The sequence below is a fragment of the Nilaparvata lugens genome, chromosome X (assembly GCF_014356525.2).
Source record: "Nilaparvata lugens isolate BPH chromosome X, ASM1435652v1, whole genome shotgun sequence".
In the NCBI taxonomy this organism is placed as follows: Eukaryota; Metazoa; Arthropoda; class Insecta; order Hemiptera; family Delphacidae; genus Nilaparvata; species Nilaparvata lugens.
Window position 1 is genome coordinate 58,143,703 of NC_052518.1, and position 72,089 is coordinate 58,215,791.

The following is a 72,089-nucleotide window of genomic DNA, read 5'->3' on the forward strand; positions in this document are numbered from 1 at the left end:
CTGCATATATACATATAATATGTTACAATGATAATATGTTATATTTGATTTCAAACTGTACCCACTCACTGCTCGGTTGAGGAAGGAAACTCAGTTTTCGAAAATTTCCGTTTCTAATGTAAGTTTCTAAGTGTTTTCAATCTATTTATGATAGATAGATATAAAAGTGCTTTATTGAAAAAAACAATATTTTACCAGAAGTATCATTTAAAAATATTGCATACACTATACGGCTTGGTCAAAGACCGTCAGCCGGAAATTCCGAATTACTAAGATAAATGAACACACATTCTTCAAATCAAAATAAAATAAATGAATGAGTCTCTTTGGATAAAACAGAAGCATTCTAACATTTTATATTTCTAATGTGATCCAATTTCTTTCTTCATTTTTTTAAGTGAAAAAAAATACTAATAATAAAGTCAAAATAATACATAATGATCAAATTTCTTGATAATACACAAATTAAATTAAACAACCTGAGTAGAAAAAAGTCGGAAAAGAGTACCCATCAATGACTAAATTACAAAATATACAACTTACTATGGCACTAACCAAACATGCGTAAGAAGGAAATATCCATGTTACGCTATTTCAATTCTTAAATTAAAATGGATTAATTCTTTCTTTTTCAAAAGTATTTAGGCCTATTACCTTTGAGTGGAAATGATCTAGATGAGAACGAAACAGCACCAACTTGACCTCAATTACAAACATTGACAACTATTTAGATGATGTATAATAATAACAACAATAATAGGGGTTCATTGGTATTTTAATATCAAACCAAACTATTAAATTATTGAAATACCTCAGTAATTAAACTCTTGAATTAATTGCCACCTATAGCGCCAAGCATCTCTACAAAATAATGCCAGCTTTACCCAATCCTTGCCGTTCAAAAAATCAATAAATGCTTCCTGGTTAAGCTCAATAGCTCCTAAATATCTACATCTCCACTCTGATAGAATGGGGCATACTGCTAGGAAATGGAAAATATCCTCGTTATCCCCTCTGTTACATAATGAACAGCGCATGTCTCTATTTTTCTACCACGGCTTGTAGTTCAAATCTATCAATCCACATCTTGCCTTCATCACCCATTTTATAAGCGCATGGCTACTCAGCTCCTTTATATAGCTCGCAGATCCTAGACCCAATTTCAGTGCTCTGTAATGAATATGAAAATTTGCCGCCGTTGCACCTCTCAAAAGATCCTCCCTGAAATTCTCTCTCACCCCATCCAACAATTTCAACATTTCACTCTTCCAGTTACCCATATTCTGAGCCATTTGTATCCATGCCTTGTACCAAAAACATTTCTTCCTTATTACCTCCACAGCCATAATCTTTGGTAATCTATCATTTCCATTTTCAAAACTTTATTGATGTATTGAAATGAAGCTTCAATGTATACTCGAAAATCAGCCTTTCATCCGTTTCAAGAAACAACATGTAATTTGGTGTGTTATTTGGCAAAGCGAACAATCTTTTAATATACAATCGTTTTAGTTTCTCAATGCTATCAAATTTCTGAAACCCCCACACTTGTGCCGCGTAACAGATTATTGCTCTACTACATGCATTAAATAATACCGATTTAGCTTCAAGATTGATTTTATTGTCATTTATCACTCTGTTCCAACCAACATTCAAACTCAATTTTGCAATCTGTATCCTCTCCTTCATGTGCTGCTCCATGCTCATTTTTGGTGTGAATGTCACCCCCAAATATTTATAACTGTTAACTTGTTCCACTTCATTGCCTCCAAAAAACCAGCACTCATTTCTACCCATTCTTCCACCGTTTCTGAAAACTAAAATTTTTGATTTTTCCAGGTTGACAGTTAGATTCCACTGCTCTCAATACTGTTTCATATTATTTATCATCCTTTGTAAGCTAGCAGGAGAGTCTGACAAGAGTACAATATCATCGGCGTGCATTAGTACCCTTATTCGTTTGTTTGCCACTAGTATGCCTCCCTCTAGAGCATCATCTAAATCATTCAAAAAGATTGAGAATAATAACGGGCTGATCACGCATCCCTGCCTTAAGCCCATCTCTGTAGCAAAGCTCTTTGTAAGGCCATCTTTACATCATACACTAGCAATTATTTCACTATTCAAAGCTTTTAGTATATTAATCATTTTTGTGGATAAACCTAGGCAGGATAACTTGTAGAAGAGAGCGCTTCTATCAATAGAGTCGAACGCGGCTCGGTAATCGACGAAGAAACAGTAAACTTTATTTTTTCTAATCTGCAATTTTAATTGAATAATAGATGAAAGAGTGAAAATATTATCGACAGTTGAATAACCTTTTCTGAAGCCGGCCTGATATTCATTGAGAATATTTCTGTCCTTGACCCATTTATCAATTCGTTTCAACAAACATCCACAAAACAGTTTTGCGATAACGTCCATAAGTCTTATACCTCTATAGCTCTCTACATTTTCTCTCTCTCCTTTCTTGTAGAGTGGGAACACGATCGATAACTTGATTCTGTCTGGCACGTCACCCGAGTTGAAAATTCTATCGAATAGAATTATAATCTTATCAATTAGACTCGACGGAGCATTTTTGTAAAATTCATAGGAAATGCGATCCACTCCTGGTGCTTTATTATTTTTAGCTTCCTTTATAACTAACAACAACTCTCTCATTTCAAAATTCCTATCCATCTCTAAGTTCTCCACTATAGGGACTGCATACAGTACTGGATTACTTATCAATTGAGGATTCCATAATTTGAAAAAGTAATTCACCCAATCTTGAGCATTTATAGAATTCGAAACAAATTTATTCCTATTTTTAAACTTATTTAATCCATCCCAGAAGCTTTTTGTATCTCTTGCTGAATTTAATTTATCAATAAGTCTGCAATAACTCTTTTCGCTTTCTCTCGCACAAACTTTTGAATGAACGTTCCACTTCTAGATAATTTATCCTATTATATTCAAGGTGGTTGTTTCTGTAAAATTTCAAAAGATACATGACTAATTTTCTCGCATTCCAACATTCCCAGTCAAACCATGGTTGCTCAAATTTTATATTTTTCTGTCCAATCTCCTTTATCTGACTACTTCCTGACGCCTCTATTATAAAATTTTTTATATTGTCCAATAATTGACGATTATCACTGCCTTCTACAACCATGCTTTGAACAATATCAGTGACTCTATTTTTATAATTCTCTATACCACACCTTAATACTAGTTTGGGCAACAGAGGCAGACAATCACATTGCTTATCTTCGCGTGCCATGTATAATTCTAATTTTATGGGCATATGATCGGAATACGCACACGGTATTACTCTAAAATTGTGAACATAGTAAGACTCAATGGCACGGCTGCTATATAATTAACTGACGCACCACTTACCCCAACAAACGTCATCTCACCCTCCTTATCTCCTTCTGTTCTCCCATTAACAACAATATAACCCAGATTATCACACATTTCTAAATACTTTCTTCCTCTTGAATTTATAGTCAAGTCTTTTGAGGTTCTTAATAAGTACAATCCTCCTAAATCATAATCAGTATAATCAGTTACTCTCATTCCTTGCATATTGCCTATTCTAACATTCTTATCACCTATCAACGCTATTTCTAAATCTGAATTCTCCAAAAGGAAATCATACAGCTGTTCAAAATCTGTATGCCAATTATTGGGATTAATATATATAGGTAATAAATGAACATCCTTATTTTCACTAATCTTGACAATCGCCACTGGTCTACCTCTCACTCTTTCTACTCTAATACTATCTTTAAAAATAGAGTTTTTATTCAAACCCAACAATAAACCCCCACTAGCTCTGCCGTAATGAGAAACTCTCACACCCCAATTCCATACAACTATAAAATCTGAGAGATACGAATTAAAATAACCAGCATCTTTCTCCAACACAAAAGTTTCACTTAAACATATTACGTCGTATTCTCTTAGGATATTGAAGAAGCTGTTCTCTTTAAGTTTACTTTCCAGACCACAAACATTAAAATACAAAATATACAGAATAGAGTTTTCACCTCGACCGTTCCCTGTACCTATCTGACCGTGTGGTGATTGAGCCGTGGGCGCGGGTCGGCCTCATTCGTTATGAGGCGAGTCGCCATCCTCGTTGCCAGCTACATGGGCGTCGGGTCGTCGACGTCGATCTCCCCTCGTAATTGCTTGTATCTGCTCGGTGAAGTCCATCCTCAGCATCTCCTTCAGTTTTTCCGCTCCGTCCTCCGTACCAGCCATCAGCCTGTTGCCATCTTTCGACCATTAGAATTTAATTTCTTCCACCAACATGAAATCGAGTCCTATATAAGTTTTAATTCCGTTTGTCATCCTATCAATAGCTTTCTTCAATGCCAACAGTCTAGCACGGATAACACGAATGTCCTTTGGATAATCCCAATGGACCACATAATTTGTATTTTTCAACTTGCGAACATTTTTGAAAATTCTATTGATACGTTCATCTTTTGGAATATGCGCGATTACTGAAGGTCCTCTGCCCAACAAATGAGCCCTATTTACTTCGATTTCACTTGTTACACCTAAAACTTCCGAACAAAATTCTTTCACTTTCTCGACACATTTATTATTCTCCACGTTTCGTAATCCTTTGAAAATCACATTATTTCTTCGTGATCTAGTTTCGAGGTCAATAAGCCTCTCCTCACTTTTTTCACCCATACGGCGCATTTTTTCTAACTCTCCTTTAAGCGATCTATTTATGTCTTGTGTCTCCTGTTTTAATTTATATTACAAACTTTAAAGTGTCTTCTGTTATGTGCTATATATATCTATCTATCTATCTATCTATATATATATATATATTACATATCCTAATTCTTATATTATAATTATATATAATAGCCGCCATTGAACATTATGTTATTGTTTTGAGAATTTAATCAATAAATATCAACAGTTCTTATTGATTTCTTATTATTATTATTTTTCCACAATAGAGTCCAAGTAGAATGTTCAGTCAACTTTTCATATCGATGTACACATAAATATCGATTTTCACTATTATTTATTTTCCATTTCAATTTGCATCACAGGAAGATATTAGACCACCCTATGTAACCATTTATTCATAGCAATCAATTAACCGAATAACTATTCATTCACTGCTCCTCTAGATCTAGAATGCATTGCATTTTTTTTCACAACGTCCTAACCTCCAAAGCAACCTTAAACTTTATTATTTATTAATAACTAAGTACAATGTTAAACTTATCCTCTATATACATTTTTCAACTGTACCAAATATTTTCATTAAAAAAGAGACTAAGATATTTTTATTTTAAATTAAATATGTTCTTCTTCAACTTGCTTTTGTACTATTTCAATAAATTTTATAACCTAGACAGCTTCATTGATCCTTTCATAGCCTATTATTTTCCTTGACTCCTCTTTGTTAATTTGTTTACAACTTCAATTCCACTAACCAATAACACAACTAATAAACTGGATCTATGTTTGGTGGCCAAAACATTTACGTTTCATTCAGACTAATAAAACATCAGTTAAATATAACTTCAGGTAAGAAGTTCATACTGTATAATTATTTTATAACCTTCTTTGGCATCTCGATGAATGTATCCTAATTTTACTTTTAATCATTTATTCTCATATAGTATAATTTTAACTTTGTTTGAACATCACGTTTTCTATCTAATATTCTTAATTCTAGAGGTAATGCATTCAGAAGACATGGTATTCTGCATTCAGGGGCTCTTTTCCCATATGCGTTATTAAATCTTTGGGCTCTGTAGTTTCTATGTCTTAATCTATATTCAATTTCATTTATTTCTCTGTATTTATCATTAAAATAATTACGAGATAAGTCGGTAAACTTAGCAAGAGCCTCGAATGTCATAATTCCCAGAAGCTGTCTTTCAATACCATTAAATAGGGTTCTTATTATTCTTTTTGTGGTATTTTGCAACGGCAGTTTTAAATATGTTGGTGCCAAATAGTAAATTGTGATCCCATAGAATAGTGTACTTTGTATCATTGAGTAATATATAATTCTTTTAGTAGTAATAGGAAAATAATAACATATTTTTGAACATTTATACAGTGCTGCTCTCATGATATTTGTCAGCCAGCTATTATGTGATTTAAACCTCATATCTGCATCAAATGTTATTCTTAAATGTTTGATACTTTTATTGAACTCTAGATCCTGACAGTTAAATCTATTCATGAGTTGGTTTCTCAGACAGACAGGTTTATGACACTTTAACCTAGTTAATTGATTTTCATTTATATTAATTCTTTGGTTCCTAAATAATATCACTTTAGTTTTATGAGAGTTAATTTTTATATGATTATTGTAAAAGTACTTAACTGTCAGATCAATATCTTCTTGCATATCTCTTAATCCACTCTCCAGTTCCTTATGTACTAAATATAATACATTATCATCTGCATATTGTAAAACCTTACTTCTAAACTGTAAACTGGCAAAATCATTCACATATATGTTAAATAGGATCGGTGATAAAATACTTCCTTGAATTAATCCACAGTTCTGTTCATAACTGTTACTTACATAACCACCTATACCAACATGCAGTACTCTATCTTTGAAATAATTCTCAAACAGTCTTAACAGTTTACCTCCAACACCCATCCCACTCAATTTTAAAAGCATGACTTCATAATTCACAAGGTCGTATGCTTTTGTTAAGTCAGTTGTTACCGAAATTACAAACTTGTTGCTATTTAGTGCCCTATTGATATCACCAGTCATATTTTCCAAAAGATCAATGGTTGACTTTCCTGGAATGAATCCATACTGATTCTCATTAATTATACTGAATCTTGACAGATATCCTTGCAACTGTATACCTATGATGTGCTCGAGAATTTTCATAATAACCGAAATAGAACCCACTGGTCTATAACATCCTAAATCCTTCTTTGACCCCTTCTTAAAAATTGGCCTAAGATAAGTTATTTTCATTTTCGGTGGTATATTCCCTGTTTCTATAATTCTATTGATCAGGTGCAACAGTATCAATCTCAAATGAAATATATTATTTATTAAATCTTTTGCTCTAATTTTATCTGGACCTGGAGATGAATTCTTATTTAATTTCAAAATAGCCATATATAGCAATTCTAAATTAATTTCTGAAATGCATACTTAGTCTATCGCCTATAGAGAAATTTGCTTGTTTGAAACTTTGAGACAAGTCAAAGTGTTGTCCTTTCATATCATCCTTAATCTCTTCTATTTCTTCTTTAAACTTATTTCTAAATTTTTCTATTAGTTCATGAATGTGATTTTCTTCCGTTACTTTAAAATTATTTTTAATTGATTCTAATATTGTCGGCCTGCGTTTTTTATTAATGAATTGGTTGATAGTTTCCCATGTTTTTTTCGTATCACTGTAGTTAGCAGAAAACAACCTATTATAATACTCTTTTTTTCCTATTCTTATTTGATTTGTCAGGTTATTTCTGATTCTCTTGAATTGTTCCCTTAGCTCTAAATTATATTTATCTCTTTTTAATCTTTGCCATGTAATATTTTTTTCATTAATTAATTGCCTAATGTTATTATTGATCCAAGGATTTCTTTCTTGTTTCCTATCAATCTTAACCTTATTTTGCTTTCATTATAGATGTCCCCAAATTTCTTTATGATTTCATTATATATATCCGATGGATCTCTGAGATCTAGTAATGGCCACCAGTTAGCTCCCTGAATCAATTCATTAACCCTTTTTGTGTTTGTAATATGCCTATATTCTTCCTCTAATTTTCTATGTGGATTTTCATTTATACTAATTTTTACCCCAGTCCAATAATGATCCGCTATTTTACTTTGAACTACAAAAGAGGTATAAGAGCAATCATTATGTAATTTTACGTTTATGTGGTCCAAACAGGTAGATACTAATATATCATTGTATATTTCCTCTCTGGTAGGTCCTTGTATACTATTATATAGGCCATTGGAGTATAGAACACTGAGATAGTTATCTGCACCATATCTTTCATTCATATAACATAAATTAATATATCCTATCATTATGATATTTTTCTCATTCTTTATCTGATCTATGGTTAAGAATTTTTCTAGTTCTTCATTGAACAAATTAACATTCTGATTTGGAGGTCTGTAAAAAGATGCTATGACTGTAGACTTTCTTTCGGTGGTAATTTTTACACATAAAATCTCCGCATACTCAAAATTATACTCTATTTCTTCTATATTCCATTTCTCTCTGTGGAAAAGGATTTTCTATTTATATATGGTCTGAAAACCCTGATTAATTAATTATGATTTATTTCTAATTTCTTCATTCATTGTATGTATGTATATATGCACTTAATTATTTATACCACAAAATTATATATTCAGTATGAAACTTGAATTATAACTTATTTATTCATAGACAATAGATTTAATGTAACAGTGTATCATTGAGGGACCTGTTTTTAAAACTATCCTACTATATTTCTATACTTTCATAGAATACTTTGAATAGAACTTTTCTAGAGGAATTACTTTTGTGACTGCTTTGAAAAACCAAGACTGTTACGACCATTGTAACTCGTGTTCCCAAATGGAACATTAATATTATAATATAACATGAGAAGTAATTCACGTTACTCAATAAAACATTGTTGAAGCATACTTCTACTGTTTCTCCGTATTGAGATAAGCTTTTGATATTTTGGTAAAGATTAAGTTATAATGGAAGTTTTTCCCAATTACATACTTGTTGCTAATCATCTTTTGATTGGACCAAGACAATTTGAAATCCTCCACTGAATAGAATACTTGAAAAACAAATTTCTGAGCAAATATGTCTTTTTTGTAAATTGTTATTTCACAAATAATTCATATTTTTTTGGTTATTTAACAAAATAAAAAGTCTACAGATGGAAATAAATTAGAAATTGCATTTGTTCAAATGCGAATGAATGAATAATTATCATTAAACGAAAATCCTAATTAAATGCTGTAAATCACCCTGAAGACTTATGCTACTGCAAATATTGACAACAGGGTTAACAGCTAGATGGATAGTAGCTCTCATCGAATTTCTCATCTAGCTATTAACCTTGTTTTCAATATTTACAGTAGTAAGTAAAAGTCTTCAGGGTGATTTACAGCATTTATAGAATTTGTTTTTATGAGAAAATTGATATTGTGGGATTTTTCCATAATTGAAGAATCACAGTCTCATTTTGTATTGATGTCTCATTTTTTTAATACAGTCCTGTATTAATGTCTAGTAAATGTTGATGTGACAAAATAAAACTGTTTTTTTATATTGCGATTTCCATTTAATAATAATTATAGAATGAAAAGTTTGTTCAAAGGAGGGAAAATGGGGATCAATATATCGCAATAAATAGAATTATTATTTATGTTTGAAGAAGCAAACTATAGTTTTATTACTTGAATTTCTATATTTCAGACACTGCTAGTTTCGGGTATCCAAGTGTCTGGAATGAAATAATATAATTAAAGATACTAAGTTAGGTAGTTACATTTCATTTAAAACTTCCAATTTGAAGAAGCTACTGATGTATTGAATGAATCATGTTCTCGGAAATCATGAGCTCCTGGAATGATGAATAACAATATTTGATGCCTTTTTTATGAAATTGATGCAATCAATCAGTAGAATATTAGACTAAACATTCTCAGAAACGCGAGTCTGGGAAAAGATTACCGTAACTTATTTTCTAGATGTTTTAGTAACATTTTTAACAAGAGTTGAACTTGATGAGAGCATCATTGGTTTATTATTAAATTATAAAAACTGTTCTCATGCACATGAATAACACATGTGGCACGCAAAAAAGAACCATTTTTCAATGATAGGTACTGGTAGTAGATACAGCTTGATATTTTTTCAGAATGTTTTTAATGAGAATCTGGGTTGTTTCATTTATTCGTAGGAGGCTTGATTAATTTTCTACTTCTAATCAAATTGAGAAATTCAAAATATACAACAAAGAGAATTGAGTAGTTTCACTTTTTGTGTAGTTGAGAAGTTGATATTGTGGTAATTATTCATATTGAATGAAAAAGACTAAGAAATTGTCAAAAAACCACTGATTTATTGATAATTAGAAAGACCGGTTTCGGTTATTACACCATTGTCAATCTCTGATAAACTAAAACTAAATACAAGAACAGCAGAATTTATACTAGTAGGCGAGTACTGCTATTGGTCGAGGGCATGAACGCCTGCCATTGGCCTAGCTAGACAGTCTCCTCCCCCTACACGGTGTGACAAAATGGCGGCTTAAGCAACAGAATCGCCATGATAATAAAATTTACTTTCAGTACAAAATAAGAACCAAGAAAACAAATGTGAAAGATAATAAAATAAATATGTAAATGGAAAAACTATTGACTAATGTATGCTTACATGTTTATGATAAAACTAAATTCATAGTGTTGTACTGGTTGAAATGAATCTGGTCATTTAAACTATACTGGGGATTTTCCTTAATTACTCTTGTTATTTCTAAAGCCTCTAGAATATTCAAAGATCTGCCTTTGTTATCAACATGCAGAAACTCAACATTCTCCTTAACTGTGAACTTGTGATTATTTGTTATCAAATGTTCTGCAAAGTTAGATTCCCCATTTTGTTTATTCCAATCTCTGATGTGTTCTTTAATTCTACTTTTGAAACTTCTACCAGTCTGACCCACGTAACAAGCATTACAATCATCACATTTAAGTTTGTACACCCCGCTTTTATCCCAAATATCAATTCTGTCTTTACTCCAGCTAAATAGATTATTTAAAATCGGTTTGGTCTTGAAAGCAACATGGAATCCATTCCTCTTCAATTCCCTACCTATCTTATCAGATACAAGGCCTAAATATGGGATTGTTATCCAAGTCTTCTCCTCACAGTTTGAGCCTACAAAGCTAGAATTGATTGAAATTTGTCTATTAATTTTACTCAATAATCTGTCCACCATACTTCCTTCATACCCATTTGTGACAGCTATCCGTTTAATTTTAGTGATCTCAATATCAAAATCATGATTGCTCATAGGTATTGTTAGTGCTCTATAGACCATGCTATTGAAAGCAGCAAGTTTGTGAGAAATAGGATGACAAGAATAGAATTGAGTAGCCTATATTATTATGATTGAAAATCTGTACATTAAAACGTCTCATGCCAGATACAATTGTGGATCTCTCTTATAAACGATTTCATATGAGTTAGTAAAATTTGAACTCCAGGAATGATGAATAACAATAGTCTATGCCCTTTTTTTATGAACCAGCCTCTATGGGCAAGAAAAATTTGTAGCTGTTCGAAATTTGACCCATGAATATCAATTTTATGCTTTTGAAGCGGTACCGGTACCACACCTGTAGAAATATGAATTGCAGTTTAATTCAGTGAATTGTAAAATCAAGTAGATCTTGTGAAGTATTTATAAATTTCAAGAATAAAATTATACCTAAGACATATTCAAGAGTTATGAATTAAAAATGTATTTTCCCCTACACTATCGCAGAACTAGCCATTATATTGAACTGGGATCTGTTCGCTAAGCAGCTGATTTATGCTTCATGCATGCATGCCATGTAGAAAACACTTTTCATGTAAATGGTTAACCTGTAGACTATAAGCCTATGCAACAGTGATAAAGTTTTAGTTTTACTTTTAAAGAATAAAGAGTTGACGAGGGAGACTCACAAAGAGAACAATTTTACATACCGACTGCGTTTTTAATCACCATGACAGTGCTGCCACCATAGTTGTTCAAACACATAAATAATTTTGACATTACAATAGAAATAATACAAAATATAGTTTTACATGAATTATTATATTCCAACACTCCTCCTTAATGTCGAAATGTTTCAACAGAAAATTAGTTTACATCTAAATTGTTATTTCTTAAATGATAATAAAGATTTTATTCAGAATTACTTGTTAGAAAGTCATCACTTGTATTACTTGTTTTACATAGTCACCAACATATCCTTAAAATTCGAAAATTTGTTTAGTAAATATGTCAGCTAGCTGTTTTTCTGAACAACAATATTTTATTTCAAACATGCCATTATGAAATTGTTCGCTTACAAAATGGTACCTGATATCAATGTGTTTACTTTTCCTGTTCATTTGACCTGATTTAATTAGCTTGATAGCACTTTGATTGTCCACATCAAGTACTGTATTTATAGTTTTGTTAGTCAATTCTGAAAGAATAGTCTTCAAATATTTTAATTCTTTACAACACTCTGCAGCAGAAATATACTCAGCTTCTGCTGTGGATAAGGCAATAATTGGTTGCTTTCTAGAGCTCCAAATAATTGGTGCTCCTCCCAACAATATAACATACCCACTTGTGCTTTTTCTATCATTTAGATCACCAGCATAATCTGAATCACAATATGCTTCAACTTTCAATACATTTGACTTACAACTGGGAAAAAATAAACCAACATCTTTTGATCCATTTAGATATCTTAGGGTTCTCTTAACATTTTGTACATCTTCAGCACTAGGGTTATCTAAGTACCGGCTTTCATAGTTGACTGCAAAAGACATGTCAGGTCTTGTTTTGTTAGTTAAGTATAGCAAACTACCTACCGCCTCTCTATAGGGAAAATCTATTCTAAGCTTTTCAATTTGGTCATTTTTTACTATGGGTGTATTTTGATATTTACTGCCAGTCATATTAAAATTTTCAAGAACTTACTTAGAGTAGCTTGTCTGTGTTACAAAAATGCCTTCTTTGTTTTGTCTTATTTCCAAACCTAAATAACTAGCTGGATTCTCATTTACTGTCATTTCAAAATTTTTCATTAATTTTTCCAATAGATTATCCATTTTAGTTTCATCCTTGCTCATCAAAATTCCATCATCTACATGTATGGCTAAATAAAGTTCATTTGAACTGTCTTTGAAAATGCATTGATCAGATTTTAGTTGATGTAAACCTTCTTGCTTTAGAAAAGATGTTAGTTTTTTATTCCATTGAGAAGGGGCTTGTTTTAATCCATAAAGGGCTTTCTTCAATCTACATACCTTTCCTTCTTCATCACCAAATCCTTCTGGAATTCTCATAAAAATTTCATCATCCAATTCCCCATACAAAAAAGCAGTTTTTACATCAAATGTTTGGATTTTCAAATTATCCTGCGCTGCAATAATTGAAAACAAAATTCTTAATGATGCATTGTCTACAACAGGACTAAAAGTATCTTTAAAATCGATTGAACCGTCTTTCTGTTGACATCCTCTAACAACTAACCTAGCCTTGTATATCCCATTATCTTTTACTTTGAATACCCACCTACTTGTTAAAATTTCCTTTCCTGTAGTTTCTTTTTCATCAACAATACTCCAAGTATTATTCTTTTCCAAAGATACTTTCTCTTTATTTATTGCTTCCTTCCATTTTACTCTGTCCTCACTCTCCTTGCATTCCATAAATGTTAACATTACTTGTCCATCATTGTATCTAGCAGGTAGTCTTATATTATTTCTTGGTCTCAAACTATAATGTTGATTCACTTCTTCTAATTGATCCTCATTCACCATCTCTGCTTCTTGTTCTCTTTCATTCATCTCATTCCTGATCTTTGCTTCTTGTTCTCTTTCATTCATCATCTCTACTTCTTGTTCGCTTCCATTCATCATCTCTGCTTCTTGTTCTCTTTCATTCATCATCTCTGCTTCTTGTACATTTTCTTGTTCTCTCTGATTTTCTAAATCATTTCTATTTTGTCTACATTTTACAAGCATTTCATTTTGGTCTTTTACAGTTTCATTTGGATAGAACATTTCTTCTTTTTCATTAAACAAAACATCTCTCGAGATAAAAATCTTTCTTTTTACTGGATCCCATAATCTATAACAATTTGGGGCATATCCTACAAAAATTGCCTCTTTGCTACGGCTGTCAAGTTTTTTAAGTGGACCTAATACTTTTGAATGTACTTTAGAACCAAATATGTTCAATTTACTCAAATCCGGTTTTCTACCATACCATTTTTCAGCAGGTGTTGTATCAATACTAACAGTAGGACTACGATTTATAAGATAGGCAGATGTTAATACAGCCTCTCCCCACATACTTTTGGGTAAATTTGAATCAAAAATTAATGCTCTTGCTTTTTCCATTAATGTTCTGTTCAGCAGTTCCATTTAGTTGGGGTGAATAGGGTATAGTGTATAATCTAGCACAATTCCCCGTGATTTACACCAATTTTTCAAGCAATTAGATACATATTCCCCACCATTATCACACCTGCTTTTAGCAACTTTGAGATTGAAATGAGCTTCAGCTTCATATACATATTCTTTCAAATAAGTAGCAGTTTCATTCTTAGATCTTAACAAATAGACTTTACAAAAATGACTGAAATCATCAACACATGTCAAAAAATAATTTTTACCATCATGAGTTTGTGGATCAATAGGACCACATAAATCTGAATGAATTACTTGCAAAAAATTTGATGCTTTATTTCTTATGGAATTGAAAGGTTTTCTTACTTGTTTGGCTTTTGGACAAATATTACAAAATTCCTCTTCACAAATATTCAATACATTTGATGGAATTCCTACTGAAATTTTGGATAATTTTTCAAGATTCTTGAAACTAATATGACCTAATTTCCTATGCCAATTCATTGCTTCTGAATTATTTGAGAAACTGGATTCAGAATCTTTGTCAATCTTCTTAGAAATATGATTCACTATAGTCTTGTCATAATTACCTATTTTACTGGCATATTCTGCAATAGTTACATTATTTTTAATTTCTTCTTTTAATTGAACTTCATATAAACCATGCTTATTTTTATTCCCTTCCAAAATAACAATTCCGTTTTTCATGATTTGGACTTTACTTTTAGTAAACAAGACTTTTCCACCATTTTCGGTAATTGCATTTACTGACATTAAATTATTAGTGAGATCTGGGACATATGTAACATTTTCAAGTATACACTGTTATGAGTTTACAACTCCTGAAGCTAATGCTACCATACTTTGATCTTTCTTGGCAACAGATATCGTTTGTTTACATGTTTTTTACATTATCTAAAATACTGACATCATTAGTCATGTGGTTTGGTGTACAACCACTATCTATGATAAATACTTTATTGGAGACATCCTGACCCTCAGTTGCTTTTAGGCTATGACTTATTGAACTATTTACTTGAGTTGGGAAAGATGTTTTACTTTGAGCCTTATTACGAAAGTAACAGTCTTTTTCATTGTGATTAGTTTTTTTTACAGATTTTACATGACTTGTTATCACTAGACCTATTGTTTTTCAAAAAACAATCCTTTTCATAATGATTTGACTTTTTGCAATAAGTACAAAATTTTTGTTCAGACCTGTTATTTGGGCAGTTATTACGAATGTGTCCATATTCATTACAGGAGTAGCATTTTACTGTTGTCTTACTATTGGAAGTAGAAGCCTTGATCTTACCTCGTTCTTGTCTTACTGTTTTAAACGCCAGAGATTCGCTCTCACCTGACCATTTAATTTCTTCTTGGAGAAGTCTAGCCTTTAGATTATCCAAAGTCTTTTCCGTGTTTACTGTAGAATCCCACGCACTTGAAAAATGTTTATACTGTTCTGGGAGTACACTCAGTATTTTAGTAATCACCATTGTCTCATCGATTATCTGGTCAAGTCTGTTCAATTTGTATGTGATGTTTTGAATGTATGTTAGGTTACCCATCATGTCTTCATCTGTAGAGAACTTGCATGTATAAAAGTCTTGAAGAAGAGCACATTTTTGTTGAGTTGTGGCACGTTTAAATAAATTTTTCAATGTGGCATACATTTCCTTGGCACTATTACACGATATAATATGTATTTTTACATCATTGTCCAGCGTCATCAAGATGTAATGTTTAGCTTTTGCATCTTTGTTTTTGAAAATCTTAATCTTATCAGCACTGTCACCCTGTTGTTCTGAAGTTTCAGTTCCATCTACCACATCCATCAGATCTTTAGCTTCAAGTAATATTTTAATTTCAAATAATTTCAAACAAAACCAATAATCACTTTTCATGTTTTACTTGTTTTAAGATTAAACTTTTTACTTGTTTTTACATTTTTGGCCATTATCTGGGCCCATAACCTGATAAAGTTTTAGTTTTACTTTTAAAGAATAAAGAGTTGACGAGGGAGACTCACAAAGAAAATGATTTTACATACCGACTGCGTTTTTAATCACTTTGACAGTGCTGCCACCATAGTTGTTCAAACACATAAATAATTTTGACATTACAATAGAAATAATACAAAATTTAGTTTTACATGAATTATTATATTCCAACAAACAGTACAGTACCATTTCCAATAATAGGCTAATATAAAGGTGCCCAGGTAGCACACATCAGTGGGCCACTGTAGGATTATTGTCGACATTGTTGGGAAAGGTAGGGAAGTGGTTGGTTGTCATTGTAGCGGTTTGGCCAATGTAAAGTTTGTTGGCATATAAGATGTAGGAAAGCCCAACAATAGTAGCTATTGGCCCTACTTCAGTTATCATTGGCAATTCCAACAATTGATAAAATTGACAAGTAATACTAGAGACTTGTTTTAAATAAACCATCCTTGATGTAAATTTGGATACTGAATCTCTAACACAATTAAATTTCAAGTTATTTGATCTCATGATGGGAAATCCAACAATTGGAACCCAATTGAAACCACAGTTGAATTCCCCAACCCAGAGCTTGAATTCTGATTAATCAGCATTAAGTAATAAAGATGTAATAAATAAATTAGTAAATCAGCTTTGATTAATAAAGTTCTTTAATAATTGAAATATTTAAAATGATAATTGGAAAATAATATTAGTGGTTGGGCTAGCCAACCAAAGTGACATGCCGGCCTACTATAATAATGTAATAAAACAGATTGTAGGCCGGCATGTCACTTTGGTTGGCTAACCCAACAATACTTTTTTCACTTTTTTTCAATTATCATTTTGATAGTCATTAAAGAACTTGAAAACAAATCAAAAGTTCAAAAGGAGTTTTTTTATAAACCAATAATTAATGGGTGAAAATGCAGAGGCAAAATATATAGAACTTGTATTTTCATGAAATTTGAAAAAATTATATTATTATTTTGTAATTCTACTTAAAATATACCTTATCCTAGAAAATCATTGAATTAAAATCATAAAAAATAGCCAAGATATTGCATTTTTAAGTTGAAAACATGCTTCATTCATTAGAAGTCTATCTTTCATTGAAGTTATCAGCTTGCTGGAACCCAGGTAGCACAGAAACGTTGAAATAACGTTAGAAACACGTAATACCTTAACGTTGAAAAGACGTTTAAATTCAACGTTGAAAACACGAGAAAATGTCCGCCGTTTCCACGTTATTTTCAACGTTGAATAATAGTTGAAAAAACATTGTAACAACCATTATTTTCAACTATAAATAGACGTTGAAAGCACGTCGTGACAACCATTATTTTCAACCATAAATAGACGTTGAAAGCACGTTGTGACAACCATTATTTTCAACTATAAATAGACGTTGAATTAGCCATACTTTTGAACCGGTACCTTATCAATTACATGGTAATATTTCTAAAATCATTTGAAAAGAGATGAAAATACGAAATCATATTTCCATTTATTTACATATGATTTCATGTAACAGAAATATTACCCTGCAATGCGGTACATTGGTAAGTTGACATTAAAAACACACAATAAAAACCATATTCATCTCTTTTCTGTATAGGGCTACTTTTTATAGAAATAGAAAGGAAAATAAAAATCTCAGTATCCTTTTTGAATTATTTAATCACTATTATTAATCATTATTTAAATGATTCAAAAAGGATACTGAGATTTTTATTTTTCTTTCTATTTCCATATTACTTCAATTTTGATCCACAAAAATAGTATGATGAAAGGTTGTTTAAAGAACTAAGATGGTTACAACCAAATTACCATGGTAATTTAATATACTCTGCCAAGCTCAAAAACATTTTATGTCTGTAAGAAACATAAATTAAAACTATTATTTCAAGAATTTAGCAGTTGTTTAAAAATCTTGAATTTTTAGTATGATAATTTTATCTGTGGCGAGCAAAAAAAGCTCAATTCTTTCTAGGAAATAATATATATCTAAATTTTTACTTGACATTTATGCCAGGTTTAAACTATGCCAATTGGCAAAACAATAATAATTGTCAATTAGTTTTTATTTAGCTATGCCTAGATGATGGTTCTAGAATTAAAAGATTCAATTGATACTTTACACCAGCTATAAATTTCAGAAGACAATATTATTGTCTTGTCAATTGGCATCGTATAAACCCGCCTACATTTTAGTTTTCAGGTATGATGATAGTTTGTGATTTATGCAATAGAGAAACAAATATTTTATTACAGTGTTTCAATAGAAAGGGACTTTCAAAATAACTTTCCACTTTCATTTCATAATACTTTTTAATTACCGACGAAATTAGATTGTTTTTTCTCCACTGAAAATACTCTGCCGCATATTTTAGCCAATCCTTAATAGCGTCTTCAATTTTGGTCTCAATGCCCACAGTCGACCCACATGATTTTTTGATAGAATCTGAAACATAAGGTAATATAAATTTTAATAAAAAATTCTATAATATGAAGGCAGATGAAATTTTGCCACTACATAGGAGTTATTATTTGATACAGATGTTGCATGGTTAAAAGGGAATTGCTTTTAACAACAAGTACAGAAATTTTTCTCAAGTGCACATCTAATAATGTTATACATTTGATATTTTGTTACACACATTGATATTTTGAATCACAAGGCGAGGTGATGATTGTTTTTTAGATAAAAATAGTCCATTACTATACAATAGTCAGACGAGAAAGTCACACAAGCTGTTCGTTCAAACATTCAAAAGAACTAAGAATAAAGTAAGAATATTGGGTTTCCAAATTTTGTAGCATAGACGAATTTTAACTTGAAATACTCCTCTTTCATTAGGCCTATAGAAGTAAACAAATAGGGCTCTATATAAAAACGGTAGAAAATTTATTTTTTAATTTATGAGTAAAATTTAATTGTTACTGTAGGTACATACTTAGTTTTATGAAAAAAACAGTTGTATCCCGATATTTCAACCATTTTTTATTGGCCTACTAAATTTTGTAAACCTAGACCAAAAGTTTAAAATCACAATGAAATTAATCAAAAATATCCTTGACATATATGGGTTGTAAACATGCATAAATTAATTGAAAATTTAATTTTAAAATGAACAAGTTTAAGCTAAATTTCATCACCATGGAATGACGATATTTGGAAAATGTTAATATTTATGAGCTGAACTCCGGACACCCGTTTTCAATTTCTTGGATCACCGAGTTAATTACTGAACTTGTTAAAAGCAATCACTTTGATGTTAAGTGATTTATATTATATTAAGTTCAGTGTTATTATATTAAGTTCGATGGAATTTCTCAACACAAGCAGTCCTGTGACAAAAACAATACATAGATAGCATAATGAAAATATTTGTGCAGGAATCAAAGTAATAGTAATTTATTTGGAAGTTAAGTAGTAGGCTACATGTAAAATACTTAAAACCAAGCTTATTGTATTATATTAATTTTTAATAATTATATTAAATTAGAGCCCTCTAATTTAAAACATAATATAACTTACCTAACCCTAACCTCAAATGTAAACATAATTATGTTCAACACACAATATTTGTTTTGAAGTTTAGACAATAAATCACCAAACAATCTCATCTTTTAAATAAGAATAATAAATTAAATAAACTTACCAAGTCAAAGTGGAATAGGTAGACTCTTCTAAAAGAGTTCACAGCTTTCATCAACGTGATGAGAATTCAAACATGAAATGGCGTTGATCAGTCGATCGTTGTTGATAGATCCGTTTTTGTGTAAGGACTACTGTAGCGCTGTGAGTGGTGGAATTGGAAGCTCGTTTTCAACGTGTTTTCAACGATAGATCAACCGTTGAAAACAACGTTGCATTTAAAACGTTGAAAAATTCAACCGCTAACGGTTATTCAACCTCAACAACCAAATTTCAACGTTGGAAACACGTAGGTGTGCTACCTGGGAAGCTTCCACATTTTGATTTTTCTATTTTCAATCATATTTTGTTAAACATGAACTTTAAATACACTTCAAAAACAATATTTTCTAATGTGGAATCATAGGAATATGTAGTTACTCTATTAATTTTAGCATTTTAATATGAAAAAGTATCAAAGAAATATAAGCTTTTGTACTTGAAAATTCGTGGTATTAGTGGATTAGAGTAGCAAACTTATTGAAAGATAAATATTGATACTGTATCAGATGAATTGTTCAACAAGACAGAATCGATAGTTTGAAACTGATACTATTGATGATAATCAGAAGCCAGTTGCATAATAAATACTATGGAAATTTGTATCATTGATTATCAATGGATTATCATATATTATATATATAATGATATCATATAATGTATATCAATATTATCATATTCATCATCAGGCTTATTTAAATAGCTCAACTCATTGGAATGATAATAATTTATGCAATATTATCAGAACAGAAATTAATTTAATACACAGAGAAGAGGACAGAGAACTCATCTAATGTTGCGCTTAATGGGTGACCAGCAGTGTAGAGTGGGTGTGGAGGGGGGTAAAATGGGTGACTAACAGTTAGTTCTTCAACTCGCTACGAGAGATCATCAGTACCATCGACAGGCCTTCCCCACTAATTCAGAAATCCCCCTCCAACAGTTGTAGTACTCTGTCACCTACTCCCCTTGCTCCACTATTGTCATTCCACATCCACATTCAACAAAATAAAAACAAGTCACGATTGGCAACTATCCAATATTACTAGTAGATGATCGGCTTGCTCTGCTCTGCTCTGCTGTCTTTTCAATTCTATGAAGCGCATACACGCACACATGCACACACCATACAGTGAATCACACACTAGTACAGTAACTTCTCAGAGAGGAGAAAGGAAAATATATTTTCTGTGTGATACTACAGTACTCCATAATTTCCCTCTCAGTATTATCTCATGCTGCTGATATTAACATAAAAGCTGTTGTTCCTTTTCCAATATAATTCATAATAAGTTTGGAATTATTTTATTTCTATGAATGCATAAATAAATAAATGAGTCAATTCTATTACACATTGGCAAATAATCTGATAATGAGATCCTTCCAGATTAATTTTTATCAATGATCAAATTGAGGCTCCATCAATTATTGTTATACTTTTTTTCAATTCAAAGTGAAACTTCAAATCAAATAATTTATTATTAAATCACCATACCATCTATTCATATGATTAGTCCATTAATAAAAATTAAAGTCAAATAAAATTATTCTTTATATCTTCTGGATTAATATTGTAACTTACTGGAAACTGGGTATACAGAAAAAAATATTTCATGCTTTTTTCTATTTGACTACTTGCTAGACAGCCATATTTATTTCTGAGTACAAAATTCATAAACTCAAATAATGAATAGATCACGAAGAAAACAGAAACCTCCATAATTTATTTCCTTTCAATAATATATTTTATAGAAAAGAAATATAAAGTAATAAATTTGTTGACAGTGTGTGACATAATATATCCCAGAATGACAATTCAATTTAATCCAATGGAATTGATGAATGCAAATTATATAAAAATCTGCATAATAAATAATTTACACATTCTATGAAACTTATTTAGTAATAGGCTATATCAAATAATAAATAGTCTATTATTATTGCAACTACTATAACCCACTATTAGCTATCACTATATGAAAAATTACTAATAACTACTGATACTATTCTAGCATATTATGATAATATACGGTTAAAAGAATTTATCTTTTTTCTATCTGTATGAACTTGTGACCCCCATGGTTCAGAGAACTCGCTCAAGAACTGTTTTGCATTGTAATCTTTGAAACCCTCAACTTTTGATTATACAGAGTTTATGAAAATTACTAAAGCTGCTAAATATTTCTCTTACAATAATAATTTGACAGCAGTTTCCATTGGGAATGTTATTTGAAATGAAAAATTACTCTAAAAATATTACTCTGTTGCTTCAACATCTTTGACACTCAAAGATTTTTTTAAATATTTGATACATGATTTCGATACATAGTTCCAAGAGAAAATAAATAGCCAAAACCGCAAATTGATAATTATATCAACCCATATCATTTTGTTGATATAAAAGTTGTAAAGTATAATGAACCAGCTAAAATCATATTATGTCAGTGTGTGTGATTGCTCCCAAATCAACGTTAGTAGACAGTCTACTAACTTTGCTCCCAAATAACCTCAGATGATGTTACGAATGAATGAATGGAAAAACTGTAGTAATTGCATGCAAAGAATTCTTCAGCTGACCAAATGATAGATCATAACAATTTTTTTCTAATGCACTTTCAATGTTATTTTTATATCCTGAAAAAGGACAAAAGAGTGAGTCAATTTGTTGTCCAACAAACTTGACCTGTAAAAGGGTTCGGAGAATACGTGTTCATAATTTGAGAAGATCGATCAATTATTTCTAAAGTTATTGTAGAACATACAAACAGACGGACAACGACTTTGTCCTTCAGTAAGTCAAAAGTTAAAACTCACGCTAGTTCAATAATTATTCTATACAAAACCACTATAAATGAACAAAATATATTTACCAAGCTTAATTTATCATGAATACCAATAGAATATATGAGCCCAAAGTTAAACAATAATATTCAACATTCCATAATAACATCTATATTCACAACCAGAATAGAAAATACTTCGAGATTCATCAGTCCTCGAATGTTACGAAAAGCAATACTATGAAAATGAAAATACAGTCGAACCTCTGTATAACGAAGTCGATTATCCCGAGAAAAAATTCGCTGCTGAGAGGTATTCGTTATTGAGAGGTTCGGATCTTCCCGTACGCTCTTTCTTTTCGGCTTGTCAAGGTAGTTGGAAATCATATATCATGAGTCAAGTTCCTAAGAGAAATGGGAAATTTTTTGTTGAGTGTACACTGTACTTCAACCCATATTCCATACACAGAATAACGACAATTTATTTATTCAATGCTGCATTTCTTATGAAATAATACAGATATAAAATCAAAATCTAGTCAAGGATGTGAGGAATTTCCTCCTCTTCTCACTCCAATCAACAATACTTTCGATTTCAATACCATTAGAAAGTTACAACCGATTGAAAAAGTGACGATTGAAGTTTTACCATTTTTTCGCAATTCCACTGTTAATCAAGAGTCTCTTAAACGAGGATCATACATCATAGAAACTCATGATTGGTTCTAAATTTTATTCTATAGGAGCTCAGTTACCATAAATATTTATCTTCAACTACTGTTTTCCATCTTAGAAATACCGAGATCATGAATATGAGGAGAATATCTTCAATCTCTTGATATTTTCAAGTGATTGAATCGTACCGTGCGTCCAAGTGAACTATGAATAAAAATGATAAAATCAACAGCATTTTTTGCGTTTCAAGTTTATCAACATGGTTGGAATTGATTAGCAGATTCAGCCACAAAGTTTCTTCTAAAAGGTCATGAAGATTATTTCAAAATCGATTTACGATTTTAGTTTTGCTCTTTATTGCTCTACTTATAATTTTGTATTATATCAAGGAAAGGAAATACATTTATGACAAAAATACACATACATAATAACATGGGTAGGTAAATCTTTTTAAAGAGTATCAATCAATTTCCTCCTTATAATATACAATGAAACTGGATGTTATTTTACTGAATGCTAAGAAAATAGTGGCTCTTATAAGTTTATAATGAGAGAAATTCATTGAATTCTCAAATTACTCCCTCTTCCCCAATCTCCCGCTAGACGGCTAGCCTAACAGCATTTAGCTCATATGCAAAATTAGAACTTTCGACTATGGGTACAGTCCATGAAAAAGGTTGACAACCATTGGCTATTCAATGAAAACAAAAAGCAACTGAAATAATATTATTAAGGTTAACAATCTTTGGCTATTGAATGAAAAAAAAGTAACTGAAACAATATTATTGTTAATGAGCAGTTTTGACATCATTTATTAAAATCATTTTAGAACAATAATAGAGAAATATAATGCTGCATTACACAGCACCTCAAGAACATGTCATTATTAAAATTATTCCATGCTCTTTCTCAATTTTTAAGTTCAAAATCGCAATATTGTGGATTAAATTAGATTGATTTAAATTTTTTCAATTATTGAATTGAAGTACATAATGTAATAAAGTTACAAAATCTGGCCAATCATTCACTTATTGTTTTCTAGTTCTTGTTGATTAGAAATAAAAATTAATCCTCTTTGTCACTGGAGAAGCAGCGTTCATGTGATCTGGAGAGTTGAGAGTAGCAAGTGATTGGAATAAGAAAAATGAATGTCTAGTCTATGTACTATTAGCAAAACAATGACATACATGCCTCAAGCCACAAATGCTGTCAGCAGTTTGTTGTTTTGCTGTGGGGAGAGAGTGGTGTGAACTGGTTTGTTGGAGAGGGAAGTGTAGAATGCCAATGACTCCCCACTACGTCCCCCTACTACAGTACTAACTCAGCTCAGACAGAAATCGTCATTTGCGTTATACAAGCGCTTTCTACCGGTATAAGTGATACTACACGTACACATAAGGCGAAACAATAGTCGGTAAGAATGTTCCCTCTGATCTCTTCTCTGTGTTTAATACACAACTTAACTGTTAATATAAATATCGATTATGGACCCAAAATATCAATACTTGATATTATCGATATTGAAATACTCATCGATCTTCGTTGCTGTTTGCCTGTTTCCTGCTTTGTTCGTTTGTTCTTTGTGTGCCATTGCGTATGCAATCGATTACATTTTTGATTTTTCTCAAATCCGGTTCTGCTGGATTATTCAACAAAAAGGTAAGATATTTAAATTGTAGTCTTTTACATTTAATCTTTATAAAATACCTATACTCTCTTGTGTCTTAATTAAGTATGGTAGATTTTACTGAACTATTGTTGCTGCTTAAAAACAACCTATGGACTTTCTACTCACCTTTTATATCCTATAATTAATTTTTCCTTGTGTTACACTAACTTACTCATGTATTTCAAAATATTCATAATATTATGCTGACTTCTGTTTCTCACTTTTTCAATAAAAAAATCCTTATACCATTACGAGATAAATTATAACATTCTAATAAATAATATAATGTTTTCTGATCTCTGTAAATGCAACCTCAGAATTGCCGCTTTCTGTGACTAGCTATGTTTACACCAGAGTTAATTACACAATTTTCAATAACTTTTATATAATAAGTTATGTAATATATAGGTTTATATAATAATAAGTTAATCACAAAAGTTATTAACATTATTTTGTGTTATTAACTTTGGTGTAAACATGGCTTAAACTGACATAGCCTAACCTAACTAAAACTTGAGACTTTTCCATTATTCTTTCCAGAGACATTCCCGCATAAGAGATCAAATGTTTACTCTTACGATACTCACTTATTTAATAAACATTTCATGAATGAGTTATAATATTGAAAAGTATATTGGTATTAATGCTTCAATAAGGCACTTGAAGCATTGAGTTAATGTCTGATTGGTGTTATGAGTCTTAAGTTAAGTAGAATAGTTTTTTATTGTTCTGGACAGAATGTTTGCAGTTATTGAATTTGGAGGTTCAGAAGAGAATAAAACAGCTGTCGTGAGACACGAATGGCTAACACCAGCCAAAAAAGAAGTTTTTTGGCCGCCGTTTAAAATGTCAACGCAGTTCAACAAGACACTAATAGACGGTGTTGCACCTGATGATAGTAAATAGACCCTGTTTCCTGTGAGGCGATGCCTTTATACTAGTGGTTAGTAGTATTTTTCATGCAAATACATTTGAAAAAAGATTTCCTGAATACAGAGTCGCCACCTATTTTAAAACAAAAAATTTATGAGTAACTCCCGGTTTTCCAGAGTAAAATTTCAAATTTTCCAAGTATCCATGGTATTTGAGGAACAAGATACATTCGTAAAGAATTTATTATGGAAATCTTCAGTTTGATCTTCCATGACGAATTACGAATAGCACATTTCAATTTCCAAATATATTAATAATTTTTGACACTACAGTCTATTTTTATGGGGAATTAGTACGTTATTTTTACTAATCATGTGTGTAGAGTGCTTTCGGACAAGGTCAATTTCAACACTAAAGTGGATTGTTGAAAAACTAAAAATTCCTCACAAAAATAGACTTTGGTGTCAAAGTTATCAATACATTTGAACATTTATTATTTTTTCTGATGTGAGTCATTCTCTTACTAATGAAGCTGATTCCGGCTATTGGTGACTCTTTAAACTTTGGCGAAAGTCTCATTTCGAAGAGAATGGAAAAATCAAAATATTCTATTTTGAAATTTAATTGATTTATATCATGACTAAGAATATGATCATTATATATATTTTAAAATAAATGATGAGCAAGCACCAATTTTTTTTCAATGTTTTACTATACTATACAGTACAGTAGTTTAATAAAATTGGCTTTTCGCATATTAGGAATTGACTCGATATTACTTGATTGGCTTGACTGATTTATTGCCAGCTCACATAGAAGCCAGCTTTCACATATGCACAGCAAATTATTCAATAATTGAACTCGACATTTCTTTTATGTTAGCTGGCAATAAAGCGTAGATCGATAAATTAAATCCATATCTAACTTATGACTCTGAAAAATCCATAGGCTATGGGTGGACGGTTTTATGCATAAAGGAACCAAGCGCCATTTTTGGCTAAATGGAGTTAGTGCTGCCATCTTTTAGAGAATAAAATAATCCTTTTTATGAATGAATAGTTTGGTCATTATGATTCATGGTTGAATTACCATGCATTGTTATGCTTATTACCCTATACTGGATTTTAGAACGCATTATGGAAGATTGGCTTTTGGCTCCTTAATGCAAAATACCCTATCCTAGATAGAAATGTATGATTTAATATATATATATATATATATATATATATATATATATATATAATATATATATATATATATATATATATATTATATATAGTAGTGTATAAATCATAAATTTCTATCTAGGATAGGGTATTTTGCATTAAGGAACCAAAAGCCAATCTTCCATAATGCGGTCTAAAATCCAGTATAGGGTAATAAGCATAAAATAACCAAGCAACATAGTTCTGTATTCTGTTGCAGTATTTTAAACAGTGCATCAGCCTTGATAGTATTAATATCTATAATTTATTTTTATTACAGATGAACTATTGAAGGCACGAGAGAAGGAAAGATTGGCCGAAAAAGAATCTGACTTACAAACAGAAGGTGATGATGTATTGGTATTAGATGGAAGAAGAAAGAAACGGAAAATCACAAAAAATATATTATTTTCCAGCAGTGATTCATCTGGAGATGAATGCTCACAAAATGTCAAGAAAACTCTTCTCTCGAAAGACTAATATTGCTATCCTGCTCGTGCTCCATCTCCGCCAATGAGCCAGTCTCAGAGAGACTCTACCTCTCCACAATTATTTGCAACACCATTGTCCTCAGTAATATCGAGTCTGCAAATTCCTCTATTGAGAGAACATCTGTGACTCAGTCTGGTAAGTTGAGAAGTAATTGCACTGTTTTATATTAAAATTAATTCTAGTCTATATTACAGTTTGGGCTATACTACTATACTGGGCGATTTAGTCAACCACTACACATACTGTGTAGGCTACATAGTAGTATAGATCATATGGTCACCAGTCAGCAAAAAAATGGATCAGTATAGTATAGGCCTAAGAAGTAAAGTGACTACTCCAGTATTGATGTGAGAAATATATTATCATAATATGACTCACACCAATAGCATTTAGTCAACATGAAAAAATCAAATAACTATCAAACAAAAATGTTTTATTCAGGACATCAACCGCAATTTTTGAATGTGCTCTAAGTTTTTTTTATTAATATTAACTAATTTCTATTTCAATACTAATATAAAATTAATATTTCTCATAAATATTGAGCAATGTTAATTTTATTTTCAATTCTACTCTGTTATTCTCTCATTATAATGCACATTAGAATTTCATCATAAATAAATGATGAAGTGGAATTATTGATTACATTATACCAGTTCCATTTGTTGTTACGCCATAATCTAGTGAACGGCTTACCATAGAGATTGTAAATATTTGATAACTATTAAAAAAAGGAAGATTATTGAACAAAATGCTCTTTTCCAGGATTGAATGTGGTTGCAAATCGCATTGCGAAATTGGAATCGGAAATTGTCAAATTGAAAGAATATTTGGAAAATATTCTCCCTCAAATAGCTGGACTAAACAAGCAACAACCTTCTACCGATACATTGACAACAACCTAAATTCCTCCTCTCCCCTGTAATGAGAAGGAGGAAGTAGAGAATCTCGAAGTGTGGCTGGAATCTGAGCAAAACCAAAACCTCCTAGTAAGTAGTCTGAAAAATGTATTTCAAACACTCATCCTTACTATCTCTTATATTAATAGCTTAATGTGCCGCACAGTGAGTAGGTGGTGGAAGATTATGAACATACAGTGTCCCATAACCCTTGGTTGTAATGTGACACAATTTGTAAGAGCCGTCAACCTTGGACTTTACATTATATCTCCAACAAAAATTATTACATTGATTAATTAATTATAAAATTATCATGAAAGTTTTCTTATATTGACCTTGGTTTCCGATATAATAGCGTATAGATTTTTTAATATTTCTGAAATAGGCCCACTCACTGTCATTGAATACTTAATTTCTCTAAAACCACTCATCCAATTCGAATTATGAGGTAATTTTTTAAAAGAGTTGAAAATTTCACATTTATTTCATGTCTCTTATTTTTAAGCAATATCTATTGGTGACCAAAGTTGAAATTAATACATATTCTATGATAGTTGCTATTATTTATACTTTTTTAAACTGTATTAAATAACTTGAATAATATTGTAATAATAATAAATAATTCTCTTTCCTACTTGCATTACAGTTTACTTACTTTTGAGTTGCAGACGCGTTTCAAACTCTGGTGCTCATCTTCAGTGCTTGTAGCACAACTTGTAGCTCAAAGCACTGAAGATGAGCACCAGAGATCGAAACGCGTTTGCAACTCAATAATGAATGAGCTGTGAGTAGAAAAGTGAATTACTTGAGTTTACCTTTTCTAATTTTGTTATTAATGTGAATTAATCAGTGTGTTCATTTTCAGGTTCAATATCTTGGTAGGGTAGGGGGCAAAACAGTAGATTATGTTGTCAGAAAAACACTAGCTCGATTATTCTCGAACAGACTGGCACAATCTTATAATTGGACGGGAAAAAATGGCAAGAATGCTTTGCTTCAGTTGAAAATTAAAGACATAATTTTCCGTAAGTATGATTTTTCCCAATGACACATAGAACTTGAATTTCTCTCTATAAATAACGGCGCTATTGCTGTGTTCCACCAACATAATAATAATAAAAGGTTCCACCAACATTATCGTGTTAGTTCTCTTGAATTTGAACTCACTTAAATACTATTTAAGTACTAATTTAATATTTCCTTCACATTTCAACAGAATGTATCATGGATACTAGAGAATACATGGTGAGGATCATGAGCATGTTGCACAGTAGATTGATAGGATTTTGATGTTTCATTTCACTACAAGAAATTACACCATAAAAGGCTGTGTCCGCGGACTAGCTGCTATGTGTGGCAGGCTTTATGCTCAATATTGGTCTGGCACATTCTTCCATTTACAGTAATACAATAGATACCAGTTGTTCCATGTTTAACTTACTTTAATCCACTAGTGTTAAGAATTAACAAAAATATCAGTGAGTCATCTTATTATTCTATTACAGGTGTTGTTCGCAATAATAAGCAGACCGAATCAGGAAGTGAGTTCGACATAATTGAAAAAGCCAAAAGTTGGTTTCGATTTGCCAAAGATCGTGATGGAGGACGGGAGGAGAGACGTAAAAGTAAAGCTAATTGAGTTGAAACAAAGTCTGTGTAAGCAAATGTATCTCTAAAATATTAGTTTATTCAGAAGTTTGGCTGAAAACTGTGAAAGCTATGTTTACATGTGTGGTATAAAGCTATGTTATACAGAGGGGTGCAAAAGTAGGTATACAGTAATTAAATATGTTAAAAAATAAGTATAGGTTTATTTCTACAAAAACTAAACTTTTACAATCTATTCTAAGAGCGTTAAGAAACAGAAATCAACTCTTAAAAGTGTTGTACTTCACCAATACACTTACTTCCTTTTGTGTTCAAATTGTTTGCATTCACAGTCAACACACTGTATACCTACTTTTGCATCCCTCTGTATATTATTCCTTGACTTTAAAAATTCTTCAGCAATCTCTTCAAACTAAAATTGCTTAAGTTTTAGTTCATATTACATCAACAATGACTTATGAATTGAGTAAGAGGCAACAACAAAGGTGATGTAGGAAAAGGACTCATGAAATTGAAAATGAGATAGTTGAATCAATTATTGATAAAATACCACCTAGTATTAAATCACCAAGACTTGTCAATGAATCCGCTCTTCATATTTATCCAGATAAAGATGTATTCCCCAATTCAGATCAAGACATATTTTCTGATTCAAATAGTCCAACAATAGATACTGATACTGATAGCTCAAAAACAGAATCTATTGCAACTGAGGTAACACCATCCCCAAAAATCAAAGATCAGTTGAGCTCTTGGGCCTTGAAATATGCAATCCCCAATGTGGCCACAACAGAATTGTTGCACCTATTGAAAAAATTTATTCCAGCTCTTCCTCTAGATTCCAGAACATTGGTACACACTCCTAGGAATAGTAATGATATTCAAGAATGTTGTGGGGGACGGTTCAAGTATTTTGGGCTTCAAAGTATTTTAAAAGAAAAACTAAATATGAAAATCAATTCAATATATTATCCATGTATGAAAGAGATTGCTGATGAATTTTCAAGTCAAGGCATAATGTTAATAACTATTTCCGTAAATGTTGATGGATAACTTCCAGCTCAACAACAGCTTTCTGGCTCATATTAGGAATTGTAGATCAAGTTGATGATAGGCAACCCTTCATAATTGGGATTTACTGTGGGAAGCATAAACCTTCTAGTGCTAATGAATTTCTACAACCATTTGTAAATGAATGCCCTGATCTTGAGAGAAATGGTATCATGGTCAATGATGTGAAATTTGCTTTTAGAGTTAGCTGTATAATAGCTGACGCTCCTGCTCGGCAATTTGTAAAATGTATTGTGTCTCATTGCTCCTCTCATGGTTGTGAAAAGTGTATTCAAGAGGGCACTAGTTTTAATAGAAGAATGATTTGGGAAATTGAAAAATCTCATCCAAGAACAAATGAAAGTTTCAATAGTTTAGAGTACATAGATGAGCATCAACGTGGTCACACTGTATTATCTGAAATATCTATTGGACTAGTTTCCAATGTTCCCCTTGACTATTTACACTTATTATGCTTGGGTGTCATGAAAAAGCTGATTAGAATATGGGTAGAAAAAGGTCCAAGAAAATGTAAACTGAGAGCATGTTCAATTAATACTATTTCTGAGAGATTAATAACGATTGCTGCGAATCACATGCCTCGTGAATTTTCCCGGAAACCAAGATCATTGAATGTTTTTGAGTTCTGGAAAGCCACAGAGTATCGGACATTTATTCTCTATTTTGGTCCAATTGTTCTGGATAAAATACTTCCTAAAGATTTATATGACCATTTTGTTGCCTTTCATGTCAGCATTTACATACTTGCCAGTGGTAATAAGTCCTATGATGCCAATTGGAGAAGATATGCTCAAGAACTAATAATTTTGATTCATTTCTAAAATTCATCCCAGAGATTTATGGTAAAGAGCTATTGATTTATAACTTCCACAACTTAAGTCACCTCACAAAAGAAGTAGAAAATTTTGGTTGCTTGGACAACTTTTCAGCTTTTCCATTTGAAAATTTTATGAAGGTGAATAAGAGAATGATCAGATCACCTAATCACACTCTTGAGCAGGTTGTAAAAAGGTTAGGAGAAATAGATGCGACAAAGTTTAAAAAAGATGAAAAAATTTTAGTTAGGAAAGATAGATTCAATAATGGAATCAAATCTATACCTTTTCTCGTCAAAAATATCCTGCTCTATTGGACTGGGCTACAAGGATGGTTGTCTCCTTACCAAAGATAATGGAATGGTTATTGTAAGAAATATTAAAAAGTGCAAAGAAGGTGGGTTTGCATTGAAATGTGATAAGTTTCAGTATAGAGAAGACTTCTATCAGGTACCCTTTGGTAGTAGAAAGTTGGGTATTTATTCTGTCCATTCATTACAAAAAATAAATAAGTTATTAGACCCAGACCAAATACACTGCAAATGTATGCTCCTACCAAATTTTTTTAATAAAGACACTTTTGTATGTGTACCATACTGTAATATGTATTCATTCTATTGAATTTGAAAATATGGACTGAGTTTTTACAAAATCTGTTCTTTTTTCTAACATAGAAAAATTATAATTTTTTTTACATTTCCAAGTTTGTTATGACCCAATTGAAAAAAGTCATAACAATAATCAATTGATACTATAAAGAACTACAACCAGGGCCTAAATCTGGATTATGGCACCTAATGGGATGTCGGGGTCTTTGGAGCATTGATCCTTGTACGGTCTATGTCTTCTTAATTGTCCTTTTCATGTGTATCCATTCCCATGCAGTTCCATTATCCATTCTCATAGTCTTAATTATGTGGTCAATCCAGAAAACAAAAAGATTGTACCAGCTTTAGTGCTTTAAAGTGTTCCATTTCGTGACATAATGAATATTTTTTCCTCGAGTAAATCTCTTTTCAGTACTACTTATATTAAATAAGTATAAAGTTTTCTTAAATTGGGCAATACCACAAACCCAGAAATATGTTGGAAAACTTCGAAGTTTTAATAATTTAAAACCAATCACCTTTTTGTGACACTATATCTATTATATTATACCTATTATATTAAAAGTTATTTAGCAGCTTCATAGCTATTGTATCTATTATTAAAAGTTATTCAGCTACTTCTATTTATTTTCTATTCCTTTTAGTTATTTGACTTCTATATTTAGAAGTCAATTTGATACTTCAGCTATGTTATAATCATGTGGTCAATGAAAATTTGTGCTTTTATTTTCTTACTACCATGGGTACAAAGAATAATGTACAATTCATTTCAAAAGATATTATATAGTAGTTTGCATTCAAGTGAAAAAAATCTTTTCAATTCTTCATGATAATTCAATATTATGTTCCAACTTCTGATTAATATATTATCAGATTAATATATTGTCACTTTCATAAAGTTGATTATCACGTATTTCTGCCAATCTGTATTGAAGATTAATTTTTTGTGTAACTACTTGGAGGTATAATGAGTAGAAGAATTCAGGAGAAATGTGTTCTAGGCTCTTACGAAGTAACCAAATTTCAGCTGTTAGATGTAGTAGTTTACTGAAATTTCAGCTGTTATATGTAGATACTAAGGGTGATCACTCTCCTTTAAATTCTGTTAAGTGGTGCAATTTGTACCACAACCCTGTTGAATAGTGAAATCTAGAATTTTCTCATGCAACAGGAAATTTCAAAAAAGACTAACTTAACAGAATAAACAAGAAGATGAATACCCATATTCAAATCATTTTTACATTGATGTAAAAATAGATGTAGATGTAGCCTACTTCACATGTGAATGATTCCACTTTGTATATGAAAGGTTTTTGATAAGATACATTAATCTTTTTGGTTTTTATTAGTCATAGGATCTATTTTTAGACATTGTTATAAACATTCTACCACATTTTTCTAAACAAGAGAGACTTTTGTGTAAGTACCATATTTCATAATATGTAAAAACTCTCTTACATTCTCGTCTGCTCAGTTAAACTTATTATTATGATTCTGTTATGTTATGGCTTAAATGTTATAATTTGAAAGCTTGCTATCATAATAATTATAGTTAGCATCATTTGTTGCTTCAATTTCTTTTCTTTTTTTTTTGTTTATTATTAAGAAGTAACATTACTTTCTTTGCTAACCTTTTTTCATAATATAGTGGAAAGTGTTCAGTTTGGATCAAATATTGAAATTGTATACATTTATTGTGATAGAACAATAATTATCAAACTTTATATTATACAATAAAATTTTCCTGAAAACATAATATTATGTTCTATGATAAATTTGAATTAAAACATTTTCCAATAATATATTATTTTCATTTAATTGATGTAACCTGTTGCTTGACTCCACATCATCATACAAAGTTATATTTGGATTGTACAATTATGAAATATATTGTATTTCACATTCATGTTTACTTGAGAGGGCTCATTCAACTGCAACATTCTTGTGTCCAATAATGCTTGCTGTAAGATACCGTATAGTGTAGTATAAAATTTATGTTAGCTCATGAGTACACAAATGTGGAAGATTTTATTGGTACTGAAGTATTTATAATTGCTCATATTTATCTTGAAAAGTTTATGTTGATGGGTTACAGATCTTATTGTACTGAACAATAATTTAAATATACATTAATGGTTCAGTAAAATGAGATCTTCAATCCATCGGTCAATCTATGGACTATATTATCATAGAAATACAATATGAATTATCATGAAATATTTTACATTAATAATCCAATATTACCAACCCAGCCTCATATACCTCATTAATACCCAACCCAGCCTCATATAATCTTACTAAGTCCCAATGATTACCCCAGGTTTACCCTGCTATTCCCAATAAGAGATGGGGAGGGCGGTTTATGTGTCTCCTAGTAGTTGGCTGTAACAAACATTATTGTACAAGAAAATATTGCAGGTCTATGCCCTGGGGTAGGCAGGTCTATGGGGGGCATAGACCTGCAATATTTCCTTGTACAATAATGTTTGTTACAGCCAGCTACTAGGAGGCACATAATCCCCCCTCCCCCAACTCTTATTGGTGGTAGGGTAATAATTGGGAATTAGTTGGATTAGATGAGGCTGAGTTGGGTAATCATTGGGAAACAGTTGGATTAGATGAGGCTGGGTTGGGTAATCATTGGGAAATAGTTGGATTATATGAGGCTGGGTTGGGTAAATCGTTGGGAATCAGTTGGATTAGATGATGCTGGGTTGGGTAATCATTGGGAATTGGTTGGATAAGATGAGGCTAGGTTGGAATCAAGTTGGACAGTTGTAGGGTTTTGAGTGGTTTTGTTGGATAAGCCAATATCTTCCCAACTGTTCTAAGCGCGACATGTCTAACGGTCGGCCTACCATTTTGGCCAACCATTTTCCTATATTGGCCCAACTGTTTGTGCTACCTGGGTGATAATAACTTGGGTGTTGGGAAAAATAATATTGTGTAACTGATGTGCAAACGTTTTGCCGACTCAAACCCGATAGATGGCCGAAAACAGCTAGGCCTACACCAATTTGCTAGTTCGGCTAATTCTTTTTTGGCAACAATAACAGGTTTTGCACCCAAGTTGCGGAACTATAGCTATTCAAAGCAGTGGCAATGCACTAAAGCCATGTGTGTTGATCTGTATTGCATTGAAAAAAATCCAAGTATTATATTATTCTCTATCATTTTCTTCACTATTGTAGGCCTACTTATCAATTATTCTTTTCATCTCATCATATATTACTATACTTTCATTCTTTTACTACTGTATACATTATTGTAAATGGGACAAAGGATTCTTGACAAAACACAAAATGGGTACCAGTAGATCTGTGATGGATTTGAGTTTACAATCACAAAATAGCAATTTTATATGAAATTTCAATAGTCATGTGATGGCCTAGAGAAATAATTTTTTTTGTATTGTTTTGTACTGTACTGTTATTTCTTACAAATTTCTATGATAAAATTAGGAACTCAATTGAATTTGACCTCAGAAAAATTGTGGATTTATATAAATTTTCAATCAACAAATGTTGGTTCTCATCTTTAACCATGTTCTAAGACCAAATGATAAAATTACTCAATGTAAAAAATCGTAAATCTAAGTTGTCTACCTACATGAGCTGTATTCTACTTAATATGTTGTAATTCTATATTTTATGTTTTAAAGATGTTCTGTGACAAAATGATAAACTCACTTGGGCTAATTGAAAAATTGTAAATATATGTAGGCTATATATTGTCTACTAAATTGATAATTGTATTTGTAAGTTATTCTGATGGAAAGATCATGTTTGTGACTTATATTATCCAAAACATATATTATACTGTAACACGTGAATACATAAATGGTGTATAGGCTAGTAGATGTTTTTATTAAAAAACTTTCTATTGGATTTTCGTTTACTCATAAAACCTTCATGGCATTCAAGTAGCAAGTTTTTAAAAGTTTGAGTAGTATCTTGCATGATTTGCTTCAAACAATATATAACTCTTGAATTTGGAATTCTCCACCTACTCTAGAAGATATGGGGGTGCTTAGTGAAACTAGGAACATGAATACCAAACTATACAACATTGATTTCTTACCTTATACGTTTGGCTTGGCTACCCATCATATTGAATGCTATTGATTTCCTATTAAGGCTATGCATTACGCTGTTTTGAACATTTTATTGGTGACATTTTTTCAAGTGTCCTGATTTATATACTATTAAGTTAAAAAAATGGAACAAATTACTGAGGAAACCAGTTTTAAAATTATTTTTACTTTTTGAGATATGAACGCCTAGGATAAATTTGAAATCTTGGGGGAGATCCATTTCCGAATTGGTAGCAAATAAATTGAATAGGAGCTCTTCAAATCTGCCAGTATTCAAATATTGTCTAGTTTAAAAAATTATATGAAAATAACCTGAGAGGTTCTGTTTAATTGAAGGGGATCCTATTCGAATTTGAAAAACTACTTTTTGTAGCTTAAAGTTTTGGTCCACATCTTGATTTTTTTTTAAGGGGAGGTTGTCATGTGATACAAGATCAAAAAACTGAATTCCAAGAGAAAATAAAATGGCACATCATAATCTCAAACCGTTTCAAAGATTACATTTAATAAATATACTGATAAATTATAAAGAAATGGAATAATTCTTTTTCATAACCATTCTTTTAATCTTTGAATTCTGTATCAAAATCATTCATCACATGACCACCTACCCGTTTAAAAAAAATGGAGTTGGATTCAAAACGAAGTTTGAATCATATGATGGTGGACAAAAATTTTGAAGCAACAGAAGTGCTTTTTTTAATTCGATTGGGATCCCCAATAAACCCAACTGCAAATTATCCTTGTAGAAGAAATATTAAGCTGTTTCCATAATTTTCATCAACTCTGTATACAATTACAATCTGCAAATTTCAAAGATCAATACAACAGTTCATGAGCGGGCAGTTCTCCAACCCAGGGGGCATCATATTGATGGGGAGAAAAATATGATGTGCGGAAAAAGAACAATAACATTGAGCCGTCTTCACTTGAAAAGTTGAAGAAAAGTAGAAGATCCTTTAAACAAATTCCATAAGCTAAATGAAAAGCAAGTTACTATTTTTTTCAGTAAAAACTCCTTCTATTTCTCTTCCTCTTTAAGTTGATTTTTGATGAGCTACAAGAAGCGAATCATTCATTTCATTCTGAGTTTCAGTATCAAAAGAATCAATGCTCGGTGGTACTAGAAAGATGTCAGCATTTTGAAGAACTCCATCATTAGAAGGAATTGGAGGAGAGCTGTTGTTGAAGGGCTCACTGATCTGATGATCTCCAATACACGGAATAGAGTAACTTATACTTTCATTCAGAGTTGATTGTTCAGCAACAGGAAAATCAGCAAATACCACCGGTACATCCTCCAAATATATGACCTGAAATGAAACAATAAAATAAAATTGTAAGCCAAAAAAGGCACTTCAACAATTTTCTACTCAACTGAGAGAGAAAAGTGTAATTCAAAACAGAGATAACTGGATAATTAACATGAATATATAAAATTTAATTTTCAAAACAGTTTAAAGGTGGCATTTGTAAGCTGCGGCTCGAGCCGCAAGGCTGGAGCCGTGCGGCTGTGCGCATGTCTGTTTGACAGAGAAAATCAAAGTGCGTCTCTGCGCATTATGTTTAATACAGAAAACATGCGCACAGCCATGCGGCTCGAGCTGCAGCTTAGGAATGCCACCTTTGGATGTAATTTTCTATCATTTCAATATTATGTTCTTTATGAAAATATGACAAACTTTTTTATTAAAATAGTATAAATTATTTTCAATCACTCAAATCAATTAAAAAAATATATTTTCAAGAAACAATTTGAATTTTTTTGTCAACAATTTTCCACTTCAATTACTCATTAATATTTTTATCAATATGAAGACATTTTTTTAGTTAGCAAATTCACTCCACATAACCAATGCACCTTTGCACTGATGCACACTCCAATGCATCTTTGGCTAGTGGAATTGTGCCTTCTAAAGATGTCAAAGATGAAGCCTATTATAAGAGTGGGGATTTGGATAATCCTGAGAATTTCAGACCAGCAGTTTCAAATCCATCCTGTATTTGCAAAGCTACTTGAGTACATTGTATTGGCTAGAGTTAGGAAGTATCTCAAAGATTGTTAAGTCCTAACAGAGAAACAATATGGATTCAGGTCTGGTTTATCCACCAATGACTCTCTTTACGCCTAATAAACAAGGCATTGACTCACATGGATGACGGTTCTAGGATTTGCGGTTTGATTGCAGACCTGTCAAAGGCATTTGATCTAGTTAATATAAAAAATACTAATAGCAAAATTTAAATTTTATGGCTTTCAAGACGTAGTGTATAATTGGTTTGTTTCATATTTTGAGGACAGATATCAACAAGTTATAATGGAATCTAATAACAATTATGTTCATATGTCAAAATGGTTGAAACCTATATCAGGAGTTCCCCAGGGATCAGTGCTAGGCCCTCTTTTGTTTTTACTTTTCATTTTTAAAACGATCTGCCTAGTTACTTCTATCCTGCACATAGTGGTTTATGATTATGCTGATGATATGAGTTCATTATTATGGTCCAAGAGTAAAATTGATATGAAGATTAAATGTGAAATAGCATTAAAAAGCTCGACTAATGGCTCCAGGCTAACCTATTAGCACTGAATTATAATAAGTCGAAGGCTCTTGCATTCAGGTGTAACAAGAATGAAGCATTGGAGGTGAATAATCATGAGATTGAAAGAGTACATGAAGTTGAAATTCTAGGAGTTACCATAGATAGTAAACTTTCATGGAAACACCATTTAGAATGTTTGAAAAAGAAATCAAACTCTGCTGTATATGTGCTTAGGACAATGAAAAATCTGCTAGATATTCAAAATTTGAAAGAGGTCTATGTGCTTTTGAAGAATGTCATATGTGCTTTTCCATCCACATATGACATTGCATTTTGGGGTAATTCTACGGATGTCAGCCAGATCTTCAAGTTGCAGAAATGGGCGATTCGCGTTATGGTAGGAGAGTCAATAAGAACTAGTTGCAGACCCTTCTTAAGGCAATTAGAAATTCTCCCACTCCCTAGTTTATAAATGTTGGAAGCAATTTGTCTTCCCATTGAAAAAAATGAATTTGAATTCAAAATGAAGCTGGATTCGAATTGAACTTGGATCCATATGATGGATCCAAGATGGCGGACAAAAGTTTGGCCAATGACAAAGCCATAAAGGTGGCTACACACTGAAAATCCAGTATATATAGACTGGTTTATAAATTTTCTACTCACTTTATTGATATTGTTAATGCTTTGTTAAATTTATGTTATGGTTTAAATAATAAGTGGTCTGACCTGGACACTGAAACGAACGAGCAATTTGTCTTATGAGAAAAAATGAGTTTATGTTTAAGAAGGGTTTTATGATACATTCCTATGAGACAAAATACAGACATGTACTCAGGGATGGAACACATTGTACAGCTTTATATGCAAAAGGGCTAACCAGCGTGGGAATTCATCTATTCAATTCATTACCAACACATTTAATGTGTCTAACGCTTTAAAAATTGAGAGTACAGAACTGGAAGGACAGTGCTTTTATTCGATTCGGGAGTTTTTCAGTTTTTGCTTTAGTTCACAGTGATTTTTCGTAGACCTTTGAGAGTATTATATCATACAATCTGTTTTATAAATGCACAATTTGAGTTGAATAATTTAAATGATTGACAAGTCCTTATACCCCTTCAAATTTCACTCTCTTCAATGAATATAATATTTATCACCAAAGCTCATCATTTTATGCAGGTGGAAATAGAGGTGGTCCATAACAATGCCCTCATAGACCATGAAAATTAAGATACAGATTGTATTGTTATAGGTCTATAGTTTCTTACATCACCTCGATCTCCAGATTTATATATAGGTACCAAGAAACTGTTTTTGAGATACCTGGGGAAGAGACCAAGCTCCAGCATGGCAGAGAAAAGTATGGCCAGGTAAATGGCCAGAGCAGGAGCACAAAACTCAAGTACAGGGGGGGGGGGTATTTCATCAAGCCTAGCTCCTCTGCCAACATCCAGAGCTTCCAATCTGCTGAATATTAGTTGGAGTAATGCAGCAGGGTGGAACTAACTGGTTCCAACCAAAATCAAATGTCGGGACTTTAACCATGCCCTGCACAAAAATAAATGAAAAATGATCAGCAAAGAGTTCACACTTATCAACAGGAGTTGCAGCACTTTTTGTGTCCAGTCTCATAAAAGTAGGTCTGACTGATTTTCTCAATCACATGGAACCAGAAAGATATTATATTTGTCTGAACAGATTCCTCTACTCCAAGTAGATAGTTATTGTAACACCTTCTAGTCAAGACACAACATTGATCCCTCAAATTGCAAAAAACTTCATAGAGCTGAATACTACCAATTGCCTTATACTTTCTATGAGCAGTTTTCTTGGTCACAATCAATCTTCTTAATTCAATGGAGAACCACTTAGGGAAACTAGAGACATGAACCCTCCTCATGGGTATGAACCTCTTGAGCTCATATACCTACAGATATTACTGAAATGCTCCTCAGTTCTAATGCTATCATCAAAATTTGCAACTGGGTAATTCATATTCTGAAACTCCAAAAATATGGAAGCTAAATCACACTTTTGAAAATCAGTTTTGTTTTACATAGCAGGGTTGTGTCCCCCTCCTGTTCCAGGAGTATGTGATGAGTGCCTTCAAGGATGCCCGCCAGGTCGATTGTCTGTATTTAGACCTCTCAGAGGCCTTCGACTGAGTTAACCACTCTCTTCTGGTTGCCAAACTGGAGGGTTATAGGGTGCATGTGTCATTGCTGAAGTGGTTGAACAGCTATCTGAGGGACAGAACTCTGATTTTCAGAGTCATCTCCTTTCCTGACTCCATCTGGAGTCCCTCAGGGATCCCATTTGGGCCCCCTCCTCTTCAATTTGTTCATGAATGACATTAAAAGCCTCATATCATCCAAGTTTCTAATGCATGCTGATGATGTCAAGTTATTCGACAGGGTATTGCAAGGCTTAGGACATGAATCTCTGCAGGATTCTCTCAACAACCTTGAACTGTGCTGCCTTGATAATGTTAAAGCTCTGAATGTAACCAAGTGTGTTGTAATGTCTTTCAAGAGTGGACCAAGTATACTTGATTTCAGTACCCCTTGAAAGGTATTCCTTTGAGAAGAGTGTGCAGTTTCAAGGACTTTGGAGTGACTATGATTCAGTCTCTTAGCCAACAGTGTCATAACCCATGACACAGTCTCTTAGTCTCTTAGATCACTGCAAAGTCTAGATCTCTCCTTGGCTTTATATTGAAGTCCACAAGGGATTTTAGATCTCCCGAGAGTCTCTTGGTTTTGTTTAGGGCTCTTGTTCTTCCAGTGTTGGAATTTGGATCTATTATCTGGGCACCATACCATCTGTACCAGATTAACCTGCTGCTGCAGAGTGTGCAGAGACGTTTCGTGAAGATGCTGGTCTGCAGGGTCGGTTTGAACTATTGTATAACTAAGCTCCTGTAGAAGAGATTAAGGGACATTTCCATCTTCTCCTTCTGGTTCTGAGGAATTCTTTGGTTCTGAAACACAAAGACCTGGTCCTTCTCTTCAAGACAATCAATGGATACTTGGACTGGCCTGAACTTCTGGCAAGTATTGACAAGTATTGACATTGAATGCGCTCAAGGTCCATTTTCTGCAGATGCACACACAACAGCCTATGCCTATAATAGTAGGCTTTCTAGAATACTTCGCTCTGGTTGTGAGGCTGCTGCAGCTGACATTGATTTCTTTAGGGTGTCCCTGAGCTTTCTCAGGAGAACTATGAAGAGATCCCTGCTTGTGTGATTTAGGTGTTCCCTTTCTTGTTTATGCCCCTTGTGGCGAACTTCCATGGACCTTTTCACTTATACTATTGTATGTTAACTATGATACATTTTGTATTCTAATTTTTGTCTTCCAAATCATCCACATAGATGTTTTTCTAATTGACCAAAGCGAAGCTGAGGTCTTACTTTCGACTCGATCAGCTTTTGTCTGTTTGTTTGTACCACAGTTATTGTCTGATTTGGATGGAATTTGGTATGCAAGCTCTTTGAAACAAGGTGCAGAAATGTATGTGTAACGATTTTTGGTAAGACCTCCGGTTTTTTTGTAATATTAAAAAACCGTAGAATAACCACAAAAGTATCTTTGAAGATACAGCAACTCATGTTCCTACTTTTTCACAAGAGTTGTATTCATGAGCGAGATCTACTGTTTGCAGAACTACTAGTATAGGTATATTATTTATATATATTTTGCTGGTATCTGTTTTCCATGTTATTTTTATGTAAAATTGGTGCTCTACCCTTGGAAGTTGAATGAATAAATAAATAAATAGATAAATGAATAAACTTTCCTCCAACTCACAATCATCAGCTTCCTTCAAGCATTTTCTTCCAAACTCACACAAAAAATATCTGTTCATTGATCAGAATAAAACACAAACAGGAAAAAATACAGAAGCTAGTCTGATTATCTTGTTAAAGCAAGACTTATGGGCTATGAAGGTTATGTAAGCATTGATTTTGTGAGCACTTTCACACTCAAAGTTACTGTCACATTAGCATAAGTTGACATAAGCTATTGTATGTGGGTCACTAACTGAAGCATAACTGAAGATAAGTTTTTCTGTCATTCAGTTTTGTTCAAGTCAAAGAAGCATAACAGAACATATGCTTTTGTGTCATTTATTTCATCACTTGATTGTAGATACAATATCCACTTATCTTTCTAACAGCTAATGCAATAAGATGAGTATGTGTGTCACTAGATAGACCACGAAAAGTTATTCAGATAGGTCAGATAAGCTAAAAAACGGAATTTTGTAGATACACTACCATAACTCTAAACCGCAGTTTATAAAAAAATTAGAAATGCCTTATCAATGTCAAAAATCTTTCTGATAAGAAGTGTTTTCTATGAAGTGTTCTAGCCTATTCTTACCAGGAATCAAATAATTCGAGATTAACTGTGAAATATTTGAGAAAATTTGCTCACAGGTTGAACATTCAAGGAGTTAATTTCCCCAACACCGATCGTGACAAGAACATTTGTAATTCTAAATACAGATATTGTGATTCATGTTATTGCATACAACAACAAAAAGTTTTTCCCCTATTGTACAAGCATATTCCGCACAGGTAAATACCAAATCAATCCTTCAATGTTGAAAGGCAATGCAGGAAAAACACATTTTTGCTCAATTGACACCACAAATGGGAAAAACAGTTTGTTGCAACTCCTATGTCTTCTTTTGAAAGCTAAAGCACAAGTAGATGTTTTTAATTTCTGTTTTCACAGATTTACATCAAACGAATCTAAAAATTGTGACGGGAAAGCAAATTTTATAAGACATCAAGAGCTTTGTTCAAAGTTCAAGTCTCAGAGAACTTCATACCCAAAACAGGGTGAGTCAATCAAATTTAAAAAACTTGGCGCTACTTTAAAGAAAAAGTATACCATCTATACAGATTTGGAAACATTTGTGGTGAATATAGATAGTACCGAATCTGCTTCTGAGGAAGTACCTATATTCACCAGTTACACTAAGAAAATGGCACATCATATTCCATGAGGGTATTATTTTCTGGTTATTGACATATGTGAACTGAGATATCGTGTATGGCCCAGTCCTCTATAGATCAAGTAATATGAATGAAAAGATCATGGAGAAATTTCTCAAGGGAATAACAGAACTGGGGGATATATTGAGTGTGGATACAAAATGTGAAATTCCGATGGAGCATTTAAGTGAACGTCAGCAGCACAAATTTCAAAACTCTGTTAAGTGCAGCCTTTGTGATGAAGCTTTCACTGAAACAAATACAAAGGTATGCCATCATGCACATGAAAATGGAAAGTTTTAGTGAGCTGCTCATGTCTCATGTAATTTAAATACTCGTATTGACAATATGATTAGCTGTACCTCCAAAATCATAGCGGATTTGACAGCAATCTTATTCTAAAAGCTCTCAGAAAATTTAAAAAAGAAATTTCCTGCATCGCCAACACTTCTGAAAGATTTTGACAGTGGGGGAAATCAAGTTTTTAGATCCATATAAATTTTTGAATGTATCATTAGAAGTATTAGTGCAGAACTTGGTAAATAGTACAGATATGGAATCAAAGTTCAAACGTCTGTTTTCAGTATTTAATGATTCTGATGTCAAAAAAAGCATCTCCTGCTACAAAAGGGTATTTATCCTTATTCGTACATATCTTCTCCTGAAAAATTGGCAGAGACTTCTCTCCCACCAATAGAATGTTTCTATAATGACCTAAATGATACATTCTAAATGATACCCCTCTCCACCATAGAATATGAGCAAGCACAAAGAGTGTTCTCAACATTCAAGTTGAAATCTCTTGGCAAATATAATGATTTCTATCTGTGCCTAGATATCATGCTATTGGTTGAAGTCTTCAAAGAAATGAGGTCAATGATTTTATAGTTCATACGGCCTCGATGTGACTCATTTTTTTTCACTTGCTCATTTCACTTGGAATTGTATGTTAAAGTACACCAAAGTTGAGGTCGAGTTCATCACCAATCCCGATATTCATCTTATGTTCAAGTTGGGAATGTGCGGCGGTGTCTTGTTTATTGGCAAGCATTATTGTGAAGCAAATAACAAACACATCCCTGACACATATGACAATACAAAACCGATTTACTATATTATTTATATTGATGCTAATAGTCTTTACACTCATTCTATGAATCAATTCTTATAGAAAGGAAATTTCAAATTCCTCAAAGAGGAAAAAATTCGAGCACTCAACTTTAAAAATTTGGAGAGTGATTCAGAAACCAGTTATGTTATCGAATGTAATCTTAAGTACCCCAAGGAGTTCCCCCTTGCCCCAATCCACCAAATTCCACCTAGCGAATTGTTCACCAAACCAATAAGAGCAGTCAAACTCTGACTAAAAAACTCATGAACACACTTTTCAATCCAGAGAGGTACATAGTTCGTTACCTGAATTTGAAGCTGTACCTTCTACTAGGTTGACAATTAACAAAGGTACATCGCGTCATTAACTTTTCCCAATTGCCTTGGTTGAGGAACTACATTGAGTTCAATACCATAATAGGCAAGCCATGAAAAATAAATTTGAAATCTCTTTCTTCAAAGGGATGTCAAATTTTATCTATGGGAAGACTCTGCAAAGTGTTCGTCAGCATTGTAATGTTCAAATTATCACAGATGCAAAGCATCTAGATAAGTACATTTCAAATCCATCATGTAAACGCTGGCAGATAATAAGTTTGGATGTGATTGCAGTTTTCTCGCTCAAGTTGGAACTGAAAATGAATAAGCCAATCTATTCAGGTTTCTGTATCCTAGACTTGAGTGAACTGCACATGTATGATTTTTTCCACTGTAAATATTGCAAAAAATCATACCATGGCAATGCATCCAGCTTTGTATGACTGATACAGATATACTAATATACCCAATATGTGCCAGTTGATAAAAGATAACTTGGAGCTGTTTGACACTTCGAACTACCCAGCTGAGCACAAATGCTTTTCCAATGAGAGGAATAAGGTTGTAGGAAAATTTAAATTAGAGACAGCATCTAATCCTATAAGAGCATTTTCAGGCCTTTGGGCTAAGTTATATTCATTCCTTGTAAATAATGAGAAGGATGAAACTGTGAATAAATGTGTAGCAAAGGGTGTGAAGACATATGTAAAAATAGAAAACTCAGTTTTGACTTGTATAAGAAATGTTTGATTGAACAGTGCCAACATATGGCAAAATGCAATATGATGAGATTGTTCAATCATAACATGTACCAAATTGAATCTGCTAGAGTGTGTCTAAGTCCATCCAACGATAAGTACTTTATTGCAGAGAATGGAATCGATTCTCTACCATTCGGTCACTACAGAATAGCAAACACAACCTGATTGCACAGATCAGTATGTGTAACAGTGTAGTGACCAATACATCGAATTCTGTTTTAACTGTGCATGTGTCTTCACACAAAGAAAAATGAATAACATTAGAGCTAAAATAGCTACAGAGCTTCACTCTGTAGCACGTGTGATCTACCCCACAAGCAGATATGAGTTGAAGAATGAGAACAATATTTATTTCAATCTGAACTAATTGAGATGGCTAGCTTATCTAAATTCAATAAAGTATATTGTTATATTTTAGTTGCTATTCATTGTTTTACTAAGTATGCTTATTGTGTATCTTCAGAGAATAAGACTGCACAAAGTGTTTATAATGCTCTTGAACCCATCATTCGTGAAGATAAACATATGCGTTTTTCTAGACAGATTAAGCAGATGGGGAATTTGAGTATTACAATAAGTGTGTGAGAGATTTGTTAGACAAATATAATATCAAGCATTATTCTGTTTTTACTGATAAGAAGGCTAGTATCCCTGAGAGGTTTAATCATACAATCAAATCAAAAATATATTGATCTTTAACCGAATGCAGGAGTAAAAACTGGCTCAATAACTTGCAAAATATTGTAGATGATTATAACAATATAGTACACAGTTCCATTGGAATGCCACCAAAAGATGTAATTAAGAAACATTGTAAACACATTTTAGAATCACTGAACTTTGCCTTTAATAAACAATTTAAATTAAAAGTGTTGAAACCAAAATATAAGCTAGGTGACATTGTGAGAATTTTAAAAAAAACAGATATTTGATAAAAAATATCTAATGAATTGATCATCTGAGTATTTCCGAATAGTGAGCATACATCCCACAAAGGCAATCACTTACTCATTGCAAGATTTTAATAATGAATTGATACAGGGTAGATTTTACGAATATGAAATAAAAAAAACATAATTGAATGAATCGGAAAGAGAAGTTTATTTGATAGGAAAAATATTGAGATGGGATAAGGATGAACTCCTTGTGAAATAGATTGGATTTCCTCAACCATCCTTCATGAGACATGAGAACTTATTGGAGTTATATTTGTGTTGTAAATAATAATAATGTACATAGCATAGTTAGAGTAAGATCATATGTTGTAAATAATTAGAGTAAGATCATGTATAGTGAATTATGTACTTTGCATAATTATCTATTCATACATTCCATCTGTTGTAATAGCTATTGTAAATAATCATGATATAATCATTCCAATATTCTGTACATTTCATGCTTTCAAGATAAAACAACTTGAATTGGATGTGTGCTCTTCCATTTTCCATTTAGTCATAGACAAGTGTGAAAGAGACTGTTAGAATGATAACAGAGTGGAAAAGAAGAATGTCTGGTACATGTCTGCTTGTCTGGAACTTGAATGGTTGACTGCATGTGTGTGTGTCTGCGTGTGTGACCTACAAATTAATGCTCCACTAGTGACTGAAAAACGTGGGCGAGCTGCCCATTGTGAATTTTGATAAGATTATTACACAAGAGGATAACCCACCTGGTGTAAGAACAGTATTTTATTGCCACATGATGCTAGAATTCTTATCTAGGACCATCTGCATGTGGTAAAACAAATGTATTGTTCAACCTGATCTTTTCAAAGAATGGTCTGAGATTTAGGAATGTATATTCAAATACTAAAAGCCAATATCAAAACAAGTACTTGTTTTTAAGAAAAGTCTTTTAAAAAATGAAAGGTATTGAATTTCATGTGAATGATAACAGTGATAACATTGCACACCTGAACAAAATACTGCAATATTTTTCAGTTATATTTGACAATTAACAACTCAGTCATATACCTCAAATAAGGGATTATTTTACTATGGGTTAACATCATAATATTGATATGGCATATTTAATTCAAAGTTATGGTGCTACACAGGAGCATTTCACCAGAGACAATGCAAATATCATTGTTATTTTCAAAACAGATCTATTGAATCTCAAATTAATACACAGAGACTATGTAGGTGAAGATATGTGCATCAGAGATTCCAGTAAAATGCGTTCAATGTGTGGAATTCTAATACACAAAGTTTTGTAGTTATTATGACTGAATGTGCAGCTAATAAGGGCAAGTATAGAGAGGGTCTGGATACCTCTATTGACATTCAGTAGAGAGTGAGTAGCAGTGAAAGAATGCTGATGTCTTGCAGAAGACAGAAAGTGAGCACAGCTCTAATCGATAAGATTAAGAAATTGAGGAAGATTATTGGAGACAAACATAGAAGCATTGTGAATTTTGAAAAGCAATCTGACGATTACAGAGAAATACTTTTTAAACTGATTATCACACCTCTACTTGAAATGGGAAAAAACTAAATCTTCTCACCAAGCTGATAAGAGTTTTATACCAAAAAAGGAGGAAAAGGATGAACAAGAAGAAGAAGAAGAAGAAGGTATGACTGTAGAAGAGGAAGGAGAAGAAGATGGAGCAGAGGAGCATGACAATGATACAAGCTCTCTATCAATCAAACATTCAGCAGATGATGATTCAATGAATCAGTCCTCCTTTTTTAATTCAACTCGATTTTCGCATAACAATAGTTTAAATCATTCTCGGAAGAAAAATGACATACTAGATCACGACAATGACATACATTTGAGAACGTTTCATGCAGAAAAATTGGATAATTCAATTGGTTAAGGAATTTCCTACAATCCCGCCTTGGATAAATATTAAATGGGTGAGTATAATGTTATTTTTGATGATAATTTTATCAGAATCGATATGTAAAACTTTCAAATAACACATGGATTATCAGAGCTGTTGTTCGCTTGAAGACCAATTGATAGTATTCATAATTATTATAAGGATTTGGAAAAGTACAAGTGCATTTCAATGCTTACAAAAATTCATTTGGATTGTAGGGGATATGTCAAATGCAATAACTCATTCAAGTCATACTTGATCCAAAAATTATTTCCCAAAAGAAAATTAGGTAGAAAGAAGGGATCAGGCTTATTTAAATTTGCAAAAAATACTTCTAGCAATAGAATTTATCAGATGTCTCCATCCCCACCATTTTCGCAGATGAAGCAATCAGGTTAATATTGAAAACAAATACTTTTTTAAAGTATAAGTGTTTGCTATGTCTTTTCCATGTTGACTGTAGGACGGCAGGAGAATGATTTGTGCTTTTCGAATTTGTTGAATTCTAACATTTGAAAATAGGAATTTTTGATTATATATTTATATATACACAACGAATAACTTTCTTTCTACTAGTTGTAACCTATGATAAATTTTAACTTTGTTCGAATAAATCTAAAACGTTACCTTTTTGTAAGTTATGAAATTCGGCTTGTCTCACCGTTTGTGATGTATGGTTGTTGAAGTAATTTACAGTATACAAATTAACGCATCACTAAATTAATAGAAAATTAATTAATTAATCACGTTCCTCAATTTGAATATTTCGAATTACTAGGTTCAATTTTTTAAATTGGAGGTGCCCAGTTCCCAGACCGTCGACAGGAACACTGCAATGTTGTGTTCAATTGGTATCATCTGATGGTAGACCAAGAATTAAACATTTATTTTGAAGTTGAATCAGTAAACTCTTTTTGAGAAAAAATGATATTTTAATGATGTGTAAAGATTCTATTGAGAACAAGAGTAAGTTATAAAAATGTTCAATCATCATGAACTTCAATTAAAATATTTTTGGAAATTATTTAAAAGTTTGCTATCTATTAATATATAAATCTATTAATATATATTTTTTTATTTTGGTGTTCAATTTATTCTGCAACATTTTAGAAGAAGAGCAGAACTTCTTATGCTATTTATTGTATTTTAAGGCTAGGCCCACTGTTCTCTGTCTTACTTATAAGAAAAATCTGTGTGCTTCATCTCACTCCCATGGAGATTTTAATGCGGTTAAAATTTAAGTTAAGATTCATTGAAGTACGATTCCAGATTATTTCAAACATTTTCAACTGTTTTCAAACATTTGGATGTTTGTTAAAAATCTCATAGTTCATGACAACACACTTGACTATTAAATATTTTTTCTTAAATTACTTTCCCAGACATAGAGATGCAGCTGTATGACTAACAAGATCTACGGTTCTGCGAACTATGGCCAGATCTAGGAGGGCGATTCAGCCCAAAACGCCACAATCCATCGAAGAGATGCGGGCGTCTCTTCAGGAAGATCGCTTTGCCAACCTTCGTCGAACGAGAGATGGACAGAGTGACTTCTTTGTGGCAGAAATGGGAGGCGGAACAATTGGGTTTGCCAGCAGGAGACTGGTTGATGCGATTGTCCACCTGGGTCAGGCGAACCACATGTTCCTTGATGGAAGTCGTCCCTAGAAGCCCAGGAGGCCTGGTACAGCTGTTCACTGTATACCTATTGTACATGGATGTCGTAAGTAAAATTTAAACATTTTTAGGACTTAATATTTACTCTTTAGGCTCGCAAATGAAAATTTTTTTTCGATAACAAACTCTAGATCAACTAATAGGATTAACAAAATAAATATAATATTGGAAAATGAAGATTCTAGTTGTAAATAATTGAAATGAGGAGGATTTGAAGTTATCAATATAATATCAAAGCTGTGCCAAGCTATATAGTTATTAATATCGTAGTTTGTAATGGAAATTTCTCAACCATTACAAAGTAATTATAAATGCGAAAGTTTCGAAAGAGAATAGGCACTAGGGAAATTAAGTAGTATTTATATAAAAATAATAGAATATAACGTTTGAATTATAAATATTGATGTATAATGTACTTCTGCTTTTTTTGCAGCTCACGATTTTTTGAGTTGCGGTCGCATTTCGAACATTGATGTACATCCTTGGAGAAGAATGTTCAACATTGATATCTCTGCAAGGAGCATTGAGTATCAATGTTTAAAACGCGTCTGCATATAACAAATTCATAAGTGAGCTGCAAAGCAAGCCAAAGTATATTATTTATTAATATTTAGTACAGCAGTTTCAAGAAGTAAGGATTACCTCAACAATCATGTATTCATTATCCTCTATCATTTAAACAGAAAATTTTTAAATATTTTAGGAAGAATGTAGAGGAGCGATCATCTGCTATAAACATTTCTGATCTATGAATCTTTGAATTTGGCAAATGAGAGATACTCTTGAAGTATAAGTGTGGAGGGTCAGGACGGGTAGGTCTACATTGGAAATTACCTTCAATAATTTTTATAGCAAGATTGTGAGTGTGTAATCTTGTAAAACTTAAGAATATTATAAAAATAGTTCAGAATTGAGAAGGTTTTCAAATTGAAATTCTTCATCATAAAAATTAATGGTAAAAATTCACCATAATGCATTTGAATTCCTTATTTGAATTGACATTCTTCTTCCAAACCGTACATTCTGTTTAAACTATGATAAGCAGTGGTTCTTCAGCAATGTGAAAATTTTTTTGGAATATAAACGACATAGTTTTGAATATCCTTGGATATTTGTAGTGTCTCATTATATTAACAATAATTATTGTGAGCTGTTTGGTTGAAACCGGTAGAGCACTAGCAAAAATTACTAGATTTATAATACTGTACATGTTTAAGTTTTGTACACAAAGAAATTCCCGACTGAAACAGGTTTATCTCTTCCATCAGATTCTATTAATGAGCATAAAGTAATAGATAATAATTTTTTTTTTTCAGGTATTCCCAATCGCCTACTTCGTGATGACCTCATGAACTGCAGAATCGTATTTACCAATTCTGCAATTCGTGAGACAACACCTAGTTACGTGGAGAGTGGAGTTCATCACCACAGACTTTGAGGCGGGCCTTGTGAATGTGGTAATGCAGGTGTTCCCCGAGGCGCGACAACATGGGTGCTGGTTTCATTTTTGCTATGTAAGTATTTGAATACAGTGGTGCTGCTTAACCCTACATTGGTCGAAGTCAAATGAGTCACATAGTTGGTCGACGGTGAGCGCAGCGCTCACCGTCAATTTTTGCAATCATATTTTCAATTTCACAATTTTGCATGGAAAACTACTTTTATAATAGAACCTCAATATTCATAGCACAAAAAATTTATTTTACATCAAAATAAGTCATAGAAATAGTAGTTTGATGATATTATTACAATAAAAGCATAAAAATTGCACTTATAAAAATTTATATTTTTCAAATAGAACCATTGTCTTGTCTCTCTCCATGTAATGTGAACATTGCCTAGTCTGAGTCAGATCTATTCTCAGTGAAATTTTTCTTACACTGCATGCACAATGTTACAGTGTGTTCCCCACACACTGGCGTCTCACAGTTAGCACACCAAGCTTTGGTCAGTCTATTTTTCTTCTTAGGACAAAATCCACATTTTACACGATCAGTATTGTGAACAGCTCGCTCTGGTGTTTCAGATGGAATTCTCAAGTATTCACGAATTTTCAATCTGAGATCAGTTTGTAAGCCATTCATTGAAGCTCTAAGAGTCATGTGGGGCTTGATGAGTTCTAGCGCCAAATTTTTGAGAACTTTCCTCCTGGTGAGTTTCTCCCCTGTGTTGGAGTGAAGAATTATTTGGGCATTAATTCCCTCAATGTCCATCAGAGAGTAGAAGATACGAAGAGGCCATCAAAACGAAACTCGTGCAACACTGTATTCTCCTTTCATACTGTCAACCAAATCAACACCTCCCTTTGTGATGTTATAGAATGTTATAACTTTTAGTTTCTTCATGTCACCGGTGTCCTCATCAATCTCATCAGAATCATGCTTGATATCAGTATCACATTCCTATATTTTTTTGGGATGTAGGATAATATCATGGATTGTTCACCAAAAGCAAACAAGGTACTTTTGACAGGTCTGTGTCTTGTGTTCACAAGCTCTGGGGGCAATTCTCGTTTGTTTTTTTTCAGTGTAGCCACCACTGTCAACTTGTTTTCAGTTACTAGTTCATTTACCACTGGTATGGAAGCAAACCAATAATCCATGGTAATGTTACACCCAGAACCATGAATCGGTGCTGTCAATCTCTTCACCACTGCATGAGGCCTGTTGTCAATTGAAAAAGGTCCTTCTGGCTGGGTACCACAATACAATTCTAAATTGTATGTGTATGTTGTCTTAGCATCAACCAAAGCAAACATCTTGAGTCCGTATTTTGCTGGTTTTTTGGGCATATACTGCCTGAAAGAGCATCTTCTCCTAAATGATTCCAGCATTTCATCCAATGTCACATACTCACTCACATTATAGTTTCCCATACAACGTTCCACAAATCCTTCAAAAACATTTCTGATAGGTGCTAGCTTGTCCAATTTCCTTCTGGTTGTTCTGGTGGTTTCATCATCAAAACAAAGAGCACATAGCAATAGATAGAAGCGTCTGTAGGTCATAACCAAACGAAATATTTTAGGTGCAGTTCCATCATTAGCCCACAAGTCCATAAGATTGATGTGTGATGACTTCAAAACTCCTGCCAAGTAGAGGAGACCAACAAGAGCCTTGATTTCTTCAAAATTGGTATTGACAACATCAGACTCCTTTTGTGTGATGAGTTATTTCCTGAAGAACCACATCTGGGAAAAAGAGACTCCAAGCATCTTTTATTGTTTTACAATTTTTTGCACCTCCCTTCACACCTGGTTGATGCAAAATAATGTTCCTAGCTAACCTCCGTCTTTGTTGATGGCGTGGATGAACATTCCAAATTGTAGTTTTGTCCTTGCCTGTATAAACTGGCCCATCATGAATATCTTCTTCACTGTCTTCAATAGATTGTTCACTATTGGAGTCGTGTTCACTGTTGTGTGTAGCATCTTCTTCCTGATCAGAAGACAAATATCCATCTAAAAGTGGATAATTTTCATCAGTGTCTTCCTGCAGCCACAGAGCTATCTGCTCCTCATTCATTGTATATCACTATAAACTAGTCCTAAATACTCTAACACCAACACTACAAACTCCGTAGTACTCTCTAGTAAGCAATAAACTTGAAAAATGAGCCAATAAGAGTGAGTTTGTAAAAAAAAAACAATAACATCAATTGTCGATGGGTGAGCGCTGTGCTCACTAGATTGTACCTGTGTGACAATCAACCATCTAGACACAACTGAGTCAGAAATGGAGGAATGGCTGAACGGCTATCCCCTCTATACATCCTAGAACGCAGCTAGCTGAAGATTCAAGTCAGTGCAGCCAACCTCTGTAAAACTATACCAAAAATGATATGAAAGTGAGTGCTGTGCTCACTCATCGACCAATGGAGGGTTAAGTCCAATATTCTGGTCATAGGTATAGAGTGTCAAAGAAAATATTATTCATATCTAAATCTCTTCCAATATGAATTACATGTCACTTGTTTCAGATGTTTATAATACCTATAGAAAATGCATGTACAGAGGGGCACATACAAGGTAAACATTCTTCAACAGTGAATATCCTTTCTCCTTTGTCCACTCTCGAATGCAAAATTTCATCAAAACTTTACATATACATAATTCATTGATGCATAATTAAAAAAATTCTGCAAGATACCACGAGAATAAATTGACACATCAAGCCGTAAATGCAGTAGCCTACATACAGACAAACAAAAGAAAGCTGAGTCAAAACACAAACATTTTTAGACAAATTAAAGTTGTTCTACAGTAGTTTTCAATAGTTTTAGGATATATCATAATAACTTTCAATGAAGTGCACAATATAAAAAGAATATGTAACTGTTGTATCCTTAGGTTTTTTAATAATAAACTAACTCATTGATAGGAAATTATATCACTTTATTTCTTCAGGAAATTATATCACTTTATTTCTTCTTTACTCTTGTCATAATAACTCCGTGTTGTATATAGCCATATGAATCGAATCGTCGGCCAGTGCCTTCTTAATCAGTAATCGGAAGGTATATGGCATCTTCCCCCTTATCTTACAAGTTCAAACATACTGGCCTCTTTATTTCTCTGCCTGATCGACGTGGTGGCTCTGGCAGGACTGGTTCAGGGGCTGCGTCTACAGGTTGTTGCTGTGCTGCATCTACAGGTTGTGGCTGTATCTCCACCGCTACCGCTGACTGCTGTTCCACGCCCTGGCTGCTTTCTGCCTGCTGCATTCCTGGTGGCTGAGTCACTTGGCGTGCCAACACTGGCCGATTCAAGTTGGCAGGCGAATCCTCCTCAGCTCCTGCCCCCACTGCTCTGATTTGATCCGCATGGCGTCGCCACAACTGCCCCTCCACTAATAGTGTGTAGTTCAAATCCCCATCCCTGTTGACTACTCTTCCAATTTTCCATTTTTTGTCAGGTGATGAATAATTACATGTTGCAACCTTTTGTCCCTCATAAAAGGTTCGCAGGAATCCGCTGCTCTTGAGGTTATCTTGTGCAGTCTTTATGATGTCAGGATGCAGGATATCTAGTCGCGATCGTATTTCACAATTGAGGAACCACTTTGCAGGTGATTCAGTAGTGGTGACATTTGGTGCCCGGCGATATGTGAACAGGAATGTATTTAGCTGCTGTTGGATGGAACCATTGTATGTCTTTAATGCCCAAAGTCCTTGTTTCAGTGTAAAAACAATCTCTCAGCTTGGCCATTTGATGCAGGGTGGAAAGGTGCTGATGTAATGTGTTTTATTCCATACAGTTTTATGAAGTGTTGAAAGTCTGCACATGTGAATGCACTGGCATTGTCAGAAACTAAGGTGCAAGGGAGGCCATATCTACAAAAGAGTTCTTCCAAGATCAGGATAGCAGAACGAGCTGAAGTGTTATTCACAATCTCCACTTTGATCCAATTTGAGTGTGCATCCACTACTATAAAGAAGATGTGACCCATGAATGGTCCTGCAAAATCCACATGTATTCTTTCCCATGTGTGAGAAGGATATTCCCAGAAGTGTGTTTGAACCTTCCCTGGATTATTTTGTGTGTTAATACAGTTGGAACAGTTGTTGCATGTATTTTCAATGTCCTCATTAATGTTTGGCCAATACACAAGTGAACGAGCCAAGGCTTTAATTTTCTGTATTCCCAGATGACCACTGTGGAGTTCTTGGAGAATGAGCCCCCGATATTTTTATGGAATGTAGACTCTGCTGCCACAAAATATGACTCCATTGTAAAGTGACATAGAATGAGTATTTGCTCCCACAGATACTCCTCTCTGTAATTCATCCAGTATTTCTAGTAGATTTGGGTCTTCCCGTGTTCCTTTCCTAATGTCATGTCATGTAACTGGTGGGGTGTTGATTTGTTCGAGTTGGAATAATGATATTTCATCAAGGTGGTTTTCTTCCTCCTGGAATAATTCTTGTGAAGATGCTGGTAGACGGGACAGGAAGTCAGCATTGCCATGCTGTTCTGATGGTACATATTGGATATTAAACTGAAACATTTGAAGGTAGAGTGCATAATGTAAAAGTCGTGTAGCACTTAGAACAGGTAGTCAATTTTTGTTTCCAAAAATATGTATGACAGGTCTATGGTCAGTCTTCAAGGTGAACTCTCTGCCATAGATGTAGTTGAAGAACTTTCCCACTCCCCATTTGATTGCCAAGGCCTCCTTGTCTAATTGCGAATAATTCCTTTAACTCTTATTGAAAGTGCTTGATGTGAAAGCAATTGGTATTTCTCCATCTTGTATCTCATGAGAAAGGACAGCTCCCAATCCAATTGGTGATGCATCCACAGAGAGTATCAAAAATAGATCTGGATTGTAGTGTACAAGAATTCTGTCAGATACAATTTCTTCCTTTACTCTTCTCATACTTCTATCTTCAATCTCAGTCCACTTGAATACTGTATCATTTTTCAACAAATTGTACAGTGGCTCAGCAATTGTGGACAAGTTTTCCACAAATCGAGAATAAAATGAAACCATTCCTAAGAATGCCTCTAATTCTTTTTGTCTGACGGTGTCTTGCAGTTCAAAATAGCATCTGTCTTGTCAGATGTCTTCCTAAGTCCTTTACAGTCAATTATGTATCCAAAGTACTTCACCTCTCTTTGCATAAACTTAAATTTTTCTTCATTCAGTCTGATATCATTTTCATCTTGTTTCTTTAGAACTACTTCTAAACGTTCTAGGTGTTCCCTATCTGAGCTGCCTGTAATGATTATATCATCATGTACCACACAGACACCTGAAATCTGACCTATAACTCCTTCAATATATGATCGCCACACAGCAGGGACAGAGCTAATGCCATACATCAATCGATTTACTGCATACAGTCCTTTGTGGGTATTTATGGTGAGTATTTGTGAAGTACTGTCAGTAACTGGGATGTGTAGGAATGCTGTTTTTATGTCCAATGTAGTGAACAATTTCCCTCCAGCCAATTTAGCAAAGACACATTCATAACCAGGAAAAGGGTGTTGTGGAATAAACATATGTGGGTTCACTGTAATTTTATAATCTGCACAGAGACATATGTCTCCATTGGGCTTCACAACTGGAACCACTGGGGTGGCCCAGTCAGAGAATTGAATTTTACTTATAATACCTTCTGTCTCAAGTCTGTGTATTTCACATTCAATCTGTGACTGAAGAGCAAAGGGAACTGGTCTTGCATGCTTGAAGATGGGTTGGACATCATCCTTTAGTTCAATATTGTAAGTGTAATCTTTTGCAACTCCAACAGTCTTTTTGAATAAATTCGTGTATGCAGTCAATAGTTTGTTCAAGTCTGGGTTGTTTGTGAATTCAAGATTTTTTATTCTTTGGTACTCAGGGAGAATATTAAGGGCATTTATCCAATCTCTACCCACTATTGAGCTGCAGTCCTCTTTTGTGATGTATAGTTTAAGTGTTTCCAATTTGTTGTTGTAGCTGGCATGCACATAAATAGCTCCTAGCGGATGTATTTCTGTATTTCCATAGGTTCGGAAAATTGTGCTAGTGGGCAAAATTTTTCTGCTACCTTTACTAGGGATGCTTTTGAGTGTTTTATTACTGATCACAGTAGCTCCACTTCCAGTATCCAATTCCATTGGAGTATCGTGGCCATTGATTTGTACAGTGACTATAACTGGCGGAGGGTTACTGATACTGGATTCTATGTTGTAGATAGGCACTTCTTGTTTATCATCGTGTGTCTCACAGTCATCCAAAACTGAAGTTTCATCTTGATTGTCAACATTTGTTGCATGGCAGACATCAAGAACATTGTTGTGTTTTGTATTTTGTGGTTTTGTGTTTTTGCGTTTCCTTACAAGGCAGACATCAACAACATGGTTGTCTCATTTGCAATACGAACAGAATATTTTTTGTGGAGGATTTTGCAATGTGAGTTGACTCTCCACACCGATAGCACTTTCGTTGCCCTGATTCTATGCTGTTCACTGGAATTTGCATGAAACTGCTTTTAGTATTATCAAGGATACTCTGTGTGCCCATTGATGCCTTTTCAATCGCTAAGGCAATCTCTACTGTTTTCTCCAGAGTAATATCATCCTCCTCAAAAAGTCTATCTAAAATTGATTTTGAACTTAGGCCACTAACAAAGATGTCTCTCAGCATTGTTGACAATGTATCATTATTGTATTCACATGGGACAGCTAACTTATGCAGCTCAGACAAATAAATGCATATTGATTCACCATCTTGTTGTTTACGATTGATAAACGTATGCTGAGCTGGAATAACTAATGGTGCAGGGCTTAAATGATTTTTCAACAGTGTTTTTAAATCGTTAAAAGTCTTGGATGCAACTGTCTCTGGGTATAATAGAGTTTTCAGGAGACTGAAAAGTTTTGGTCCAATTAGCGGAATAAAACACTAAACCTTTTTATTGTATGGTACATTTTGAACCTCAAAGTAGGCAGCTAACCTATCAGTGTATGAGTCAAAGTCTTCCAAAGACTCATCAAACCTGTGAAATGGAATTCCACTTACCGCTTTTTCACGATTGTCACTGGCATTCATATTTATTAACGTTTGAGTCAATTCACTTTGTCTAGTAACTAATGTAAGTAAAGTCTGAATAGAAGATTCCAAATGTTCAATTTCGCTCATATTGACGTTGTAGTAGTTTAGCATACCGTATTACGGTACTCAATATCCAATACTCACGTAATGTAGGTTACTTATCTCTCGACTGTGCCATTCTGTTGTATCCTTAGGTTTTTTTAATAATAAACTAACTCATTGGTAGGAAATTATATCACTTTATTTCTTCTCTACTCTTGTCATAATAACTTCATGTTGTACATAGCCATATGAATCGAATCATCGGCCAGTGCCTTCTTAATCAGTAATTGGAAGGTATATGACAGTAACACACAGGGCATTCTATTTTACAGGCAATTTGGAGAAAGATGCGTCGGATAGCAGGTCTAGCTCAGCTATGCCGCGATGACCATTAAGTAATGCAGGTCGTTAAAATGGTGATGGTGCTGGCGCACTTACCAGCCGATAACGCCCCGAACGATCCCAATGTGCCTCAAAATTGCACAATTGCTGATGGCCTGGTTGCCATCAGTAACTACATCAACGAGGCACAAATGGATATCCGATTGCAGGAGCTAATCGGATATGTTCGGAGATATTGGTTGGGAAGAGTAGGTGCGGCTAGCATCTCCAACTTTGGCATGGCAAGGAGGACCAACAATGACCTGGAGGGTTTCCACTCAAGATTGCTTGCCAATCTTGGGTCGCATCAAAATATTTGGAGATTTGTCAGTGAGTAATTGGAAAACATAAGCACATAGTTTTATTGCAAATCACTTCTTCAAATCCTTATACTTTGACTAACAGTCACAATACATTTGAAAAGTAATTAGCTGTTAAAAATAGGTTATGTGGGTTGAAATGTTGTGGTGTTTCACTATAGTATATGAAGATGGAACACTTATTTTGTCAATATCACCTCTATTTATAAAAATATTAACTTAATCAGGACCTCACATCCTCAGTTCCACTAATGGCAAACACCTTGAAGAGATATAGACCCACAATGCCTATGCCTTTCCAATGATAGCTCTTACTTGAAATTGAAGGCCACCATTGGGGTATTTTAGCACAAGATATTATATAAATAATATTTGTAATACTATAGATCACAAAGGCATTGGTGACATTGGTATGTAATAATCTTATGGGTTGCTCCCTCAATGGTGGATTTCAATTCCAAGTACGACACTAGCGCTGCATGTGAGTCTATGCATCTTTAAGGTCTTTGACTAATGGTCATTGAAAAATTATGTTAAATAGATTGAGTCGACTCCATACATGTGACATTCTTTACCATATGTCACCGACCATACAATCACCTTTGTACTATTCATTGCCATATGTAGTTGAAGCTTATTTGTATTATTTGTGCGCGAATAACATAAGTATATGAGTGCCAAGCACAATGTTATGAAATAGAAGTACTTTATACTTTTCATCATTCCGCTATGTCATTTCGTTAGAAGTTTGTATAACAGATTTTTTGTTGCTTCCCAGACTGGCTTCAAGACATTGAGCAGGAAAGTTTTGATGACTTTGAAAGAGCCAACCTGCACAATGTCAATGTAAGGCGGAGAAGAGGTGAGCAGCTGACTACCTCAATCAGGTGGAGCCTCATTGAGCTAGTCAATCAAAGAATACCATTAATCCACTTTTTGCGGACGGTGTTGCACACTGCTGATGGATTGATGGGTGTTCTTGATCCTGCTGACCAGGACGAAGACGCTGAGGCGAAATTTGGAGGTGGGGTTTTGACAGAATTTCATCCAACCAATCAAATTAATATTTGTACCTTCTACTATATATTAACCCTCCAGAGACACACTGGGGTGTATCACACCCCAAGCACTCCTGTTTTAACTACTACAGTGTTTGTATTAACGGAGGGAAATTTTATCACCATTGTAAATTAGGTTGGTAGTCTTGACTTCACTCCTCAATACCGGTTTGTGTCAGTTCTGCTATCGGCTATGAACAACAACCAGTCAAAGTTCTGTTGGGGTGTCTCACACCCCAGTGTGTCATCCGTGTTGCAGTTGTGGGATTCTCACACCCCAGTGTGTTGTTGGTGTTTGCATTTTTCAGTAACTTTTGCTCATCATCTCAAGTCGAAATGGAAGTGGGAAGTGAAGAAATAAGAAATTTTCTTGCTGATAGTGATGACAGTGACATTGGTAGCTTATTTGGCGGAGATGATAGTGATGAAGACCCTGATTTTGTACTTGAACATTCTGATAAATCTGATGAAGAAGATCCTGATGAAGATGCAGTACTTGAACAAAATGATGGAGGAGGAGATGAATCACCTTCTACTGGACCTGGACTTCTACATGCTGCTGTGCCTCATAAGCATATTAGACGTGTGAATGCTTCTTATGGAAAAAATGGACATTTGTGGAGTCTTACTGAACCAGAGAGAAGAGGCCGACCTTTAGCTAGAAATATAGTGACACATCTACCTGGGGCTAGAGGGCAGGCGAGAAATGTGAGTACACCTTTGGAATTTTGGAAGCTACTTATTGATCAGACTATCATTTCAGAAATAAGAACTTTCACGAACTTTGAAACAAACGAAAAATCCAAGAGAAACAAGCGAAACAAAGCTATCAAAGAGAGACTGATGATAATGAACTATTAGCATTTTTAGGGCTGCTTTATCTTTCTGGAGTACAGAGAAATTGTCACAGAAATCTTGAAGAACTTTGGTCTGTAACATTTGGTAGCTCTATTTATCAAACAACAATGTCTTTGAACAGGTTCAGATTTTTAGGAGTCTGTCTGAGATTTGATGACAAACAGACTAGGCAGGCAAGAAAAGAAGCTGACAAATTTGCGCCAATCCGTGATGTTTGGGGAAAATTTGTTGAAAATTCCAAATCTCTCTATTCTCCATCAGAATATTGTACTATTGACGAACAACTTCTTGGATTTAGAGGTCGCTGTTCATTCAGAGTTTACATGCGAAGCAAACCAGACAAATATGGTCTGAAGAAATTAATGATGAATGATTCGAAAACATACTACATGATAAATGCAATCCCATATGCTGGTGAACTAACACCTCCTAACAAATAAAATATTCCATCCTACTATGATTCAACCTATACATGGATCCAACAGCAACATCACTGTAGACAATTGGTTTTCGTCCATTCCATTGTTTCACAAAATGCTTCAAGACCATAAATTGACTATGGTTGGAACATTGCGCTCCAATAAGCCAGAAAAACCTCCATCGTTCATAGCTAAGAAAGCTGTAAATTCATCATTGTTTGCTTTTGATGCCCATTGTATGCTATCTTCTCACTGCCCTAGAAAGAATAAGAATGTATTACTCTTGTCAACTATGCACTCAACAAAAGAAATTGATACCAATAAACCTTCAGCTATAATGTTTTATAACAGTACTAAAGGAGGTACAGACTCATTTGATCAGCTCTGTCATTCCTATTCAGTGAGTCGAGTTTGTAAGCGATGGCCATTACAAATCTGGTATGGCATTATAGACCAGAGTGCTATCAATGCATTTGTATTGTACAATTTGAAAGCTGAAAACTCAAAAATGAAGAGAAGAGTATTCCTGATGCAGCTGGCTTTGGAAATGGTGAAACCATTACTATAAGAAAGGTTAGAAGTGACCACCCTCCGCCGCAGTCTTCATATTTCAATTTGCGAGATACTGGGAGTTCCTATTCATCAGCCAACAGAACCAGAAGCTGAGCTGGACCAAAAACAGAGAAGATGTGCCTCCTGTCCACGTAGTAAGGACAGAAAGACGAAGAATTCCTGCACTTCTTGTAAGAGGCACATCTGCGAGGACCACAGGGTGCTTCAATGCTATGAGTGCATTGAATGAAAAATTGCCTCCAGACACTTGTCAGTATAAGAAAAACTATTCATTTTTCATCCTATATTGTAATTTTTCTTGTTAATACATTCCTTTATCAATAAATTGCATCATTTATTTGAACCTGTTACATTGAATTTTTTTTTATTTTTCAATATTTTGTGAAACTTGACAGAGCATGAAAAAAATTGTTATCTAAATATACAAGGATTTATTTCTACATCAAAAAAGTATTGAATAATGTTAAATATCATTCAAATTAACTATAAACAATCCAAGTTTGGTTTGACAAAGTCCAATTCGAAAAAAAAACCAACCAATTATTTATAAAAAATCTATAACATGTGGGGTGTATACCACCCCAGTGTGTCCTTCGTGTCCCATGATTTCAAGTGTGTCTCCGGAGGGTTAAAAATGAATGATTTATTTATCAATGGCAAGCCACCATCTACAGAAAATGAGTTGGGAAAGTCAAGGCTTTCTTTCCTGCCTAGCTGTTGAAGTGAAGTGGAGGAAATCCATGATAGATTAATTACTGTTATTGTCACAACCACAAATTCATAGAAAAGGAGAGACGTTTTGGTCAATACTCAACTATTAAACAATTGATACAGAAAACTAGATACAGAGTAGGCTCGTACATGGCAGACAACACTACGGGTTGAGAGAAATCAATAATAGTATATTGAGGGTTGCCTTGATCGCATGAGACGCGTGGAGAAAACAAGGTGTGACATTTTTGAAAAAAGTTTGTCTCCATTTCTTTTCTATTTTTGCTAAAATAGCAAAAACTGAATTGTAATATTGTAATAACTGTATTGTAAATTAGTGCTCTCTCATGCTATTGGATCTTCTGAAACAGATACTGCTCACTATAACATTTATTTGTCTTCTAATATTGACTGTATTATTACAGATGACATTGTAAACTGGGAGGAGTTTATGGGGCAAGGCGTTGCACTTGTGGAAGAAGTGCCACTTGCCGCTCCACCAGCTCCATTGGCTCCACCAGCACCATTGGCTCCACCAGCTCCATTGGCTCCATTGACAGTACGGTATCTGCCTGGTTAGTTGATATTCATAATAGCTATTTAAAACAAGTTTAAATTTTATTAGGAAAGTTTATTTCGTCTTATATTGGTGTTTGATATCAGTTGTCAAGTGTTCTTGTTCAAGTGAGCAGATATTTTTTGTATAAAATCAATTGATCTTAAAATTGTTTTGGCTCTTACAAGCTAACCTATTACTTGACTAGTGAAGTTAAAACAGTGAATAATTTTGTTTCAATACTCTCGACTTTCACTTCAGAACTTGTTTTTTTAGTGATTGTGACTATTATCGATATGTGACTTGTTGACTTTGATATTGACGTTTCGCTTCTCAAGAAGCCGGTTCAACATGATTTTATTCTATTCCAATTTACTTATATTGAAAATTTTGTTCTTGCAAATGGTTTATTCCCTGCCTGCTTGAAAGTAACCAAGGTAATGCAAATATTTAAGAAAGGTGATCCAAATGAGTCTGTGAATTATAGACCAACAGCAATTGTGCTTTTATTGAGTAAAATTATTGAATCATGCTTTCTTATTCAACTTAATAAATATTTTGTTTGTAATAATTTACTTTATTCACTACAGTTTGGCTTTCAGCCCAACCACTCCACAATAGATGCAGCTCAGAAGGTTGTTGATTTGGTATAGGATGGTTTCGAACAAAAGCTTACTATGGGATCTGTCATGATAGATCTGGGTAAAACCTTTGAGTGTGTTTCGCACTCCATTCTAGGTACTAAGTTAGAAAAGTATGGAGTTGTTGACAAGGAGCTCAGGCTTATTCAAACATATTTGAATGGTAGAAAACAGATGGTCAGCTGTGACTATATGAATTCGACATTTCTGGAAGTGAAAGTAGAAGTCCCACGGGGATCCGTACTTGGACCTTTTCAATTTTTAGTATTTATTAATAGTTTCAGCTTCAATAATTCTGTATTCTCTGTATTGTATGCAGACGACACAACCATGGTTCACTCAGATGTTGACTTGAAAAGAGTTGGAAATAAACTTGATAGGGCCTTGGAAGAATCAAAATTGTGGTTTGAAGCTAACATGCTGACTATTAATGGAAATAAAACAGAACAATTAATTTTCTCACTCACTAACAAATGTAATCCGAATGTGGGAGACGATTTATTTCAGCCTGTTAGACTACTGGGAATATTAATGGATAGTGAACTCACTTGGAATCATCATGTTGAAAGTGTATGTAAAAAGCTTGCTCATATTAATTTTCTCTTGAGAAAATTGAAGGCTTGTGTGAGCTGGAATGTCATTGTAATGATCTATTATGGACTGTTCCATTCACATCTCATTTACGGTGTAAAATTATGGGGTAACTCACCTTCAGCTAAAAATGCCTTCATATGGCAGAAAACGACAATGAGAATAATATTTAATCTGAGTTATAATGAAACTTGTAGGAATATTTCTCCGGAAAACAAAATAATGACTTTGCCATGTCTGTACATTTTTTATAATTTAGTTTTTGTTAAGAACAATATTCATTTATATAATGAAATCTCGGAAACTCACTCTTACAATACGATACAAAAGGACCTCGTTGTGAGACCTAGGTTTGAACTGCACAAATCCATTGAAAGTCATAGGTATCAGCAGATTCTTCTCTATAATAAATTACCAAGCAGTGTGAAAAAACTACCATCAAAACAATAATTCAGTAGAGTCTTAGGTAACTGGCTGAAAGCAAAAGTATTCAGTATAATGAATTTGTAAATTGTATGATAACCAAATGTGAACTGTTTCAACTATATAACTTACGACAGAGGTTGTATTATAAATTGTTTGACAATGTTGCTTTCTTGTAAAGTTTCACAGCAAATACAATTCTTGATTCTTGGCTCCAACAGAAGAAGCTCGACCAGCAGCTGGAGGTGCTCCGAGAGTTAGGAGAGGCCTTGGACGAGGACCCATGGAGAGGTATGTTTTGAATGTTACATTCAATTGATTTATCATTCTACAATCAAGTAGTATGTTAAACTTTACTGCATCTAATTTTGCTTCAACTCTGATGCTCCAGTTTCTGAATCACAAGTTTTCTGGTGGTGCAGAAAATTGTATAAATTAGTGAAGTAGCTGTGCAGCTTCTAAATTTTCATGGTTTTTTCTTATGACTGATCCTTTAAAAACTTTACCACATTTCTCACAAATAATGTACATAGAGTAAGATCAAATTAAATAAAACAAGATGAATTGGATGTCCTCCATAAGGAGAAGTGAGAAAGAGACTTAGAATGAGAGGGTAGAGTTGATAAGAATGCATGCGAGCTTGACTGCATAGAGTGAGATTTCAGAATCATTTTTTTCTGTCAGTATTACTTGGATTGTTTTAAGATTTTCACTTAGCATTGCTGCAATGACAAGTCATAGAGAGGAAGGACGATTCAGTTAAATCTGTCAGTTAGACACATGCCTCATTTCTGTTATTTCCTTGAGAGAAAATCTGTCAGTTGGAAGATTCATTTCCACATGCAAATAGTGTGTGTGTGATTAGAGAAGCATTTAGCATGGTAGAATTTCTTAGTGCCTAGTGGACTGCATGCATAACTTCTTCTTCCTCTCCTTCTTCTTCCTCTCCTACTTCTTCCTCTCTTTAAAAGCTATTGTACATGATGGATTTTTTTGAATGTGATTATCGTTTCACTTAAATCTGGCAGTTAGACACACTTTTTCTCCTTTCCTCTACTTCTTCCTCTCTTTGAAAGCGACTACTCCTTCCTCTTCTTCTTCTTCTCCGTTCCTCTACTCTTTTCTCTCTTTGGAAGCAACTACTTCTTCCTCTTCTTCTTCTTCTCCATTCCTCTACTTCTTCCTCTCTTTGAAAGATAGCTATTATACATGATACATTTTTTTGAATGTGATTATTGTTTCACTTAAATCTGTCAGTTAGACAAAGATGATTCATTTAACAAATAGAGGTTGGGTAAAAATCTCAAAGTTAGAAGTAAGATGTTTCAGTTAAATCTGTCAGTAAGATGAGATTTTCGTTTCACTTAAATCTAGGTGTTAGACAAAGATGTTTCAGTTAAAGCTGATAGTAACCTTTCTCCCCTTTTTCTCATTCTCCTTCTTCACCTTCCAAACTCGATTCACTTCAATCTGTCAGCAGTAGAGTCATTGAATTTCTCATTCTTCTTCTTCTCCATTCTTCTACTTCCAAGGTCGTTTCACTTTCATCTGTCAGCAGTGAAGCCATTGAATTTCTCATTCTTCTTCTTCTCCATTCTTCTCCATTCTTCTACTTCCAAGCTCATTTCACTTTAATCTGTCAGCATTGGGGTCATTGAATTTCTCACGTTCCACTTGAATCTGGCAGTAGTAGAATGTCTCTCTCTCTCACACCTCTCTCTCTCTCTCTGCTATAAATCATCAAATATACAGTGACTATTTATAAATTGAGTGAGAGAGAGAGAGTGAGAGAGAGAGAGAGAAAGAGAGAGAGAGAGAGGGAGAGAGAGAGAGAGAGGGAGGTCCACCGCCTGGTGACATACGAGGATATTCGCTAGTCTCAAGATCACTTGTGAGGCTATATATCCTTAGAAGGATATCCTTGTAAGTACCCAGCATTTTTCTTGGTTGGAATCGTTAATATATGCTTCAAGAAGGGCAACTAGCCCACTTTCATTGAAATCGGAAAATATCACCACAAGTGACTTTTCATCTACTGCATTAGTTGATAGTGCACTCCGCCAGGGGTGCGCTGAACGCAGTTTTCTCTCTTCAAAAAGAGAGAAGATGGGTGATCCTTATGGGGATATGAGCTGTGATTGGCTCATTTGAATTTCAGAGAGAGTAAATGTATCTTAATCGTCACTTGCTAGGCTAGAGACGGGCAACAGCGCTGCGCTATTGCCAAGTCGACATCATAAACAAAAGAGTCATGGAGTGGATGTTTCAGCTTTTGCAGTCTGATCCACCTTCCCCCAAATGAACCCAGAGAATTTCTGTGATTTATTTGGGCGATAGGGGATGTAAAATTCCTCCTTAGGTGATGTAGTATTAAGCCTTCTAGGCAATCTGAAATACTTACAACTAAGGAAGAAATTTTACTATGTTAATTTACTAATTTCACTAAGTTTTTAATGTTACTTTACTAAGGAAGGAATTCAAATTACTTATAACTTCAAAATTTTACTAAAAATGGAATGATTCATTAACAATTTGAACCAAGCAAAATATTATCAAGTTACAGAATTTAAATTGAAAAATGGTTGTGTTTCTCCACTTGAGATCAATAGGTTCAGTCTTTAGATTATTATAATAAATTTCTTGATATTAAGAATATTTGAAGTTCAAGTTTTTGAGATAGTTGAAAAATCTGTATAGTGGTACTAATGTACACTGAGCATGGAAAATTCAAAATTTTCACGTTTAAATGACTCCAACTCGGGTCCCTGGGAACGAAAAAAATTGCAATTAGTCTTAAAATGTAGAAAAAAACTTCCTCTTCAAAATGCTTAGTATTTCAATTCCAGGACTCCTGACTTATGGAGGTACATAGCAGGAGTTTCTCATCCTTTTTCAGATAAATTGAGTCATTCTTCCAATTTTATCAATGAATCTCGATTAAAAATTGTTTAAAATATTCGAATTCGGTCTCAAATTCCAGAGAAAATAATGCTCTTCATTTAGTATATGGTATCTCTCATTTAACGAATGAAATTTGAATGATTACATTGTCGTAAAGTCTGCTTTATCAAATTTTACAAATATTTTTGAGTTATAACTTGGTAACTATTGAAAGTACTGTTATGTTTTTGATCTAGAAATGTAGAGAAATCCATCCTCAAAAAGATAGTTACTGAAAATTTGCTTGCCCAATGCCTAATCCCATCACAATTTCAATAAAAATAGGAAATTGACTCAATTTATCTAAAAAAAGATGAGAAACTCCTGCTATGTCAAGATGAGAAACCTCCTTATGCCAGGAGTCCTGGAATTGAAATACTAACCATTTTGAAGAGGAAGTTTTTCTCTACATTTTAAGAAAAATTGCATTTTTTTTCGTTCCCAGGGACCCGAGTGGGAGTCATTTAAAGTAACGTGAAAATTTTGAATTTGGGTCAAAGCAAGCCGTTAAGCACAAATTCCTCCCACAACTCAAAAACCAAATCTCTTTCAAACTCAGACTACTTGCTAGACTAATTATCCACCTGAAAAATAAGAGAGAAAAAATCAAGAAAATGATAAGTTCTGCTGAACAATTAGTAATGAAAGAGAACTTTTACATTGTTGCATCAGCAGTGCATGAAATGAGTGTAGATGCTGGCACTCCATCACTGGGGAAAAAGCTGGGTCATCACCTGAAAAAGATAGCCATGATTGTGGAAAATCAAAGTATAGTTGAGGGTGATGATGTCCTGAGACATAACATAGAGGACTTTCTTGTATTATTCAATGATGAGTGGGACACTTTAGTTTCTGGGCCTGCAAATGATGTGCTGAATAGGAGAAGGTATAAGAAAAAGAGTGAGCTGCCATCCACAGAGGATATAATGAGATTGAATCGATTTATTATTTCAAAAGAGAAAGAGTTTATTATAAGTAATTTCAAAGATGTAACCCATACTGAACTGACAAAAGTTATTGTAGTGTTCAACAGGCGCCGAGTGGGAGAGGTTTCTCTGATGGAGCTTAGTAGTTATAATAATAGATCAAAAGCTGAAGAGACTCAAGGTGAGATTGAAAAAATGCTATCTCAAAGTGAAGTCAAAATGTTTTCAGACTTGGAAATTGTATACTTGAGAGGGAAAAAAGGAGCTTAAGTGGACTGCCTGTTAACCCCAGATATGGTGAAATGTTTAGATCATCTGGTTGCAATCCGTGAAAAAAATTGTGTTTTAAAGGAAAATATATACTTGTTCTGTCTGCCTTTTTAACAGCACTGCATAAGAGGATCTGAAGCCATCAAAGAAATGGCAGATAAGTGTGGTGCAACTCTGCCATCTCAATTGACATCTACCAAGTTGAGAAAACATATTAGCACTGTATCATAGTTGCTCAATTTGTCTAAGAATAATTTCAATGCTCTCTGCAAACATATGGGCCACAACCCTTCTGTGCACAGACAGTATTACCAAATGCCTGAAGAGACCATTCTCAAAACGCAAATAAGTAAAATTTTACTTACTCTGGAGCAGGGAAATATCACAAAATATCAAGGAAAAAACTGAGTGATTTTGAAGTACCGCTGACTGCAACTACTGATAGCACCAGTGATTCTGAGGAAGATGAAACAAATACATTGAATGATTGGAATAAAGCATCTGCTGGAGGCAATGACTTTCATATGTAAATGGGTAGAATTATTGAGAGGAGGTGAATTAATTTAATTTTTTTATTTCTCATGATACGCCAATCTAAAATCATTGAACTTTGGACTCGATGGCGTGATCGGACTGAATTTTCTAATGTTCATTTTTTTTTCTAGACGTAAGGGTATTTCAATTTTCTCTAGTGTGAGAAATAGATTATTGCGTTTTAGAATATAAGAATTGTGCACAGTACAGCGTATTCTTCTGCCTCGTGGAGAAAAAAAACTGCAATCTGGTGACAGTTTTCCACGAGGAACTATCTCTTTCTCCATCCAATTTTGAGCTCTCACTCTTTCTCTGCCGTGAGAAAAAGGTGAGTTTCCCAAGCGTTTTAGGCTAGGATAATGTCCATGGACAGCCCTCGAGTCAGTCAGCGATGGACTCCTGAGCGAACGGTTACTCTCGAACGCGAGACGCACTGCGGTGAAATAAGTTTTAATTGTTATATCTTGTTAAATTCATTTTGTGATTCGAACGATAAAAATCAAGTTCAATTGATTCGTTATATTTGTTGTAATTATTCGCGTGCTACGAGCGATAAAATTTGTCTTTAGTGTTTAGTTAATGTCGAATTAATTAGTTGTACTCGTTGTGTTATGTTGAACAATTCGTGAGATATGAACGATAGAATCTTTCTTTGTGTTTCGTTATAATATTGTTGAAATTATTCGAGCGATACGGACAATAAGGATTGGTTCCAGTTTTTCGTTATAGGCTAATTTGTTGAACTTATTCCTGAAGTATGAACGATAAAGTTCGCCTGTAGTTTTCTGATATATTTTGTGGAACTTATTCGTGTGATTATTTTCCGTGAGAACAATAAATTAATTCGCGGGAACAACGTATTCGTGTGACTCTAACCTGAATCCAGAAGCCAAGATGCGGTTTTGGATCCTAATGAAAGTGACCCTCGGAATTATTATCACGGGTGAGTGAATCTATTCTAGCCACTATAATTGATTAATATTTGACCGAACCTTCCCTTTGAAATTGTCGAGAATTATTTTTATCCTAGTCTATTTGGCGGCTGGAGTAAGAGATAGGTTGTACTGTGCTATTATTATTTAATATTATTTAATTGACCAAGTTGATAATTACTCTGAATGTTATTTAATTGAAATGTTAGTATTTTATTAGAATTTGATTTGGACGAGAGTGGCGAAGGGTTTTTATATTCCAACGTTAACAGCTAATTGGATACTCTCGCCTACTATTGAGGAACACTTATAATAAATTTGTCCATTTTATTCAATTGTACCATTTACGAGAAGACAGTTATAATTTTGTTAACAATTATCCTGACGACAGTTGCATATTTTTATGATGTAGAGAGTATTTAAATGTGTGTACCTATGTTACTTTTTAAGCCGATGTCTAAGGCATTAATTTGGTGTAGTATTAAAATTCG

General features: G+C 33.5%; 2 protein-coding genes and 1 long non-coding RNA gene across 3 annotated transcripts; 1 reads left to right on the forward strand and 2 right to left on the reverse strand.

Moving 5' to 3' along the window:
* Nucleotides 1-18,459: 18,459 nt before the first annotated feature.
* Nucleotides 18,460-20,120, reverse strand: LOC120355073. The gene is made up of 2 exons (XR_005573413.1): nucleotides 19,813-20,120; nucleotides 18,460-18,611 (listed from the first exon to the last, which is right to left on the reverse strand). It is a non-coding gene; the product is annotated as an uncharacterized LOC120355073 (long non-coding RNA).
* A 4,066-nt stretch (nucleotides 20,121-24,186) lies between these two features.
* LOC111058104 lies at nucleotides 24,187-36,429 on the forward strand. The gene is given in 6 exon segments (XM_039443377.1): nucleotides 24,187-25,914; nucleotides 27,330-27,676; nucleotides 28,307-28,530; nucleotides 29,306-29,465; nucleotides 29,946-31,935; nucleotides 31,938-36,429. Coding segments are annotated over 2 exon segments (1,017 nt in total). The 5' UTR covers nucleotides 24,187-25,914; nucleotides 27,330-27,676; nucleotides 28,307-28,530; nucleotides 29,306-29,465; nucleotides 29,946-31,271; the 3' UTR covers nucleotides 32,291-36,429.
* An 18,993-nt stretch (nucleotides 36,430-55,422) lies between these two features.
* LOC111058105 lies at nucleotides 55,423-59,420 on the reverse strand. The gene is made up of 2 exons (XM_022345603.1): nucleotides 59,391-59,420; nucleotides 55,423-56,010 (listed from the first exon to the last, which is right to left on the reverse strand). The coding sequence occupies exons 1-2, from the start codon at nucleotides 59,418-59,420 to the stop codon at nucleotides 55,423-55,425; spliced, it is 618 nt and encodes a 205-aa protein (XP_022201295.1).
* Between the last annotated feature and the right edge of the window lie 12,669 nt (nucleotides 59,421-72,089).

Excerpts from the sequence above, each read along its gene's own strand:
- LOC111058105 (XM_022345603.1), bottom strand. The coding sequence starts at position 59,420 with ATGAATGCCAGTGACAATCGTGAAAAAGCG. Across the intron at positions 56,011-59,390 it reads GTGACAATCGTGAAAAAGCG|CAGCTAAATACATTCCTGTT; the intron begins GTAAGTGGAATT and ends TCCATCCAACAG.